This window comes from Nicotiana sylvestris, chromosome 4 (assembly GCF_000393655.2).
Source record: "Nicotiana sylvestris chromosome 4, ASM39365v2, whole genome shotgun sequence".
NCBI lineage: Eukaryota > Viridiplantae > Streptophyta > Magnoliopsida > Solanales > Solanaceae > Nicotiana > Nicotiana sylvestris.
In genome coordinates, this window is record NC_091060.1 from 66,865,072 (window position 1) to 66,937,160 (window position 72,089).

The 72,089-nt window shown below is 36.7% G+C and overlaps 4 protein-coding genes across 13 annotated transcripts; 1 reads left to right on the forward strand and 3 right to left on the reverse strand.

Moving 5' to 3' along the window:
- Window positions 1-6,063: 6,063 nt before the first annotated feature.
- On the forward strand, window positions 6,064-40,530 carry LOC104238188 (ubiquitin-like-specific protease 1D). 10 transcript variants are annotated; one of them, XM_070171960.1, is made up of 16 exons: window positions 6,390-6,505; window positions 8,250-8,319; window positions 14,777-14,816; window positions 20,161-20,252; window positions 20,334-20,578; window positions 22,715-22,763; window positions 23,452-23,531; window positions 23,631-23,663; window positions 23,770-23,865; window positions 28,197-28,293; window positions 30,220-30,288; window positions 33,199-33,293; window positions 34,278-34,400; window positions 38,575-38,686; window positions 39,416-39,523; window positions 39,613-40,530. In XM_070171960.1, the coding sequence occupies exons 3-16, from the start codon at window positions 14,792-14,794 to the stop codon at window positions 39,709-39,711; spliced, it is 1,323 nt and encodes a 440-aa protein (XP_070028061.1). In that variant the 5' UTR covers window positions 6,390-6,505; window positions 8,250-8,319; window positions 14,777-14,791; the 3' UTR covers window positions 39,712-40,530. The 10 variants fall into 10 exon arrangements, with proteins under 10 accessions (XP_070028055.1, XP_070028057.1, XP_070028058.1 ...); XM_070171954.1 differs by lacking the exon at window positions 8,250-8,319 and having other exon boundaries at window positions 6,064-6,505; XM_070171961.1 differs by lacking the exon at window positions 20,161-20,252 and having other exon boundaries at window positions 14,777-14,821.
- Window positions 29,356-30,189, reverse strand: LOC104238178 (uncharacterized). Its single transcript, XM_070171651.1, has 3 exons — window positions 29,664-30,189; window positions 29,465-29,583; window positions 29,356-29,373 (listed from the first exon to the last, which is right to left on the reverse strand). The coding sequence occupies exons 1-2, from the start codon at window positions 30,187-30,189 to the stop codon at window positions 29,492-29,494; spliced, it is 618 nt and encodes a 205-aa protein (XP_070027752.1). The 3' UTR covers window positions 29,356-29,373; window positions 29,465-29,491.
- On the reverse strand, window positions 30,292-31,214 carry LOC138889146 (uncharacterized). The gene is made up of 2 exons (XM_070171964.1): window positions 30,418-31,214; window positions 30,292-30,334 (listed from the first exon to the last, which is right to left on the reverse strand). The coding sequence occupies exons 1-2, from the start codon at window positions 31,208-31,210 to the stop codon at window positions 30,312-30,314; spliced, it is 816 nt and encodes a 271-aa protein (XP_070028065.1). The 5' UTR covers window positions 31,211-31,214; the 3' UTR covers window positions 30,292-30,311.
- A 9,902-nt stretch (window positions 40,531-50,432) lies between the features above and the next one.
- LOC138889648 (uncharacterized) lies at window positions 50,433-51,618 on the reverse strand. The gene is made up of 2 exons (XM_070172981.1): window positions 51,067-51,618; window positions 50,433-51,017 (listed from the first exon to the last, which is right to left on the reverse strand). The coding sequence occupies exons 1-2, from the start codon at window positions 51,616-51,618 to the stop codon at window positions 50,433-50,435; spliced, it is 1,137 nt and encodes a 378-aa protein (XP_070029082.1).
- Between the last annotated feature and the right edge of the window lie 20,471 nt (window positions 51,619-72,089).

A 72,089-nucleotide genomic window follows, 5' to 3' on the forward strand; every position in this document is an offset into this window, starting at 1 on the left:
ATTAATTGAAAGATTTATGGGATGAGTTATAAGAAGTCTTGAAATCAGAATAAAAAGGGAGAGAGACGAGAGAAAAAAAAACACAGATAAGAGAAACGAATCTGAGAAGAAAAATAGAAGAGAAAAAAAAGGCTAAACATTTAAGAGAAATAAAATTCCGAAAAATATTTAAGCTTTCAAAATAAAAATAAAAACTAAAAAATCTTCTGCTTTCTTTCTTTGTTTGAAATTAGTATTAATGGTTGTTGTTTCATTCAAAGCTTGAAGCTTTTGTTTTTGGGATTACTGTTCTACTGGTTTGCAAACTCTGTTCCTGGGTTGTTACTGCTGCTGGACTGTTGTTGCTGTATTGTTATTACTACCGCTGATTCTCATCATCATTTTCTTTTGCTTCCAATATCAGGTACATATCTGTAAATTCATATCATGAAAAGCTTCAACATGACAAGTAAATGAAGTTTGGAATTATAAGGATGTCTTCTACTCATTTAAATTTTAGTAGTTTAAGTTTCAGTTTTGTTTTAGTTGGTTAATATAGTATTATACTTGACATGATAAACTATTAACTAATTAACCTTCTGGAGTAATAAATTCCACGATAATCATATATGTTTTGAGGACTAGTGATGATATTTACTATTTGAATTGTTGAGATAGGGAACATGGCAGAAAGTTGACCATTAATTAAATCTTGTGATATTGTTAGTTAAGTAAAGAATAGTACGGAAATACCCAGAAATTACATTACTAGCTTATTTTGTCAAATATTCAATTTTGTTTAAGACTAGATGATGTCAGTCGTACTTTGTTCGTATATGGCGTAATAATGGTTATGTGTATAACCCATAGTTGAAAGGTGAATTAATATAATCCATTACTATTACAATGCTGGAATATTGCGAACATGTCATGATGTATGTTTACGTTATATGTGATGTCGTCTTATTAAATCAATTGGTAGATTAGTTCTCTTTCTTAATAACAAATGGCTTAGTTATTTTAGGAACGCGATCAACTCATTTCTTTTAATGTATGAAATAGTGTCAATGATTTTTTTTAAAATATAGAGTTAGTGTTTGCAAATATTCGCATAGGCAGAGAATAAGAATTGGTTTATTTATCTCAAACTCAATCTTCGTAAGCAAAATTAACCAAACAATTATAACCTCGGACTAAAAACAAGTAGTGTAAAAGAAGGATGGGATTTATAGATTGTAACATTTTAAGTCAAAATATGTGTAAATAGCGTTTGCTCCAAATATAACAATGAAAATTCTTCGAAAAATATTACTTCGTTTATTAAATCAATTGTTTTCCTAAGTTTTATACGCAATTCGCTTTTTGGGTAGATAAATATTGTATTTACAATAAAAATGGTAGTATTAATCACACGTTGTTTATTTTTTTATTATTCTTTAAACTCGAATGGTTTTTGAGGAATATAATTCACACGTAAAATATAATTTGCGGTCAACACTTAATGAATTGTGAATTCTTTTCAAGGAATTTAGAGGCATCTCAAATAGTGATTTCTCATGACTTCCACATAAAAATGTATGGATGTAACAAACAATTTGTGGAAAATTTATACTACCATCAAGAATATCTTGTGCGATTAGGGATACATTTGCGTGACCTGATTATATTTCTAAAGGCAATCCGGATTATGCGTTCGCGCAACTTCGAGCAAACATTTAATAAAAAAGGGGGTTCTTCGGAGAATATCAAATTAATTTCATATAACCCGAGATGTGCAGTTCGCTATTTAATCATACAAGAGCGACGAACGTTCTTAATTTTATTTTAAGCACAATTTCGAACTTAAGTCTATTTTTATAATAAAAAAAAATTCGAAAAAAAAATAATTATTATATTATCAATATCATTGTGTATACGTACGCGTGACACGATTTTTCACGTTAAAATATATATAATATATAAAACGGATACACGTATGCGTGATTCGATTCGAAGAAGAGTCTTTAATTATAAACAATCTAAACAGAAGCGATAACAAAATCATGCAATAAAAAATGTAAAATCGAGATAATTAAGCCAAGAATAAAAACAGTTAAGCGACCGTGCTAGAACCACGGAATTCGGAAATGCCTAACACCTTCTTCCGGATTAACAGAATTCCTTACTCAGGATTTCTGGTTCGCAGAATAATAAACAGAGTCATATTCTCCTCGATTCAGGGATTAAAATTGGTGACTTGGGACGCCTTAAAATTCCCAAGTGGCGACTCTGAACCAAACAAAGAAATCCCGTTTCGACTGTCCTTCAATTGGAGAAAACTCCCCACGCACCCTCGCCGGGGCGGAAAAAGGAGGTGTGACACCCGAGGGCTCGGGTGAATTTCGGGTAGATTCTGGGGTGTTTAGACTTAGGAAAAACACTGTTGTTGCATCATTCTAGTGTAACTGCACCTGCGAGTCAAGCACCACAGGTGCGAGCTCGCAGGTACGCATATAGGGTCGCAGGTGCTGTCCAGCCCTCTTGCAGATGCGGACAAGCTTCTGCAAAACCGGTTCCGCAGGAGCAGATCCCCTATCGCAGGTGCGGCCCCAACGAGCCTAGTCATTTCCGCAGAAGCGGCCCCAGCGGGTCTAGTCATTTCCGTAGAAGCGATCAATTTTTCGCACGTGCACTTACGCAGGTGCGACCCAAGCACCGTAGGTGCAAGAGTCGGGCAGTGAAGTTTTTTTTTAAAACAAACTTCAACATTTTCTCTTTAAAATTTCCACCAAAAATAGAAGTCCTAGGGCGATTTTCTCAAGAGATTTTCTTCCCAAATCATAAGTAAGTGTCCACTAACTGATTCTTTCAACTCTCTAATGTATTTCATCAACTTTTATCTAAAATTCTAGGGTTTTAATGGTAGAAAATTGGGAATTTAGGTAGAGATAGGGCTTTTTGAATAATTGAAATTTAGACATTGTTTTGGGGTCGGATTTCGAAACTAATTATATATTCGGGCTCGTGGGTGAATAGGTGATCGGGTTTTGGTCCGAACCTCGTATTTTGACCAAGCGAGTACGGGGTCAATTTTTGACTTTATGGGGAAAATGAAAAAAAAAATTATAATTAAGCATTGGGTATGAATTCTTTAGCATTTATTGATGTTGTTAAATCAATTTGGACTAGATACGAGTTATTTGGAGGCGAATTCTAAAGGAAAAACGGTGTTTGAGGCTTGAGTTGACCGTGAAAGTTTGAGGTAAGTGTTTGGTCTAACCTTAGCTTGAGGATTAGGAGTTGTGTCCTATTCGCTATGTGTTATTTGTTGCATACGACGTATAGGCATGGTGACGAGTATCTATATGTCGTTGTCAAGTATGCCCGTGAGTCTTAAATTGAAGTCGTTGTCAAGTATGCCTGTGAGTCTTAAATTGAAGTCGTTGTGTTCTTAATAAGTACTACAAATGCCTAAGTTGTTGATTCTCTGTGTTGGGCAAGAATTATGATTATTCTCGTAGAAATTGCTTATGGTTGAGTATTGGTTCTAGATGTTCATTTTGTGAAGTTAAATGTTAGAACAAGTTTGGTTATAGCTGATTCCCTTGTCGAGACGTATTTACTTCTTACCGTCGTTTCTCTTGCCGGGATATTGTTGTTCCCTTATTGTTCCTTTGTCGGGATATTGTTGTCTCCTTATTGTTCCCTTGTCGGGACTCTTTTGTGATTGGTGTTGAATTATATATTTGGATCGGGTTGTACACCGCAATAATATTATATTTGGGTCGGGTTGCATGCCGCAACAATATTATATTTAGATCGTGTTGCACGCCACAATTAAGGGTGTCAATGGTTTGGTTCGGACGGTTATTTCATAAAAATTGTACCATACCATTTTTCGGTTATTCTATTATGTATAATCAAAATTAGACTTTTCGAAACCGTCCCAATCATGTCGGTTTCTCTTCGGTATCGGTACGGTTCGGTTAATTTTCGGTATTTTTTTTTAAATATCATGTAAAATTCACTAGTAGAAGTAGAATGCAATAACATACGTTTTTATAGGATTTAGCAAAATTCTCTAGACATTTTTACTGTTTAAAAGGTGATGAATTAAAAAAAAAGATGTCTAAAATATAGATCCATCAACTGTTCTACAACAACGTAAAAGAAATTAAACAAAGACAAAGAAAATATAAATCACACGAGTTGAAAGATATACCAAGATGGGACTCAAGAATAAAGTCTATAGAAGATAAAATATTCAAAAAGATAAATCTAAATTATATGAAAGGAAACATATTCAATACATTGTAGTTTGCTACTCATAATCGATAAAATACTTTGTGTCTTGCTAATAAAGATACTTGAAATAATTTAGTTTAAGTAGAAGTAGCATAGTAGGTTTTAGGAATTAGTATTTTGAGTTTAATTACTTGTTGACTCGTAATAGTTTTCATAATTCCAAGGCTGAAAGAAAATTTAGTGCATTATTATTTTTAAACTTACCAAATAAATATATTTTCCATATGTAAAATTTATTCGGTACGGTTCGGTATTTTTTCGGTTTATTTTTATAAAATAAAAAACCTACCCTAATTATCGGTGCGGTTATAGATTTATATAAAAACGGAAACCTAAAAATCGGTTCGGTGCGGTACGGTTCGGTCGGTTTAGTCGGTTTTCGAATATCCATTTACACCATTAGCCGCAATAGTGATATATGATATGGATGAGGTTGCACGCCGCAACAATATTTTTATGATTTGGATCGGGTTGCGCGCCGCAACAGTAAAGGATAAAAGTGGATATTGATTTATTACTGTTTTCCTTATTCTTTCTACTGCAAATTTTAGATTGTTCTTTATGTTTTTCTTCTGAGTTACTGTTGGTAAATGATATCCCCCACAGCATGTCCCTCCCATCTTTAACTGCTAGTTTCCTTTATTATTACTTGCTACGTATATATATGCTTTAACTGTACATGTTTAGTTGGTAGTCTTGTCCTAGCCTCGTCACTACTTCGCCGGGGTTAGGATAGGCACTTACCAACACATGAGGTTCGGTTGTGCTGATACTACACTCTACAATGTGTGCAGATCCCGGAGCAGCAGCTTTTGGACATTAGCTTGGGGTGGCTGCCTTCAGTCCATACAGAGATCCAAGGTAGTCCTGCAGGCGTCCGCATGCCCTGACGTCTCCCTCTATCTTTTCTTCCCATTTCACTTATGTAATTCAGAAATAGTGTTGCATTTATTTTTCAGACCTTGTTTGTAGAATTCTTAGACCGTCTGTGGAGTTGTGACACCAGTCTTGGGTAGTTTTTGATTAAGAAATCATGTTGGAATTATTTAAATGGTTTAATTGTTTCTTCCCCTCGTTTTAAATTTCCGCTGTTTATAAACTGTTGATTTACATTTGTTAAAGAATTAAAATGGGAAAAAGGTAATTAGTTCAAATGGTCGGCTTGCCTAGCTTTCACTAGTAGGCGCCATCACGACTCCCAAAGATGGAAAATACGGGTCGTGACATTGAGTTTCTTTGAAATATGAAGTAGTATTGTATTTTCATAAGTATGCCTTTTTTTCCAAAGAAGTATTGTATATATTCTTCATTGTTCATGTATAGAAATTTGTTACATTGAGAACTATGCATTTTTGCAAAGCATTTAATTTAGATCACATGATTTTTTTCTTATCAATTGAATTAAATATTTGCACTTCATCCAACAGTTTAATCATAGTAAGAAGTGATAATCAACCACCACAAATAAGTAAGTACGACAATTAATAATATTTACGTAAAAATTTAAGAGGGGAAGCATTAGGATAGGATAGGGATGTAAATTCTAAAAGTGATTAGGATAGAGATGTATTACTCTAAGAAAAGAACATTTCCTGCTGAAAAGTGAGGCTAAGCTTCGTGATGCTGATCTTCATGATATGTCTTTTTATCTTTGCCAATAAGTAGTTGTGAATTAGACGATAATCCTCTTTTATTTTAAAGAATTAATAAAAAGATATTTGATTTTTTATTTTTCCTGTTAGTCTATTGATGAAGTACATACACGAAAATTTCTATCTGTTATATATCTCGGTTAACTTTACAACAAAATAGTATCGCAAATTTACTTTTCTTCGTAGCCGCTAGAAGCGCGGACTACTCAACTAGTTAAAGAAATATTGCGCGGATCAATTAACTAGTACAAAAAAGTTGTAGAGTAGAGAATCTCAAAATTAACCCCCCCCCCCCTCCCCCTCCCCCGGTCTTCCCTATGAGATTTTCTATAGACTGGGAAAAAATAATCAACGACGACGAAGACCCTCCGGCGGAGCTGATGGTTACCTCCGCCATGGACGGAGAGGAGCATAAAGAAGGACTTTCCAACTTATCAAATACCGAATTGACCGAAAAAATTAGGAGGCTTAAAAGGTCTCTGTCCGGCACCATTGGTGCTAGGTTAAGCGATGGAGGCAAAAAGCTTAGGGCAAATATCAAACTGCACGAGGGTGAATTAGAACGACGGCAGCGGGTCGGTTCCCAAAAGGTTTGACTTTGACTTTTATTCTGTTCCTCTTTGGTTAATTTCACAGTTCCATTTCTAGCATTGTGTGCTTGTAGGTATTTTCGTGCTTGTGAATTCACTGCATTTCGTAAAATTTTAATCATGATAGTAATTTATTAGAATGCTATTATTGTTTTACAGTCAGCTGGACAAGAGAAAATAGTGATTGAATTGCTGTACTTAAACGTCTTGGTACAGTTTGGAAAAGTATGAACTAGGACTACTGTGATTATGAGCTATGTAGAGTACCATTTCGTGCAAAATGTGGGATTTGTTTTTGATTGAAACAGTCTCTACGAGCTAGTGTTGGAAAGTTCAGTATTTTTATTCAACATTTTGGTAAGGAACGCAGTGATGCAGATCACTCAGTGTTTTACTCATATTTCACCTGGTTAATGTGCTTATGTGGTGGTGTATGTAGACAACATAGTTATCAGACTCATTGCGAAAGATGACTGAGAAATTCATCCAGTTAAAGAAACATCTTGACGGACATTTCAAGCCAAGGATTTAGGTCATTGAACTACCTGCTTGGCATTGACGTCACCTAGTCAAGAGATGATATTATTAGTTCGCAGACGAAGTGTGTGTTAGTATTTCATTATGATGGACTGCAGGGCTGTTGATAGTCCCATGCATAATGTATGCAAATTGTAAGCTGTTAACAGATTAGGAGGATCCATGTTCAGATCATAAAGCTATTGAAGGCTGGTTGGAAAATTAAACTATCTCACCTTTACCAGTCTAATCATTTCTTTTGGTATAGGTGTAGTAAGCATATTCATATACTAGTCATTGGGATGCTTTTTATGGATCCTAAGATATATCAAGAAAGCACCAGGTCAAGGATTGTTATATGAAGAAAAAGAACACTCGTAGTATAGCATAATCTGATGCAGGTTCAGCTTATTCTCCAATTGATCGATAATGTACATCTGGATATTGTGTTTTTTGTTGGTGGGAATGTTGTATCACGGAAAAGTAAGAAGTGGAACAGTGTTACTCGATATATTGCAGAAAATTGAATATTGATTCATGGCAAAAGCTTGTGAGCTTACATCGATTAATAATTACTTCAAGAATATAAGTTTGTAGACATTAATGAAACAAAGTTATGTAGTGATAATTAAGCAAGCATGGGACATAGTTCTAAATCTAGGTTTTTCATCAAAACACAAAGCATATAAACTTAAATTGCTACTCTGTTCGGAGAAAGTTCTTCCTAAGAAAATTGCCAGAGAGTCATTTAGCTCAAATGAACGACTAGCAGACATCTTTACGTTGGCTATTGTAGGACTGTGAAGTCGGTATATTTATAACAAGCTTGGTGCATATGGTTTTATCTGCTCCATCTTGAGGGAGAGTATTGAATATTAATGCTAATGAAAACAATGAAATCTACAAATCAAGCTCAAGTCACCTAATAAATACACCTCATAACAGTCAAGGAGGAGTCATATATTACTTCCGTAAATATATTATTCTTGATCTATATCTTCCATTTTTGGCATGTGGAATGCAATCATTTATTACCTTCACACATATTTCTAGTTTCTATATAGTACATCTTACACCGATAAAGATAAGGTGTTTTGGAACAAACTATCATCAATTTGTAGGAATTCACAAATCCTTTTTTGTCCGGTCTCAACTTCATTTTTAGTTTATTATCAACCGTTCTTATATCTTTCATAATCTAATGTCACTGTTCTTTCTTTTCTCATAGGAAGTTGCTTCTAGCTCTGCCAAAAGCATTCTCTACTTTTGTTGGCATAGCGGATAGAACCGTCATATAGGTTGGTAAAAAGTATCCATAATACTGCTAATCATATTGAGTCTCCCACCCAAGGACAAGTGTTGTCTTTTCCTGCTTGATAATTTTTTTGTTCCTTCTCGATCACTTGATTCCAAATGTCCAGAGACTTTCCCCCAGAGGCATGCCAAAGTAGGTAGAGAGTCAATGTTGCATCTGAAGATTGCGTCCATCCAAATCTCCAGTTCTTTGGGCTTCATCGACTGGAAAAGCGAAATGTTTGGCAGATTTTTATGAATGATAGCTTCAAAAACAGTTATGATGACTCCTAGATACACCTTATAAAAAATAAAAATAAAGACTCTTAGGCCTCATTTGTTTTCACTTAATGGAGGTCTGAATCTTAATCATTCAGATCACAGACATTAAGTGCGTTTGTATTTTTAGCTTTGAACCTTAATCATTTAGATCTTAATCATTAAGTGCATTTATTTTGTTTATTTCACATCCACTTAATCGGTCTGAATGATTAAGATCTATAACAGAGACTTAATTTCATTAAGATGCTATCATTTACATTCCCTACTAATCGTCGCCACCACTCACCATTATCAACTACCACCTTGCATAATCCACCACCACCATACTCAACCACAACTACCATTTTTACCGACCGCCACCACCCATCGCTACCATCTTAACTATAACTGCTATCGCCTACCATTATCGACTAATACATCACCCGCCACTACCATCTTAACCATAACCTCTACCGCCCACCATTATCAATTAATACACCACCCACAACCCCTACCGTTATCGACTACCATCCACCATGATCACCACCATTATCAACTACCACCTCCACCCGCCCATCCACCTTAACTACCACCACCAACCACTCGCACCACCATCATGAACCATAGTCGTCAACACCTACAATTATAAACTACCAAGAACCACTACCACCAACCAAAATCACCACCTCTAATTGGCCTGCATAAGCACCATCATTAGCCATCACCACCATCAACTATCATATTATTATTAATAAATAATTTTTTGATAGAATATTATGTTAATTAGTATTTTATTTGTATTTATATTTATTAATTATTAAGTAAAGATAAATTTTATACATTCAGATATTGAAAAAACAGACAGTTAATCATTTAGTATTCAGATCTTAATACACATCTTGATATTCAGATGTGTATTCAGATTCAAACGTTCTAATCTTAATACACATCTTAAAATTCAGATGTGAATTCAGATTCAAACATCTTAATCTTAAAAAAAACAAATGAGACCTCAGATACTCCAACCGTTTGCTATTCACACGAATTAGCATGAAGAGTATGTATAGCAGATAATCTACTAGAGTTACAAAATAGATAACTTCTCTCCCATTGTCAAAACCCTGCATGGTATGACTTTTTTGAGCATCAAGTTGAGACCTTTCATCATCATTATAAACAATAAACGTACAGAGGGTCACCTTGTCTTAATCTTCTTTATTGAGAAGAAATCTTATATGGAGCCCGTAATAATGACTGAAAGTTTAATGAACCACTTCAAGCATTTTGCTATGCATTGACCTTACCTCAGCTCAATTTGTCAAACTAAGCTCCAAACACGTACTTGCAATACTAGGTTCTTAACATGGATGAACAAGATAACGACATAAGGAAAGAGAAGATCACGATCTCTTTGTAAAGTAAAGTTATTTTTTGGTCTCATTCTCTGGCTGGACAGCTGCGTGAGCTATTTTTAACCCAAGATAACATTCAATTAAGAGGTTATCATTTTTTTGATTGATTAAAAAATAGGTTATTATTGTCTACTACTCTTTCATGTTGAGAAACATTCAAACACGAGGAGTCAGTAAATCCTCTATTTTGCAATGATGTCTGATGATAATGATGTTTTATATTGGGAGACTGTAACTACACCAAGGAGTTGGCATTAATGATTTGAAGGTTTTCAACAAGGCGCTACTGAAAAGTGGTTGTGGAGATCTAGGATAGAGGAGAATGCTCTTTGGAGGGGGTGATTGCGGAGATATATGTGGTTTTGGAAGGGGAATGGAGGATTAATGATGTCATACTTCTTTATCGGTGCGGTCTGTGGAAGAAATTTTGAAGGGGTGGGAAGAGTTTATGAGAATGTTTCTTTCAGGGTGGGCGATGTGAGTAGGGTAACTTTTTGGAGAGAGAAATGGTGCTGGAACAATACTTTGAGTATCACTTTTCTATGTACAGGATTTAACGCCAAACAAAGATGCCAGTCCAACATATACGAAGGCTTCATGGTGGAGCAGTTCACTGCGAGTTGAGCTTAGAAGAACTTGGAAGATTGAGAGGTAACAAGATTCCAAAGATTGAACAAGCTACTTTACAAAAGAAGTATGTCATAGGCTTGCCATTATATTTGTTGATGGAGGAAGGGAAATAAATGATGTCTTTTCCAGACAGAATATTTACTTGTTCATGACAGTTAAGGTGAAGCAGGGTTAGTAACAGCGAATCTCTTTATGATAAACAAATTCATTTTGCAAGTTCATTATTACAGGTAGCTTCTATAAAGGATCAGAATAATGACGTATAAAATACTTGAATTCTCAATGTAGATGCTACATGGTTGGTTCTCATCCTTCAGAGACTATGAGTGTAATAAGAGTAGTAAGTCCTATTATGTGAATCTCTTTGGGCAGGGAGGAATCTTCTTCTCTATACCTCTTAGAGTGGATCCGAAGGGTTTCAACAAAGGTATGTTTTTTAACTTGGCTAGCCGCAAGGGGGTAATCTTGACGATTGAGAATCTGAGGAAGAGGAGGATTACATTTGTCAGTTGGTGCTTCATGTATAAGGTTCGAGTGAAAACGTGAATCACCTTCTTTTAAAGTGTCAGATATCGTCTTGCTTGTGGGAAGTACTGTATTGTTCAGTCATCAACGGGTGATGCCAGGCACAGTTAGAGAATTTTTGTTTAGCTGGAATTTTGAGGATAGGAAAGAAGGCACAGGGCGTGGGATGTTGCTCCACTAATACATATATGGACCATATGGAGAGAGAAATAGGAGAGCTTATGATGGAATAGAGAAGAATTTTGTTCACTTGAGGTGCCTTTTATCCCTTATTCTTTTGATGCTACCCCGAGGTTCCGGTAAGTGTAGAAGATTAGGTGTTTGTAGAAAACCATATCTTTTTGCAAAGTTTTCTACTTTTTTGGGTATATTTCTTGTATACGGTGTTATTTTCCATTTTTTAATAAAATTTTAATGCTTTGATAAAAAAAATGATGTTTCTTATGCTACTTGGCATGGGATGGCTAATGCGAAAAGCAATTGTTAGTGAAAATATTGATATGCAAGGCTTTCCGATTTCAAAGACAGCAAAAACGGTCCTCTGTGCATAACATGGAAATTCAGTGCTAGAGGAATAAGAGATATTCTGAAAGGGAAATAGTTGCTAGAAATAAATTGATAATTGTTGCTTTCGTAGCTTATTTTTTTCCGTGCAATCAAAATGATATAAATGGCTTAGCCAAATTTATATTGATTGTGAGCTTACTTACTGCTATAAAATTTTCTTAAACAATTTTAGTGCCATTGAAATGTGAACAAAATACTACTCCCTCCGTCCCAATTTATGTGACGGTGTTCGACTAAGTACTGCGTTTAAGAAAGAGAGAAAGACTTTTGAAATTTGTGGTCTAAAATGAGTGATAGATATTTGTGTGGTTATAAATCACCTCATTAAGGGCAAAGTAAGCATTTTAAAGTTAAATTATTACTAAATATAGATAGGTGTCATTCTTTTTGCCACTGAGCAAAAAGAAAAGACTGTCACATAAATTGGGATGGAGGGAGTAGTACTATTGACCTTTTTTTTTTTAAAAACGGTGTCCGGGCTAGCTTACTTGATCTTTGATTATTTCACCAGGTACATGTGTCATCCCAGCAATATAGGTGTCATCTGCCCACTAATACTTGGGGAGATTGAAAGAAAGCTCTTGGTATTTTTGTTTTTATAGAGATTTGAACACTAGTCTCCCATGATCTTCATTCCATCTTCATCAACCTCTAGGCCTCGATCAAATTAAGGATGACGAGTTTCAGAAGGACTTCTATTTCCTTGTTTAGACTTACAGCATAGGAGTTCAATTTCTTGCTTCTTCTATTACAGAGATTTGAGAAAATTCTCTCAAGGTTTGTTGTGATGGTTTATTTTGGGGGTGTGAGGCCATGCTCCTTTTTGAAACACACTAAGAAGGTCTTTCCTTAGAATCCTCATAAGCCTTCAATGGCACGCCCAGCCAAAAAAGGTTTTGGAAGAGTAGTAGATTTCCTTCTATGACCCAAACTCACCCTTTATCTTACTTCAGAAAGATGGAATGGACTGTTTTTGCAGCTTAACCATCTAATTTTGAGTCGACTGTTTCTGCAGCTTAACCATTAAAGTTTGTGAAGCTAGATGAGGGCTAATAGATCCTTTATTCCTATTATTTCCTTTCTTCCATAACCATTAAAGTTTGAAGCTAGATGAGGGGTAATAGATCCTTTATTCCTATTATTTCCTTTCTTCCTTCTTTGTCATAAAGGAGATTGTTCCTGGATGTGAAGCCATCTTCTTTTGCCTTGAACCTGTGCTTTTCGATCTGTTAATATAAAATCAGTACCAATTGGCAAAAGATCAGCTGCGCTGAATCTATTTCAATCCTTCTTGCTTGCATGAGTCAAACTTTGGCTTTCCACTTTTAGTTTTTGAAACCTCTTCATTTTGTAATTCCAAGAAGTGGGCTACACATTTTCTTGTATTGTTACTTTATGTGCATAACTTGAGTTATTAGATTAGATTTTACTCTTGTATCCATTATTCCTCCCCTTGAATGATTAGGTGATTGCATGGAAAAAAAAGCAATGTTATTAGCGACACTGCGTCTCAATTAAGGGTGTGAACTATTGGTCAACTATGTTGCTCGGACTCTTCAAAAATGACACGAGGTGCGTGTTGGATCCTTGAAAATTAGTGAATTTTTGCAGGATCAGATAGATGTGCGCCAACATTTGGTGAGTCTGAGCAACATAGATGGTCAATGAAGTGAGTGGAGAACAATGAGGTCTCAGACTCTCGGGTTCAAATCGCAACAACGATAAAAAAATACTAGGTGATTTCTTCCCATCTTCCTAAGCCTTGGTGGTCAGAGTTACCTGGTACTTGTCTAGTGGGAGGTAGCAAGTACTCGGTGGAATAGTCGAGGTGTGCTCAAGCTGGCACAAACACCACCATCATAATTTTTTTAAAAAGAATTTCAGTTATTTGTCCTTTGGATACTTGAGAATATTATTTCTGCTCTTCCCTTGGTGTGCAGTGAAAACTTTAGGATATTTCCTTCAACACTAGAACTACATTCTTATCTCAATATTTTTGAGATTAGCTTGCTTGATTTCAAAGATCAACACGCATACTTAGCAATAAGAAGCTCGAACGTCTTCAGTCATTTGGCTGACACATGCTATGCAAGAATGAAGATTTTCAAAATATATATCAAGTTAACCTACATTCTGACAAGAATAATCAACCACATCAGTTTTATCAATTTGGAAAAATATTGTCGACTTTTCAGTAAAAGAAGAGGCTGAAAATAACTAACAAAGATTCCTTGCAGATTATTCTGCCTCATATTTTGATGTTATCATCCATAAGAAGTTGCTTCTTTCTTCTTCTTTTAAATACTGTTTACTCACAGGTCGGTAGCTCCAGATAAGATAAAAGTTGTAAAAGTAGCAAATCAACCCGGTGGAATATTATCCTCTCTAATTCAAGAATATACAGACATACACAAAAAAGAAAGGTCTCTTCAGCTTCTTAGCACACTCCTTCTTACATAGAAAATATAGTGTTGAATAAAAAGATGATGTTCTACGCAAAGGCACCTGTATCCCTTGGAGCAACACTTAATACATTCTTTTATTCTTTACATAAGGACCAGTTCAAATTCTGAGGTACCGCATTTCAATTTTGTTCTCTTGGAATTTGGATTGCAAACCTTAGCACCATCATAGGGCAGTCCGGAGAAGGGTCGGACCACAAGGGTATATTCTACACAGTCTTACCCTGCATTTCTGTAAGAGACTGTTTCCATGGCTCGAACCCATGACCTCCTGGTCACATGGTAGAAACTTTACCAGTTACTCCAAGGCTTTCCTTCAAAGAACCTTAGCACCATCATAAGATGAAAAAAAGCTCTTTACTGGAAACCGTAAAAATTATAATTCATAATGGGATTTTCATGAGTCTTGATACTAAATTATGCGTTTTCCAATCATGCCATGTTATTTCAATAGTGTTACTGGTTTTTGAGTTTTGATGCATAATCATAATGATATTGTCAATTATTCCGCAATTCCGCAGTCCACCTTCAAAAGTTAATATGTTTTGTCCTTTTCAATGAGTAAGTCGTATAATTGAGCATCCTTGCTACATCTATTTCGACAGGAATTTGATGGATGCATGAGGCATGACTCTTGTTCCATCGGTAAGGTCAATACTTCCTGTCTCTATGTGTGTGTGTTGGAACTATGTTAGGTTTTTCTGTTGTCTTCACTTTATAAGTTCTTATACATTTAAATTAAAGGCGGTTCCTTCATCGAAGCAAAGTGCACTTTTTAAGACAATGCCAAATAAGCCTTGCACAAATACAACACATGTAAGCAAATGTTCAATTTAAAAATTGAAGAGTAGATAACACAAAATCTTTCATAGGACAAGCAAAATCAAAACTAAATTCTAAAGGATCAACATTCTATTCCTCTACAAGATTGTCAAAATCTATTCCAGTATCATTATTATATTGATCAGCTTCTTCATCATCATCCGGGATAAATTTGTAGCTTCTTCTTTTCCCCTCCGATGACTTGAAGTACTCTTCCTTAAACCATAGATGTTCTCCCCAGCTCCACGTGCCTCCGCAACATCACCGCAAGTGAAATTAGACTCTCCCTCAAATACTTCTTCATCTTCATGATCTTCAGGGACTCCAAGTAGCCATTCATTAGCCTCATCAATATTGTCCAAACTAATTGGATCAATTATATTACGACCATTGTAACGATGCCTCAATGTTCTATTTTATTTAATGAACATTAGAAGGATCTTTGAAAAATGTAGGAGAGGACCCTAACTGCCTAACTAAAGACTGTACTGAAGGATCTTTCCTTGAAAATGTTACCGAATATCAAATTTATACAATGAGCTGCACATGGAGTCTAATGAATGTGCCTTCATCATATCACCCGCTTTAATATTTTGACTAGCATGTCCGTTACTACTTGAACAACATTCTGTGCTGCAACTTTCTCTATAGTATTCTCAAACAAGAAAAACATTTTGTTGGGATCAATAGAAGAGTCACTAGTATCATTTGATTTAAGAAACAAACTTCCTTTTGGAGAATTCACCAACACATTGATGATCATTTTTTTATTTTTTGCCGTCTCTTATCCATCATAGTGGAACATCCAAACTTGTTCCATTCTACTTTATGATCCTCCCTAATTTTGTTTGTCTCTTCTACCTCTTTATTTAGATAAGGACCTCTAACTTTATAATAAGTGGAGAGCTTCATTCTTGGACCAAATTGGCCTACGACCTCAATAAAAGCTGAAAAGTGTCAGTATAATTGACACAATTAAAAGGGAGACCTGCATCGAACATCCATCGTGTAAGCAATGTAACCATTGTAATTGCATGATCCCTCAAAATCTCCTTGGCAACAACTTGAGTATCACCACTTTTCCTTGCCTTATCTCCTAGCTTTTGCGGGAAATAACAATCCAGAGGATCTTTAGTCTTACCGATAGATCCACAATTCAAAGACAATGTTTGTCCCCTTCCCTATTTTGTGATTTTTGGGGAAGCAACAAATCATGGGCTTTACCTTCTCCCATTTCATAGTCATCATCACTTGTTGATAGTGCATTTTAGTCTTTAACTCAGTTTTCCTCTCCATAAACTTTTTTAATTTTTCCTTCACATGTGGTGGGCAAACTGGTCAAGGTGCGACGTTGGGATTACCACCGATGAGATGACGTTTGTTATGAAAAACCCACATTATAAACCTTGTTAGAAAATATACATCAAATTGCCATCTTATTGCTCTCGCTAGCTCTTTGTGCATAAGCCCAAGCCAGCCCTTTCTTTTCATCTTTTGATGCTTTTTACAATATGCTAAGAGCAAAGAATTAAAAACTACCTACTTCAATTCAAAAGAATAATCTGAAAATGGATTGGAACTTTTAATTAACAAATTGGAAATAATCAGCTACAACAATTTTTTTTTGAAAATCAACTGAAAAGGGCAAACTATAATAGATGAACAAAGTGAAAAAATAAATATTAAGAAGAAGAAAAGGAAAAAAAGAAGAGAATAAAAAACGAAGCAGCAGTTTCGAGATTTTTAGCAGATGAAAATAAGAAGAAGAAGAACAAGGGAAGAAAAAGTAGAAAAATAAATGGCAGCATTCACTTGCTTCAAACAGCACAGAAACGAAAAAGAAGAAGAAGGGAAGGAGAAAAAAAGAAGAAGGAGAAGGAGGAAGAAAAAGAATTATACCTGAGCCTTGAAGAACCTTGAAGAAGTAAGCTTCTAAAAACCCTAGCTTCTGAAGTCGGCGCTTCTGAATTTGTCGAGTCCCAGGTTTTGAGTCGCAACTTTTGTTTTTTCTTTAAAATCAACCCGTTAACACTTAAAAAATGCTACACTTTTATCGCATTTCGCATCAGACAAGCTTCGCGCTTCAACAACAGAAGTGCACGCTTTAGTGAACTTGCGTCGCTTCAAGAGACTGAAGCGACTTAACCATCACTTCGTTTCGCATCGCGCTTTAAGATGAATCAACATCATACAATCATTAGCTTAATTAAAAGCACATATGACAACCGAGTTTCCCTGTGCCATCATATACATGCAAAGCGGCTCTTGGCGGCACCTTACCATTAGGCAACAACTATTTGCACATAAGGTCCTCGTATTGTCATTAAAGTAAAAGTTCCATATGAAGATGTCAATATCATATATACCCCAAAAGAATGTATTACCAATTAAGGACTAGTCATGAGCCACTAGATTAACAAAAGAATGTTTAGTGTACACGGGATGCAACCTGGCTTTGCAAAGAACAGAACTATAAAATTGGCCTCCACCGGATCATGAGTGAGGCTCCCCACCGAATGCGTAGCGGAACAAGGAGAGAGTATCCACAATTAGAGCCTCCATATCTGTAGAAAACAACAATTAGGAAGTGAGTGTGCTAGGTACTTAGTAAATAGATACTAAATGGCGGGACAAGATTTGGTAAAACATTATATGCTTCATCAACGTAAAAAATCTAGCAAGCTGAGCATCCACCTTAAACATCATTCATCATTCATGTTTGGGCATTGAAGCACAACATTCATTAAGCACGTGGGAGGTCTATATCACGACCATAATCTATCATGCATAGTGTCTAAGGAATCTTACTTGACAATCATGGTTTGGAGGCCTCAATCTTGAGAATTAGCTCCTTAGAACATTGACGCCTCAACCTCGACAATTAGTTTTTTTAGGCATTGGATGCCTCACCCTCGAAAAGTAATTAGTCCTTTCTAGCTTAGAGGCATCTACCTCGATAGGCACGATTAGCTTGTATAGCTTTGGAGATCTCTACCTCATTTATGCATGAACATTTATATATACAAGAACATTGACTCACAATCATGATAAATTCTTTCATTACAATGCCTTCAAGACAACTAATCATTCATATGACAACCCATGTATCCACCAAAACGTCATAATTCGATTCGAATTAGGTATATGTATCAAAGATTTTCTAAACATCTCGTTTTTCATCCCAAAATATCATATTGATGCCAAATGACTCCTATTCCATGCATTTGTATTTATTTTTTAGTATTTCGCAATTTGGCAACATTAGCACAGGCTCTTCCCCGCATGTACATATGTCACAAAATATTCAAAATGTCTTTCATGCATTAAGTCAAACACTTTAAAGGCATGCAACAACAACAACAACATACCTAGTGTAATATTATAAGTGGGTTATGGGGGGGGGGTAGTGTATATGCAAACCTTATCCCTATCTTGTGAAGGTAGAGATGTTTCTAATAGACCCTCGGCTCAAGAAAAGCATAATCACAAAAATTTTAAGAAAGAAATATGATAGTGGAGAAGCCATGGAAAAAGAAGCAGTAACAATAGCAAGATAATAAGATAGCCGAAGCAAATGAAACAACAGGTAGTAATAGAAATCGAAGAATAAGAAAATATGAGAATAATACTATTACTACTGATACTAAAAGGAAGTACGCTCGATTACCTTCTAACCTTCTACCCTAATCCTCGACTTCCACATTCTCTTATTGAGGGTCATGTCCTCGGTAACCTGAAAATGTGTTGTGTTCTGCCTAATCACCTCTCCCTAATACTTCTTTGACATGCATTTAGGGAAAATCACTCTTAGAAGGTCAAGTCTCCGCCTTACGCTGGCTTCACTTGTCAACAAGCCTCAGTTTACATATACAATGGCCTAACTGCGTCAATAATCTGTTCTCCATTTTCAGAACCAAGTCTAGGCAATAATCCATATAATTAAATAGCTAGGGTGAGGCCTTGACTTATCCATCCCGTTCTGATCATTACCATAGACCAAAAATAGCCTCCATTAATGTCATCCCACCCAACTCCCCATGAGAAATCAATACACTTCATAAATAGCTTACACATACCTCATAGAGGCTATATATCAAGGCAAGGCAAGAGAATTACCTCTAAGACCAAATCCCAACTCTTATCTTCTTTGAAGAACTTGGTAAATTTTAGAAAATGTAAGAAGGATCATGAGTTTTAGGTGTCATTAATTATGTTATTTAACATTAAATAACATGGATAGAGCATAAATACCTCACTTCAGTTTTTGGGTTGAATCTTGGTTGGAATCCGTCCCATGCCTTAGCTCCCGACTGCCGTCCAACTCTCTCTGCCCGACATGCTTTCTATAAAAATAGCATAGGCACCCTCGCGATACGCTCGCAGCGTGAGGCTGTCGCGCGCCTTAGTGGCCAAGACAAGTTGGCTTTCTCGCTTCACGTGGCTGTTGCATGAGACTCTTGATTTCCAAGTTACGCTCTCGTGATGATCTCACAGTGGGCCGTAAGTGGGCCGTAGCTGCACTTGTTTTCACTTCTTGAAATACCATAATATCACCTCTTCTCGTAGAAGTTAACATGGTGCGAGGCTACTGCGAGGGATCCCTGCAGCTTATTTTTGTTTCCAACATCCATGTTGACATCCATTTGCTACAACACAACTTCAACCCAGATCCAAATCATCCCCAATAATGATGCATGCATCATGATTTAACATAAAAGTTTCACACTTTTAGTATCATTTTGATTTTTAAGCACATAACTGAGCTTCAAAAAGCATCAAAATTTTCTGCTGTACTATATGCCCTTCATCTTTTTGTTTCATTTTTATCATTTTTTCTACTTAATTCTAATGGGCTCTATGGGAGCTTTTCTCTATCTAAATTTCCATGCTTCCATATAGTGCTGAAGCTCCCGCATGAATAAAGAGCACACATCCCGCCTATGTCTAGTGTGCCCACTACCCATCTTGAAGATATTTTATTTTTCTCTAGGTATTCTGCAAGTTTCTTCATACAAGCAGGATTTGTTGTGGATTTGTGTGCGTGTGTGTGTGCGTGTACATGGGCAACTATGTGGAAATCAGAATTGTCTTATTTGTCATTTTAAGTTGCTTTACTCAAGTTATTACTTCAAAAAGGACAGCCTGAGAGTTGGAAGCGACGTGATAGGTCCTGATGACTTCGAGCCACAGGCTTCACCATCTGTATCCTCTCCGCAGTCCACGTTTGCGGCTTGTTTCTTGAACAAGTTGGAAGTAAAAGTACAATTTCAATCTTATACTCATTTTTCTTCTGCTTGGAGTTGCCACTAATTTATATTACTTTTGTTTATTGATTGGCAGGCAGATTCAAAGACAGCCAATGCTTTCCAAAAAGAATTATATGCTCTGAATCCCTGTGACCACAAAAGGACATTAAACAGGCAGTTTTCACAAAGAAAACACAAGCGAGAGTTGTTGTCACAGGAAGCACCTTATAAGTTTCCTGTAGACAAAGGTGAAAGTTTTTTAAATGTTGATCTAAAGGGAAGGGACTCTTCTACTACTCGTTATTCTGAAGAAAAATTTTCCAGCTGTTTCTTGAAGAAGTATGTGTCTTTTCTTTTGGGTTCTTCTATTTCACTTAAATTTCATAGATGGTTTTTCTGTTATATCACTTTATTGTTGCTGTTATTATCTTGTTTATTACCGGAAGCTGTCACTCACTAAGAATTAGGGTAACTGAATTAGGTTTCATTGTGAAAGATGGGTCCACTAATTTTTAGTGTAGAGCAATGGAAGTTTCAAAGCTGCTCCTGTTTTTACTTTGTAAGTTATGTCCTGCTGTGAAATATGTAGAGGAGTCATGACAAAGTATTCTATTTTAAGAAGGTGGACAATGTTTTCAGATGGCCCAAAGTAGATCTGAACTTTCAGTTTGCGATATGGAGTATTAAATATGACTTTATTTATTTTCAGCAGTTGTACTTGCTGAGTCGCTGTAGAGTGACATGCACAAGAGCATATGGGTGTAGAAATGGTTTGATATATCTCGTAGAACAATGTTCATTTCTATGATTATGTGATTGCATAGTAGCTACCAGATCTGATCTCTGTAGTTCTTATTCTGCAACTATCCTTGTCCATTTTAGTTACACTCTTCCTGCTGCAAGTTTAAAATGAATTGTAATTTCTAATTTGAGAGTTATAGGTCCTTTATAACGGAAACTGTTAGGTCCTTTAAAATTTTTGGCTAAACAACTGGTGAGAAGCAGCAAGTATCCATTGAAATAGCTGAGATGTGCAAGCTGGCACAGACTCCAGCGTCATGGAAAAAGAAGTTATTCCCAAGCAATTAGAAGAAGGAGGAAAAATTCCCGCAGCCTAATCTTTGATCTCGCTATCACTTTTGTATACTGGTATTTCTTAGTCTTTATTCAGCAATCTTTGTGGATAATACTCCTTATCTTTGATCTCCCTACGGTTTTCTACACTGATATTTCTTATTCAGTTTCATTCAACAATATTTGTGGACAATACTCCTTTCTTCTTAACTGCATAAAATTCTCTCGAGTTTGATCTGTATAACATTTTCATTTAAATGTTTTTATCAGAGAATTAGAGCTACACGATTAAATGCTCGAATTTAGGAATGATATTTTGGTGCACGAATATTATAAGGTGGATTAAAAGTACCAGACTCTCGAGAGGAGATTCTTACAAGTGGATTGGTGAAGGAGTTACTGTGAGGTGATTGGGGGTTATTGTTTTCAGATGATAGTGAAAGAGATTTAACAAATTCTTTTTATCTTACTATTCTAATTCTTTTTTGATATGGTAACATGGTGACTTGAACCAACAACCGTAATGTTGGAGGTGGAGAGTGTGTTCCACTTAGTAAAACGTAAATTTATGCTTTATTAGGGGACGATAGGATTTCCATTCCCCAATCACATAGGAATGCTGATCCTGCATCCTCATGTGATAGCTAATCCATTTATTAGACCAGATGGGTTATTTACCTAAACAACAGACACCAATTGGAGTTCATGATCTGAATCCCCCAAAAGATGAACCAAAATGTGGTTAAGAGGTAGGGGGGATTGTACTCCCCCATCCCTTATCGAGGCAAACATGTGCTTGAGAATGTGCACTTTTTCCTGTGCGTTTGAATCACTCACTTCTTTGTAATTCTTCCCTTTGTTCCCTTTTTTCCTACTTGAATTCCAACTTTTACGTCCAAAGTTACTAGGGAGATCATTTTGTTCATAAATTACTCCTCTATCCCATTTTATGTGATAGTGTTTGACTGGGCACGGAGTTTAAGAAAGAAAAAAAGACATTCGAAATTTGTGGTCTAAAACAAGTTATAGACCTCTGTGTAGCTATAAATCATCTCATTAAGGGTAAAATACGAAGTTTATAGTTGAATTGTTTCTAAAGATAGAAATGTGCCATTCTCTTTGGTGCAGTTTGAAATGGTAAGTGTGTTCGTAAAAGGAGACAGAGGGAGTAATTTGATATTCTAAAGAAGCACATGTGATTTTCAAGTTATCATTGAGACATTATTTGTAGTACTTGTTTGCTTAAAATACCATGCATGAGCCATGTATTTTTTACTTTTTATGATTGTTCGTTTGCTTTCCTGCCTCCCCTTGGCTGCTATTTGTATCTATTAGTGTGTTATAAATAATGAAACACAAGGAAAACATGTTTGCGAGTGATTTAACCTTTTTCTTTTTCAGGACTAAAGCCTCTCAAGCCCAATCTTCACATACTAAAAGGCATGCAAATGTAAGGTTTCCCCCATATCTTTGTTATCCCATTCCGGCTTACTTCCGTGTAGGCATGGTACTACTTTTTCGTCACTATATTGGGAGCTGCTATTGGGTTTCTGACGATATCTTTAAGTCCTTTGGTGGATTAGCAATATCTACTTACTCTTCTCAAATGGTTGTTTCAGTGCATATATTCTGATTTTCTGTTCTAGAGCAATTCTTGCCGCATATGCTGAGCTGTAAGAGTTCCTGTGGCATTGGGGGATTAAATTCATTGGCGCATGGGTTGACTGATTGTTGGTGTAAGTTTGTCTAGCACAATAGCGTTTTATCCATGATCAAACGAACAACCACCAAAACTACCTCTTTCTTTCTCTCGTTTTCTTTCCTCCTTCACGGGGTGGGGGTGGCTAGTTGCAGTAGGTACACATTTGTTGATGAGCTTATTATTACTTCAACCGCTAGTCCCTCCGTATTCTTCTTGTTTCAGTAGTCGTTAGAAGTTTATAATGATCCGAAAGTAGGAAAAATAAGAAAAAAGAAAGTTTGCTAAGACATTGCGGAGGGACATGATGAATTGCTGTAGCCTCTCATGCTTTATTTGTTCTTTTTCCCCTAAATACAGTTCATTCTCTTGGAAGTCGTGAGCTTGTATTTTATTCCTAATGTGGTCTTTCTCGTCATATGGTTCTTTATTTCCCTAGGGGGAGGCTGTTGTTCTTGTGGATGAGGAGGAACCTGATGCAAATAAAGCGGCAGAGCGAATGGACGAAGTTGTTGAATGGTAATATATTAGTATGTTTATTCTCACAATTGACATATCAGCTCCTGATTTGAGTTTTCGTGAGCAATTGTTGATATTTCTTTTGTTCTTCTTTTCCAGCAGAAATGCAACCAAGGTCTACTATCCTTCACGGTATGGCGTGAACCTTACTAATCCAGTATGCATTACTTATTACCTTGGGCATACGATTTTTCTTTTATTGCTTAGCGTTTCTTTACTGTTTTTACCATTGAAATAGGGTTGATCCTGAATCAGTTGAAATTTGTTGTTCGGACATGGAATCTCTTGCACCTGAAGCATATTTGTCATCGACTATAATGAATTTCTACATCCGGTAAGTTACAAAAAGATTTTGTCTAGTAGTTACTTCGTCAATCAATGAATAGATAGATTAGACATCTACTTGGAATAGGTTGCTTCAGGTGTGCCCTAAGAAAAAGGAAAAAAGGAATGAAATTAAGGAATATCGATGTAAGTTCCAAAGAAAATAACCACCTTTTGAACATAGCCTTTTTCTAACTTGCTGTTTCTCATTACAGCAATTTCTAGTGTAATATCTATTCTAGAACTTAGCTACTATACAGACACAGTCATGTAATATTAATTTTTCTGAAATCTTGTGTTTGAATTTAATGGGTATCACAGTAATATCGTTTTGCCTTTTCCAACATGAGCAATCATTTAATACTATTGCTAGTTAGCCGCCTGAAAATATTTATGGTATACTAATAATTACCTCCTAACTAATAACTAATATAAACTGCTTATGAACTTAATTTTAAGGAGCTGTTTTATATAGCTTTTCACTTTCTGTACAACAACATACCCAGTATAATCCCAGAAGGGGTGGGTGTACGCAGACCTTTCTGTCTTCATAGAAAAAAAAATTGACTTCTCGGATGCCTGAAGTTGGTGAACACTTGCATTATTGTTAGTTGTGTTTCCAATCTGTCATATCATTTTAATATCATAGAAGTAGCTGCTTATTAAAAAGATATATTTGGTGTATTAATAGCTTGGCACCGGCAAGAGTTGCCCACATGTGACAAGCTGAAAAAACAATCTCTTGCAAAATACAAGGTAATGCTGCATATACAGACCCAATGTGGTCCAATCCTTCCTAGGACCTCGAGCATAGAGAGAGCTTACTGCACTGGAATGCCCTTTTAGCTCCCAGGCTTGAATCTTGTTTCCTTAATCCAGAGATAATAAAAAAGACTGAATGCTACCATTGTTGGTGTACTATTCTTAATTCCTGGCGCAGAGAAAAAAATTCCTATTAGGTGAGTAAATACAAATTACAGTTGTATGTAAAAGAACTTTCTTTTAATATATCTTCTAAGTACTTTCTATTATTGACATCTTCTATTCTAAATTGTTTCCTTCATATGAATCTATCTTTAATTGGTTGGAGTCACAAATGATCACACAAAAGATAAAAATCATATTAACTGTTAGAATAGTTATGTGAATGTATATAATTAGTCCTAGTCCCTTATGTAATAGGAGTAGGTTATGTGTTATATATACATATAAATAATGCTCATTGTAACATAGAATATTAATCAATAATAGATTTTTCTCCCGTGCATTCTCACATGGTATCAGAGCATTAGTGAGAAAAGATCGTTGTGCGTCATTTCAGCGACATCCGGGAAGAAATAACTTGGTCACCGTGCAATTTTCCAGTGACTTAAGTGACTGATTTGCGTCATCTCACGTTTGGTGAGTGTTGTGTACAAACCATCACCACCATTAGATTTAGAAACCTCCGGCGACCAAACCCCAAAAAGATTCTCCGGCAACAAACTCCTCATGCGCCACCTAGATCTGCAATTCCGTCAGCACGTCTGTCCCACGCGCCGGCGCGTGCGTGCTTCTCCGGCCATTTTTTGGCCAAGCTTCTTTAGGACAGCCCAGTCGCACATACATTCCGAGTCCATTGGTACTATTTCCGACATATTCCGACAATTTTGGAATTTTCCAGCGAGCTACAGTGTTATCCGGCGTGAACAATGCTTTCCGGCGAAAAATAGTGCTCTTTCTCTTTGCTGTGAACAATGTTTTCCCTGATATATCTTAATTTTCAAAAAGGTTACTGATTTTCACTATTTCAAGTTAATATTATAACTTTTTAGTCAAGAATTTGAGAAATTAATTGTAGCAACATGGGATCTAATACTATGAATAGTTGGATGGTTTCTCTATCGGATTATATTGAGTTCCTTCAGTATAAAGCTTATAAACAGACATCTTCAGAGATAGATTCCGTTGTTCAAACATGTAATAGCGTGACTTGTGTCTCCCAATCTTCATCTTCCGAGTCTTGGGTTATTGATTCAGGTGCATTTGATCATATTTCTGGTAACAAATCTCTTTTCACTAGTATTTCATATTCTCAATCTCTTCCAACAGTCACAATAGCCAATAGGTCTCGAACCATGGCAACTGCAATAGGTCAAGCAAGTCCACTTCCTTCCTCACCTTTAGACTCAGTTCTTTATATTCCCGGCAGTCCTTTTAATCTCATAGCCGTTAGTCGCTTAGCCAAATCACTTAAATCTGCTGTTTTATTTCTTGATGACCTTGTTTTTATACAGGAACGCAGTACGGGGCGGATCATTGGTACCAGACGTGAATCAGATGAACTTTATTACCTTATCCTTGCAAAATCACATGGACTTACATCTTGTCTTCCTTCAACAACTTGTCCCGTTACTGATTCACCTGATTTATTACATAAATGGTTGGGACATCCCAGTTTGTCAAAACTTCAGAAAATGATACCTGGCTTATCTCACTTGTCCACTCTAGAGTGTGAGTCACGTCAGCTCGGTAAGCATACTTGCTCCCATTTCTCGCGGCGTCTTGATAATCGAGCAGAGTCACCTTTTACTTTAGTCCATTCAGATGTTTGGGTTCCTAGTTGGGTCAGTTCTACCTTGGGATTCCGCTACTTTGTAAGTTTCATTGATGATTATTCCAGGTGCACTTGGATATTTTTGATGAAAAATCGATGAGTTTTCTATTTTCCAGACCTTCTACGCTGAAATTCAAAATCAATTTGGGGTTTCTATCTATACATTTTGTAGTGATAATGCCCTAGAGTATTTGTCTTCCCCATTTTAGCAGTTTATGAACTCCCATGAGATTATTCATCAAACATCTTGTCGTAGTGGCCTTGTATGTCGGTTGCGCCGGTTCCTCTATGGTCTAAAGCAATCTCCTCGAGCCTGGTTTGGTAAGTTCAGCACAATTATTCAGCATGACTCGTAATGAAGCTGATCACTTTGTGTTTTATCGGCATTCTGCTTCAAGTCTGTATTTATCTAGTCATTTATGTTGACGATATTATTATTACCGACAATGATTAGGATGGTATTAGTAAGTTGAAGAAACATCTCTTTCAACACTTTCAGACAATGGATCTGGGCATATTAAAGTATTTTCTTGGTATTGAGGTCGCTAGTCTAGCTTAGGTATTGTGATCTCACAACGGAAGTATGCCTTAGATATTCTCGAGGATACAGGAATGACAGGTTGTAGACCGTTGACACTCCGATGGATCCGAATTCTAAACTTCTGCCAGGACAGGGGGAGCCTCTTAGCGATCCTGCTAGATATAGGTGGTTGGTTGGTAAATTAAATTACCTCACAGTGACTAGACCTGACATTTCCTTTCCTGTGAGTGTTGTGAGTCAGTTTATGGATTCTCCCTGTGATAGTCATTGGGATGCAGTTGTCCGCATTCTTCGGTATATAAAATTCAGGCAAAGGTTTATTGTTTGAGGATCGAAGCCATGAGCAGATTGTTGGATACTCAGATGCTGATTGGGCAGGATCACGTTTTGATAGACGTTCTACGTCTGGATATTATGTCTTAGTAAGAGGAAATTTGGCGTCTTGGAAGAGCAGTAAACAGAATATGGTTGCTCGATTTAGTGTAGAAGCAGAATATCGAGTAATGGCTATGGCGACATGTGAGCTAATTTGGATCAAACAGTTGTTCAAAGAGTTGAAATTTGGTGAGATTAGTCAGATGAGACTTGTGTGTTCAAGCTGCTCTTCATATTGTGTGAAATCCAGTGTTTCATGAGAGAATTAAACACATTGAGATTGACTGTCACTTTGTTAGAGAAAAGATACTCTCGGGAGATATTGCTACAAAGTTTGTGAAGTTGAATGATCAACTTGCAGATATTTTCACCAAGTCCCTCACTGGTCCTCGTATTAACTACATATGTAACAAGCTCGGTACATATAATTTATATGCACCAGCTTGAGGGGGAGTGTTAGAATAGTTATGTGAATATATGTAATTAGTCCTAGTCCCTTATGTAATAGGAGTAGGTTATGTGTTATGTATACATATAAATAGGTCTCATTGTAACATAAAATATTAATCAATAATAGATTTTTCTCCCATGCATTCTCACATTAACTAGCGTATTAATCATCATGATAGCTTGATATTGTGATAGTGTGATACTGTGTGAACTTCTCTATCAATCAAACGTAACCTTGACTTCATGAATTGTGTAACTTTGTCTTAGTAACTAGTAAGTTTTGGTGGTCAATTTTTTGGTGTTTCTAGTGAAGGAGTAAGATGAAGCTTGATGCTCACTTTCTCAATCTGTTATACTAATTGCATTTTCATGTTTCTAGGTACCTCCAGAAGACAAAAGCTCATGCAGATGTAGTTGAGTATCACTTTTTCAATACATATTTCTACAAGAAGCTCAAAGAGGCTGTACTGAGCAAGGTATTATTTTCCCTCTCAGTTAACATTTTTTTCTTGCATGTTTATGCCACGACCTGGAATCCCACCCTAGGGACCGTGATGGCGCCTAACATTTCACTTGCTAGGCAAGCCAACGTTAGCTAAATTACTTAACCAGTTTTAACAATTCAAATCAAAACGTTAATAATAATAAACTGTAATAGTTTGAAATAGAGTGATAAAATACTAAATGACGTGATCTAAACATATCCTAGAATTTGGAGTCACGAATACAAAAGCATCTAGAATACTTCAAATACGCTCTGAAATAAAGTACAATTGTTTGATACTAAATAAACAGTGAAACTAGATAAAGAAAGGGACTCCAGGGCTGCGGACGCCGTGTAGCCAGTGTTTTGGAGAGCGAAAAGCGGAAAAAAGCGAGGAGGCCTCGCTTCACCGAAGCGAGAAGCGCGCGCTTTTTTCATGTGAAGCGCAATTTAAGACATAAATAAAAAAAATTAAATAGGCATAGATAAATGGCCAAGAACTCATTAAAAATAACATATTAAGCAAATGTTTCAATTCTTAAATCAAGAAGTAAATAATAGATACTAAAACTAGATAGTGAATAATCCTCCAGAGTCATAACATATTAAGCAAATGCAAAACAAATCACAAAAGGAGCAACATCCTATTCTTCAACAATATCTCCAAACTCTTGAAGTGTCATCATGTTCGAGTTATTATATTGGTCATCATTTTCTTCTTCTTCATCGGAGGCTTCATCAATTAGGGTTCTACTTGTACATGTACTTGTACTTGTAGATACTCTTTCTTTGCTCCTTAAAGTACTTCCCCTAAAACCATAAACATTCTTCTCAACTCCACTTGCCATAGCAACATGACCAAAAGTGAGGCCTTCTCCTTCAAATACTTTTCTTCTTCATGATTTTCGGGGGCTCCGGTTAACCATTCATTTGCTTCATCAATGTTATCCAATAAAATTGGATAAATGATATTGCGAGCTTTGTAACGACGAGCCAATGTTCTATTATTTTTTACGAACACGAGATCATTGAGTTTCTTTAGCTCAAGCCTATTCCTCTTCTTAGTATGAATCTGCATATAAGTTGTAGAAAGTAATTAAGAGGAGTACTTAGGACAATTGAGATACACTTTAATTTAGTAATAATGTAATATAGCTTCTCACATGTTCATAAACACTCCAATTTCTCTCTCATCCGGATGAGCTACAAGTTAAGCTTTGAACTCTAATAGCAAATTGTTGCAAGTTTGGAACTTCATAACCAAATTGCATCCACCATTCAACTATAGAAGTATTATTTGAGATGTTAATAACTTAAAAGTTAAAGCTCTAAAGAGTAAAACAATTGAAAAAACTTGCTCACCTGGTGCCAATTTGGTTCTGCCTCTAATGGCCGATGCTAATCCAAGTATTCCATCAGCTTGCATGTACACACCAAGCTCTTCCCCTATTTTGTCTTGCATCGCTTCATCTGGCACCAACTTCGCAACACATGCATGATACCCCTTCCACACGTCTACATCTAAAGTCTTCTTCTCGTTATTTGTATAAAAGAATCCGGGGTTCAAAATATGCCCTGTTGCATGTAAAGGTTGATTAAGCTGATCCTTCCACCTTTTATCAATGATTTCAAAAACTCTCTCATATTTCCTCCTATCATGATCAAATGCCTTCTCAATAACTTCTTTAGCCCTATCCATGGCTTCATAAATGTATCCCATTGGTGGTTTTCTCTCCCCATCCACCAAATGAAGTACAATAACCAAAGGATTACCAACTTTAAGTGCTTGAACAGTGTCATTCCAAAAATATGGACCAACAATAAATCTCGTAACTTCTTTCCCAAGAGCTTCCTTTGCATAGATACTCTTACTCCATTCGCTTGACATGAACAAGGTTCGCAAATTTTTCTTTTGCAGGTAAAAACTATGCAAAGTCATGATAGCTGTTGCGAATGTTGTCTTAGCCGGTTTCACCAAATTTCTTTGGTATGTGTATCTCCTCATCATGTTCAACAACATGACTTTGCAAAAACTATAGGAAATCAAATTTCATAGTTAATAAGTATAAGCAATTAACATGAAGGTTAAAATACAAAATAAGAACGACTTGTTCACCTGTACAATATGGGGCTAACTTGAAAATGTCACCAAACATCAAGTTGATATCAGCACAAGGAGTCCATAAAATATTTGAGAAAGCTCCTTTCAACATGTCACTCACTTTTTTATTCTCACTTGCGTTATCAATAACAACTTGAACCACATTTTCCGGTCCAACTTTCAATATTGTCTTCTCAAACAAGTTGAACATTTTATTGGAATCGGTTGAAGAGTCACTAGCATCATAAGATTCAAGAAACACACTACCTCTCGGAGAATTCACCAAAACATTAATGACCATTTTTTCATTTTTTACTTTCCATTCATCCATCATAATGGAACAACCATAAGTTTTCCATTGCACCTTATGCTCCTCGATAATCTTGTTTGTCTTCTCCACCTCCTTTTTTAGACAAGGAACTCTTACTTTGTGATAGGTAGGGGGCTTCATTCTTGGGTCATATTGGCCTACGACCTTAATGAATTCACCAAAACTATCGGTGTAATTTACACATTTAAAAGGGAGCCCCACATCATACATCCACCTGGCAAAAGCATCTACAACGCGCTCTCTTGAACTCTTTCTACAAGAATCTGAGTCAATAGCTTCACCCTTTCTCTTTTCATTTGGTTTTTGCGAGAAAAAAAGATTAATAGGACCTTTCACATTGCTATCGGCGGTGGATGATCCACTTCCATTTGTTGAATTCTTTCTTTGAGATTTTGAGGGAGATGGCCTCATTGATATATCATTGACTTCAAGGTCATCCTCATCCATTTGACTATCTTCATCAAGAAGATTAATCATAGATGCTCCATGGCTCATTGGATTTTTAACTCATTTTTTTTCTCAACATACTCTCCAATTTCTTGCTTAACAGAATTCAGAACACTTGGACATTCTTTGACATCTCTAAAACCACTAATTAGATGTCTCTAGTGATGATGTATTCCAGCGTTATAAATTTTTTGACAAAAGATACATTGCACTTTTGTGTTACTACTGCCAACTGCAACTCCATACGCCCAAGCTGGATCTCTTTTTTGGCTTGATGCCATTGAATAATAAGATTGAATTTACTACAATCAACAACCAAAAAAAAAAGAACAGTTAAAGAGTCGAACCATAACAGTGAAAGAACAGAAAATAACAAAAAAACAGAGCACACCGAAAAAAATAGAGCATAAATTAGGGCAGAAGAACAGAGCAATAAAAACTGAAAAAAATAGAAAGAAAAGAGAAAAAGGAGTCGAACAGTGAACTAAAGAAAATCAGAAGAGGAAGAGAAGAAGAAACTTACCCGTCGAAGTCGTCGCTTGCAGCAGAATATTTGCGAAGTTTTTATTAAAAACCCTAGTAGATGTCTGGACCTTGCTTAAGCGAGCTTTTCTGCGCTTTTTTCATCGCCTCGCTTCTTGCTTTTTAGGGTAAAGCGTGCGCTTATTCATGTGAGTCACGCTTTAGGGCAGAAAAACGCATGGTAGTCGTGTCGCTTCAGCGCTTTAAGCGAGAAGCGCACGCGTTTAATCACACTGCGTGTAGCTATACCTCAAGTCTCCAAAAGCAGCTAAATCTAAGCAGCCTCGCTACGCGCCACTGGGACCAACACTGGTATCTACACAAGAAGTGCAGAAGTGTAGCATGAGTAAAAATACCGATCCGGGGTTGTTTACACAAAATGTTGACCGTAGTCAACTCTAGCCTCATCTTTAGTAAAAAAATTCATTTTCTTCAAATTTCACATAAAGCTTTTCGAAAACTTAGAAACATCAAATGAAGCTACGGGAGGTCTCGGATCATGGAAATTAAGGCTAAAACTCAAAGTGACCTATCGGGTCATCACAGTTTAGCTAATAAATTGTGCTGCAAGACTTGTAATTTTGTTCTAATTTCCATATTAATAACTATGTTACATCAACTTGGCCTCCAAGTTTAGATTGAATCCTGGTGTGTGCAAGTATCTAGTATGGACAAGTTTAGTTTCTTTTCTCATTTTTAGTGTATTTTTGAAAAATCTGCACGAAGTAGCCATGGTTTACATGTTTGACATGGGTACGTCAAGACAAATGAAAGTCTTTTCTGCTATAGTTTAATATTGAACTTGGTGGAGTTATCCTAAATGAAGTACTGACGCTTGTTTGCAGCTTCTTTAATCTGGGACAAATATGGAGTTGATATTTGGATTATTTTTAATACACCTGATTGAAGCGAGCATTGGCCTTGTCTTTATTTATTTTTTATGAAAAGATTAGATATTTAAGGTAAATGACCCAGTAAAAGGTGCTTAGACATTGATTGATTGTTGGGTAAATGTTATGTTTCTCTTAATATTTCTTGTCTTGATATTATCAGTATTGAAATGTGCGACCGTCTCATCTAAAAACTGAAGCTATTAGAGAGCACACCTTTATTTTTCATGGCCAAGCACGTGGAAATTTATGTTGATAATGGGTGGCGGTGAGACTTGATCCTAGGATCTTTGCCTGCTGTGATATCATGTTGATGTGTGCGACAATCTCATTAAAAGCTTAAGTTGTTAGAGAGAGCAAACTTTTATTTAATTAATTATGTCTTCAACACATCCGTCCGAACACTCTGAAGACAAAATGTACAGTTGCAGCGAAATGTATGATGCTGGACAACTATGGCATTTATTCTTGACTTTCTAGTTGTATATATACTGAATGCTAAGGAACTAATAGATACTACTTTCATTTCCTATCCTAGTTCTTTCAATGTGTCACATCATTTGAATATCAGTAAATCTGAACCTAGTTCCTAATTCTCTACTGCAGAATGAAAAGGAAGCTTCATTTTTCAAACTAAGAAGGTGGTGGAAAGGGGTGAATATATTTGAGAAAGCCTATATATTTCTTCCCATACATGAAGAGTAAGTTCTGTGGTTTCCTTTACCATGAGATTGGTTTACAAAACTTCAACTTAACTACGCGACTGTTGGAGCTTTTTTTACTTGGTTTATTTGTGTTAGGATCTTGTAATTATTGTGCTTATCATTTAGAATTAATTAGAGTGATTCATTCTCCCTGTAATCATGTAATTAAATTGATTGCCTTTGCCAACATGTACTATACTATTTGACCCCATTTAGCTGAGGGAATAACATACAGTGAGTTCTCTCTCAATTTCTCCTCTCTCATATGGTATCTGAGCACTTAGTGAGAAAATAGTCATTGTAGAAGAAAAAATCCCATTGCCGAGCAATTTTTCGGCAACTACACCACTGTTTCGAGGTCTCTTTACTTTCCAAGGGGACTGGGCATATACAGCACCACCAGTAGGATTGGAACACTCGTGCTACCCTATCCAAGAAGTTCTGCTGCCGTAGGGTTGTTCACACGCTCTCTAGTTCTGCTGCCGTAGGGTTGTTTACTTTCTGAGTTTTCGATGATGTCATTCATTTTGCCGTTGCATTTTGGTTATGTTCAGACAAGAGACCATTGTGGCAAGTTTAGAGCATATAACCTGAGCACTCTAGTTTAAAGAGTGTTAGAATTTCTCTTGGTTCAACAAGCAACTACTGTATTATTGTAAGGTAGCTAGGAACTACTTTTTTGATAAGGTAATATAATTTATTGATGATGGATAGATATCTCCATAAAAGTGGTAAATTCCTGAGATTTATTTACCTTTTCTATCTTTTGTCAACTAACTTAGAGTTCTTAGTTATTTCTCAAAGATAAATAAATAAAGAAATTAAAGATCTTTGTATTCATAGTAGGCAGAGGGATTCATTGACTTTGCTCCAATTTATATTTTTGTCTGTTTTGGTGCATTTTAGATAGCTTTCTGTTCTCTTAGACTATTTTCATTGAGCTGCTATTGATGTCCTTTTGTTGGTTCTTCTCTTTTGTAGTCTTCATTGGAGCTTGGTTATAATTTGCATACCAGATAAAGAAGACAAACTGGGGCCAAGTTTACTTCACTTGGATTCATTAGGACTCCACTGCAGCAAGTCCCTTTTTGGTACCATAAGAAAGTAAGCTGAACTGTGTTCGTGGCTCTAAAATAATGTGACATCCATGCTACATGATTTACTTCTTGTAAATTGTAGTCTATTATAGTAATGACTGCAACTATATCTTGTTTTTGATTTTCCTTAACTATTTCTTAGTCATGATTATATTGCATATGCCCTATGTTGCTCGGACTCGGGTGCGGTATCCTATACAGCTGCCGATCTAGAGGTCGGATTCTTCATCACATAAATTTAGGATTTGGGGATATGGATCCAAGTGTGGATACAGGTGCGGGATACGACCAATAAATGTATATTACGACATATAAAATATATATATTTCAATTAGTTAAGTTGTTAAACTAAAACTAATAAAAAAAATTCTTGATAAACACTTATATTTTATTCATAAGATATCTTGCGTAATAGAAAAGCATTATCATACTTTATATATATATATATACACACACACACACACACTACTAGTATCTATCAACGTGTGTTGCACGTTAATAATGACACATGATGATTTAAATATATGAAGGAACAATGAAATTTAATTAATAAGAGAAATTTTATGTATAATAATACAACAATCATCTAAATGCCGAAAAATATTGTTACATTAGCATAATACATTAATTTAAAATAAAGGACATCATCAAAACTTACACAAATGATCAATTTTGTCATGTTAGTTAGATAATTATGTATTGTAGTTTAAAAGTATTTAATGTGATAATATCTTAAAGAACACTTCTTTGTGGACAATATTTTTTTGTGTATGTTTTCTCCTAATCCTTTGGTTGCTCTGCCTTAACCAGAACTTTTGTTGTTGATCTTGATATCCCTCTTGAAAGTGCAACATATAGTTGTTCGTGCAAGAAAACATATTGCGGTAAATATAGTCCAATATTTAGGATTTTTGTCCTTGTGCTTTATTTATTATATTTGCAAAACATAAACATATTAAAAATTATTTTCACACAAATTTAAAAGGATATTCCTTAGTATCAGAAGACGAAAGCTGAATTCAGGATAAGAATGTACTTAGAAGCACATTGACCTGTATCATACTTTTTTCGTGTGTGGCGGTATTGTCAAAACTTTTATATACCATATGTGTGCCATTACATAAGCTATTTAGCGTATTTAAGTTTTTCAGTAGCATGACGAGCATATTTTTCTTCAAAATCAATCTATATACAATGCAAGATCAACTTAGTTTATTATATATACGGTGACACTAACTTATCTATTAAAATTTTGCAATCAACCTTTTATTTAGTTGATCAACATATTTATTTCTGCCAGTTAAAATATCTTTTAAATTCTATCATGCGATTTGCACAAATTGCATTTTAATCTAGTGATAGAAATATTTCTCTTATTAAAAGCACTACTATTACCATTGAGCTTGATAACCAAGTGTTCAGGAAGAACGAAATCATCTTTTATTGGATGCTCTTATTCGTTTCCGACACGAAGCAAGAAGACATTGAATATTGGATCTATTCTTACTTTATATTTCTTGTCAGTTGAATCTTTTTCATTTGAGGCTAGAAGTATAACTTTGGCAAGCTAGCTTTTACAATCTTTGCTTTTATCAATTTTGGAACTACTGGTAATACTTGACATAAATTACCTCCCAAACCATTAATTTTTCACCAAATAGTTCATTACTATCTGATATATCTCGAGACGTCGTTTGACACTTAGCCATAAGTGCTTTATCCCATATTATCAATTTTGCTTTCCTTATAACTTTAGCACCACTGCTCTGCTTTGATATATTTGTGATGGTTATTTAAGTTATTTGAAGAGGTATATCAAATCTAAAGTGGATGGCCTCACAATAAAATCGTTGTTGGTTCACCACTTGCTATTATTGCTAACAATGTCATGCCTCTTGATATGATATTTGCAAATAATGTGTGACATAAAAATATTATTTCGATTCCGCCAGAGGCATCTACAAAGAATAATCCCATTATAGCAGAGTCCACTCTTTATAATATAGTCTTGAAAGCTTGTTCTTGTTTAGCATTTAACTTTGATTGTGCTTTCTCAGACACTTGTATAACATCTTAATAATATATTAACCTTTTTACTTTGTGTTCTAACGCTCTTTTTATGGAATAAATTTATGTACCCTAAGATTTTTTTAACTTGAATAAGAATTTTACTCATATAATGAATTTTAAAAAAATAATTAAATTGGATTCTCTTGCTAAATAATTAATTAAATGATTTAATTATTTGATTTTAACATAAAAAATAATTTATTCTATATTGATCAGATCTTAATATTAGTCCATCTCTTGTTTTGAATATTTAATCTTAATTATAATCTATACACCATAAATTTTATTTCAAAAAGTAAAAGATATGACATTTCACTTTTAGATCTTTATATCCGTAGAACCATTAGTGATATTGACTCTTATCTACTATTTTTCTCTCTCTTTTTCACACATTTATATTCTTAAATATTTTCTTAGTTGTTGTTTAATAATTGAGTATTTTTAATATTACACGAAAAATTGATAACAAATATTATATTGAGTAGGAAAATAATTCAAATATAATATAAAATATATTATCGTGGAGGTTTTTTTTTCTTAATTTAACTCTTTATGCAATCCATGGAGTGATAATGTATTGCCAATACGGAGGATTCTGATGAAATTGATTTGATCAAACCTTCCTACATATTTTTAATAAGAATTTAATAGACAAATTTTATTAATTTTAAAATCTTAAATATTAAAAACGAGCAAAGAAAGTATTGTAGGTGCAAAATATAAGTTATTGCAGTTATGCCCTTTCCCTATAAGTTCTTTCGTTTAATATTTTAGGGCTATTTTGGTATAATAATATTATATTTATGCCTTTATAATAATATAGGCTCTCATTTTTTCTAAATGAATTTGGACAATATAATAGATTCTCAAATTAAATTGGTAATAGGACATTATAATACGTTTTAAATTAGTAATAGAAATTTTTAAGAAGTATATCCTAAAAGTAATAGGATTACATGACTAAATATATTTACTTGTTCAATTTTATATGAATTAGACAGCCGGAAAGTAATTGTACTAATAGGATTCCTAAAGGTAGTATTATGTCCTAAAACTGATAGGATTATACGGCTAATATCTAGAATTCCGGTTATGCCCTTTTTATTATGAGTTATTATGCTTAATATTATAAGGTTATTTAAACCGGCATTGTATTCATGCTTTTATAATAATAATAATAATAATAATAATAATAATATATGTATATATATACATAAACCCAAAAATCAAACCAAATATCCGATAATCTATACTTCTCGGTCATATAATATAGTCAAGGTACCCAAGATAAGTTGACCAAATCCGGTATGAATCCCACACCACACCCACACCCACACCCATGTCGTGTCGACATGGGTGCGGTAGTAATTTTGAAGATTTCTCGCAACATAGCATATGCCAGTACCATTTTGACAAATAATTTCTGAACGTTGGCATTATTTAAGCTATAACTTGGCCTATTCGAAGCGTCTTGTTTTATATTCGTCTTGTTTATGATATGCTTCGATATAGTAATAGATAATTAATTACAGCGGGAACTGTAACTGCCTGAGAACTAAAGGGGCATAATTTCATTAGCAATCTATTCCCTCTTTGTCGGCTTGTAGCTTAAATCTTTGTTTCCTTTTCTTTCACCTATATTCTTCAGCCTTGACAGGCTGTTATCTGGACCTTTTAGTTTACTTTGTTTACTGTATCGTACTTGTGCTGGTCAGAAATGGGTACTTTATCAGCATGATCAACTTGCACGGGAAGTTAGTGATAGTTGGGGCTTATGTGGAAAAGATATCTATACCACACGGTAATACTCGAATGGCTATGTTCGTGCTATTCACTTCTTGTTGGTGTGAGAAATTGGCAGCGATAAAACTCTGGTTCTTTCAGGGTTTCATACCTTGGATATCTATATATTGTTTGGATGTTTCGATTGAGGCTCTTTGGTCATTTTATTGTGTTATAGCTTCATAATCTGAATATTACAGTATTAGAGATTTACTCTATTATTACCATTTTGCTGCTCAAACTTGCAGTAAGATAGCATTTTGAACTGAAAGCTTCTTACACCTGGAGTTTCATTTTAACTCAAAGGAGATGTGGATTTTGTCCCGCAGATTTTTGGAACAAGAATGGAAATTCTTAAGACAAGGAGAAGTGTCAACTCTTCCTTTTTCAGATAAAATATGGGAAAATCTTCCACGAAGAATAGATGAAAACGTCATTCCGGTATTCTTTCATTTGAATCTTATGCTCTTACATCTCTTTCTTGAAGCAGTCTTTGGAATTCTTTTCATACTAGAAGCTATCTTGTCCATTCAATATCTTGTGATATAGGGAGTTGGGGTTGGCATCATACAGGATATGAGCTTTTGTTATTGGAATTCGTTTCTCATGACCTGGGACACGGTTGGATGGTTGGACATTCTTTTTAAGGAATCTATATGGCTAATAAAACTGACACATGTTCTGTGTTACATCAGAGTTTCAGCAATGATATATACAGATATCTTAGCTTTTCATGCCCTACAGTATGGTAGAATTACCATGTTTTAGTTTCTCTAGTTGGTGGATAATTCTTTTCAGCTGTTGGTGTATATAACATTTTGCAGATTTTGTGTGAAAAGAAATGGTTTCTCTGGTGCAGTGGAAAAGACTAGCGGCTGTGTTTTTTGATGATCTTCTTTTTTATGGGTTTGGGTTATCTTAAAATTCCAAATTTTTTACTATCTGGCTTAGTTTCTTCCTCCTTTTCTTTTTTGTGTTTTTCCTTGGCACCTAAAAAGGATATCCTAAAAAATCTTAGTTAACCAGGGGGAGGGGATCTAAAACATTTGCTCAATTCTGGATTTAACTTGAGAATTTTGTGAAATCTGTAGAAGCAAATTTGTGTACATATTTCGTGACTATGCCTGCAAGTTCACGACAACTTCTTTCCTTGCACTTTCCTGGTAACAGGTCCCACAACAAAGAAATGAGTATGATTGCGGTCTCTTTGTTCTTTTCTTTATGGAGCGTTTCATGGAAGAAGTTCATGGAAGGCTTAAAAAGAAGGATTTCGTGATGGTAATAAGTTTTGTTTACTGATAGCTTTCTCCAACTTTAGTTCTTGAATACTTGCTGCAGTCCTTAAATTGAAATATTCCTATCGTCAGTTTGGACGAAGGTGGTTCAAACCTGAAGAAGCATCTCGTTTGAGGATGAAAATCCACAACATACTCAAGGAAGAATTCAAGAATGCAAGTGAGGCTTGATATTATAGGGATCCCTACTCTGCACAAGTAATTGCTCCTGTTTAAAGCATTTCATTAGCAGATTTTTGGCATGGACAAGGAACTGTTAATTACCAAAGGTCATGAAATGCCTGCCTTGTATAGCTGCAAAGGTTGATACTGTCGTCAGTCACATAATTAGAGATTCTGGAATTGCTGTCTGTATTCTCTGTACATCAAGGTTTCTCATCAAAATCTGGGAAAGGATAACTATAGCTTTCCTGTGGGGGGAAGGTACATTGTGTAGAAATCATATTGAGCATCCCCACCATAAACAAGCAGAGAATTTACAACTGATATTGACCTTCAGCTGGGAAGGAGAAATACATTAGACTTCCCTTGGTATAGATACATTGTACATAAATCATAATCAAACAGTTATGGCAGATATTTCTCAACTTTGCCGGAATCAAATGGTTCTGGTGTTGGTATAGGCAACGATTGGACAAAGCAAGGAATAGCTGGTGGTTTACAATTCCAGCTTGTATCTGGTAGGTGATATGAAGAGAAAGGAACTCAAGATGTTTTAAAGAGAAGTAAATCCACTCGAGGATTAAGTTAGATTATCATGTTATTTCACTTTTGGGATAGAATGTAACATGCAAATGAGGCAGGAACTGTAATAGATCTCATAGTCCCTTTAAGATAAGAAGAGGGCTATACTTATGGTTTTTTGCTCATTTGTAAAGAAATCCAGCGCTTTGTGCTGTTTATTATACATTTATTACCCTTTAAAAAAAAAAGAAAAAGAAATCATAATTGAACATCCACCATGGGAAAAAAACAAAAGATTTTGGAGAATTGATATTTGACCATCAGCTGAAGCGAGTGACTCCTAAAACCAGAAGCTGCAACAAAGTAGATTTAAAAAATGTAAGGTCTCTTGATCGCCAATTTTTTTCCTTCTTTTTGTGGCATTTTTATTTCTACTAACTCAAAACAGTCTCGCATGGTTCATGTAAAAATTGTATTGAATGAAGTAAAAGACAAAGAACGTCAAAGCTTTAGCTGAATGAATCAACAGATTCTTCACATTCAGTTGGATCATGCAGCAATTTTTATTGTTTTTTTTTCCTCACTTGATATTTAGCGAAGCCAATTCATTTGGGATATCCAGTCTTTTACCTATTAAATAATCAGTTGTGGTTCTGTGTTTTCGCATCAGAAATTATTTGCAGATGAAAAGGTGGAAAGGGACTCCATACTTTCCATACAAATTCTCCCAGATTCATATATAAAAGTTGATTTATCTGGATTATGCAAGAAAATCTCTTTTTCTTTTATTTACTGCCAGGGATAGCTATAAACCAATAGTTTATTATCTCATAGATCTTTCATTTCTAGTACTCTATCCGAGAGGTATCAATATTTATCAATCTTGAGAGTTAGCAGTATATCTTCCTGGAGGATCCACCAAACACCCCTGAGACATTCATGGAGACCCTAACTTTGAACAACTACCTGAGCTTGTCCATGCAAGGAAATATCGAAAGAAAGTTCCTCATCCATCTCCCTCAGAACTTACTCCAAGCCTTCTTGAATATCCGCCTCGACCCCTTCTGTGTGGCCCAGAAATATGTCACAGTCATGATACTTACGTTCAGGGCCGACCATTTACTGGAGAATCCACCTCAACAGCAACAGGAGGATCCGCACTCTCCCAACATGAATCTTGCAATGTCCCTAGCTCCGGCAGGGAGCTCGTTACCACCAACCAATAATCAAATGACGATCATGCTATGGATTTGCCGAGGAGCCAATTGTCTGGAATTCGAAGAAACCTCTGCTTCCTACTTAACTGGAATAATCCGTCCATGTTGTGCCTTACTGAGACTAAGATGGAAGACCACGCCTCTTTATTAGATGCTTTCAACTTCACAGATATGATATGCTTTCAACTTCACAGATATGATTCAACTTGCTGCTGAAGGATATTCAGGTGGAATGGTCCTCCTTTGGCGTGCCAATGAATTGCTGGTAGACCCTATCACTGCGACTGCCCAGGAAATTCACGCCTCCGTGCAGGTTAGTCAATCCTCTCCCCCTTGGCTCATTTCTTTTATATATGCCAGCACATCCTACCACTCTCGAAAAATATTATGGGACAACTTACAAATTTTCTCAACAAATCATAACTCTCCTTGGCTTCTTTGCGGCGATTTTAATGAAGTTACGACTTCAAACGAAAAATTTGGAGGCAGCCCTATTAATACTAATAGATCTGCCACATTTAATAAATGCCTTCATAATATTAATATGATAGACCTAGGTTTTGCAGGTAGTCATTTTACTTAGTCAAATAATCGAAAACCGCACAATACTTTAATCTTAGAACGATTTGATCGCTTCTTTGCAAACCCAGCATGGTTGCAGCTGTTTGAAGATTCCAGTGTGCTACATCTCACTCGCACTTACTCCGACCACTATCATTTACTCCTAAATCTAGTTAAAACTATTCCTAAATCAGCTTCATTTTTTCGATTTGAAACCATGTGGTTACAACACCCCACCTTCCCTTCGGTGGTAGATACCAACTGGCATAAACAATATCCCCTTATATGAATGCCCTGGAATCATTTACCACACAAGTACAATACTGGAACCACAACACATTTGGTAACATCTTTTCCTAAAAAAAAAAAGGGTGAATCTGGCACACCTCCAGGGTCTCCAACATATGGAACGCACTAGAAAAAATAGTTTCCACTATAACTTGGAAAACAAACTAATTACGGATGTTAATCAATTCCTCAAATATGAGGAGGATTTATGGAAGCTTAAATCTCGTGTCCAATGGTTAAATGAGGGTAACACCAACACTCGCGTCTTCCATTTGTCTACAATTCATAAGAGTCACGTAATCATATGCTTGGACTCAATGATTATGTTGGAAATTGGATGTTTGACCCCGACGGATTCGCACCACTATACATAACCATTTCTCAACATTATACACCACTGACCTCCCTCTTTCCCGAAATACTTGCGCCACTCCTACAACCAATTTTTTGTCAGATCACGATCAAACACTTCTTACTAGACCTTTAACAACGTCTGAAGTCTTTCAGGCAATCCACTCTTTTAAGCCACTAAAGACCCCGGGTCCCGATAGCCTAGATCCTATATTTTTTCAAAAGTTTTGGCATGCTACCAGGTCGGCTGTTACAACACTCTGCAAGGAGGCCTTCACCACAGGCCGCATTGATCCCCAGCTAAATAAAACCTTCCTTACTCTCATACCCAAAGTAAAACATCCAGAATCTATCTCTCAATATCGACCCATCCTTTGCAACACCGTCTATAAAACAATTACTAAAATCATTGTTAATCGACTACGTCAAGATCTTCCACATCTCATTAACCCAACTCAATGTAGCTTTATACCAGGTCGTCGCGCTATCGATAATGCCATCATTTTCCAAGAAGCATTACACTCCTTCCGCAGAACTTCTGGGCGCGTAGGGAATATGATGCTGAAAATAGATCTTGAAAAGGTTTTTGACAGGCTCGAATGGTCTTTCATTCGGTTCTCCCTTCAACGTCTTAACATTACCACTAAACTCATTACTCTTATTTTGTCATGTATTACTACCTTTTCCATCTCCGTCCTTATCAATGGGCACCCCAGCCCTTTCTTTCAACCATCCCGTGGGATCCGACAGGGATATCCGCTTTCACCCTACTTATTTATTATTTTTATGGAAACCCTTTCTCAACTTATCAAAGCTGAAATATTAAACCACAATCAGGATCCCATTAAAATAAGTCATGCTAGACCAAAATTGTCGCACTTATTTTATGCAGATGACCTTGTCCTTTTTGCTAAAGCAGACACTACTATAATCGGCCTTTTCCAACACTTAAGTGCCCAATCGGGTCAACATATAAATTTTAAAAAATCCAAAATCATCTTTTCCAAAAATGTACCACACATACATCAACAATTAGCTACTATCCTCAACATGCGTGTAGGATTACCAATCCATCCTTGACCGTATGACTTACCGACTATAGGGATGGAAGACAAGATTTCTTACTTTAGCAGAGCGTACTACTTTAATCAAATCAGTTCTGAATTTTATTCCTACCCATGTAACCCTTCTCTATCATTCTACAGTTGGACATACAGCCCCAGCTATAGAAACTCCTATTAACTAGTCAACACCAAATCTACGTAAACAATATTATCTAAGGATAGAAGTTCAAACTTTGTAGACTTTTCACTAAACTGGATTTCAGACTCCCCCGACAATGGACCTCTTGAATTATCAATCTAACCATGTCCTCACATCGTCTTCTGGTTTCGAAAAATTCTCCAATTCCTCTCCTGCCATATGCGATAAATATCACACGTTAGCATCAATCTATATATGGCTGCCGATGATCTTCTCCCTGATGCAAAACTTTTAGCCCATCTGATCTCCTCAGTCCATCTTTTAACAGTTATTCTTATTTCAGCCCATTACAATAATTTCCACCATATAGCTGCTGAGTATTTACATTCAAAAAATAAATGCTCATGATCCTCGTCAGCTTCTTCACATAGAGCACAAACTGGGTTTGTTCTGATACCCCATTTGATAAGTCTATCTCTAGTGTATAACCTGCCTTGTATGACTATATATACAATGAAGATCCATTAGGACAACTATCATTGTTACATAGCAATTTCCTCCATGGAACCTTTGGAAAATCTCCCCATAGCTTGTTGTATATATCTCTGATGGAGTAACAATTTGCATTCATCACCTCTTCCACTCTAATATTTGCTTCAATTAGATACTTGCCAGCTCCTAGGATCTTTTGAGTCAGCCATGCTGCTTGTTTAACTCTGATAGTCCATGCTTCACCTTGCTTGATATATGTCATGGGCGGCTTTCCAGCCATGCCCCATGACCCCTTGGACGCACCCCATGGCGTCTTGGCAAGCCTCCCAACGCCTAGCGCCATGGTCGGCCCCGTGGTCTTGGCAGCGCCAAGTGACAAGCGCGCATGTGCCTCTGTCGCCCCACCGATAGCCAACCCCAGCGCCCAGCGGCTGGCAAATGCCAACAGCGCCGCGCGCACAGACAATGTCGCGCGCGCAGATCTTGATGCCTTGCCAGCGGCCAGCCGCCTGCTGCAGGCGGACTCTAAATATTGTCGTGCGCGCCAACAGCACCGCACGCGTAGACCCTGATACGAAAGTCAAAGTTGCTGCCCACAGACCTGTTTTCTGTCTTGTAGAAAACTAAATCCTTTTCATTATAAATATAGAGTAATTTTATTTCATGTACTTCCATTATGTTTCTCTAGCTTAGTTAAGTCTAGTCTTGAAACTTTGGTTTTTTTTAAGCATTATTAGGGGGGACCAAGCAAGCAAACATTTCTCTATATTGGTGTCTCTCCCCCTCGACACCGCGTAGCCTTTTGTAATAGCTTTCATTAATGCAATCAAGCTTTCATTCTCAATTCTCATTTCCGTTTCCGCAATTGCTCTTGACATTGGTTTTCCCGTACGACACTGACAATCTCGTCTAGCGTACGGAGGGGACCTCAGTTGACGGACAACAATCGCACTGACATCGGTTGCTTAGCCTTACGTCACCCTTCCAAGGAACCTCAGGATGGCGCCGCGTAGCAGTTGGTATCAGAGCCTAGGATCGACATCAGACGAGGGAACATATTGCCATTAGCACCATTTCTGACCATGGTGAATCATGGGGACCGCATTACGGCTCTCGAAGAGATGGATGTCGTATTACAACCCATCGTGGATACGATGCCTGAACTAAGAACCAGCCTAGTGCAAAGGTTGGACGACCTGGACCACAGAATGCTCTAATCCGAAGTTGACATAGCAAACATCAGTCGTGAATCTGAAGGAGACCGATAAACGGCAGCCACAGAGGCAACCGAGATTTATGGCAAATTCGAGGGCCTCCAACAGGAGCGCACCGAGGATTTAGCCCATAGAGAACAAGAGACAGACAGGGTGACTGCCATGCAGCAAACCATAGACCAACTAACAGGACAACTCAATATTGTCAATGCTGCTCTACAAAGCCTACTTCGAGGAGGCGAAACTAGATCAGGGGTGTTGTGAACCTCACCCCTGTGCCACAAAAGCTGAAAATTCCGGAGCCAAAGATATACGATGGAGCTCGGGATGCTAAAGAAGTGGAAAACTTCATCTTTGACATCGAACAATACTTCGATGTCGTGGGCGAGTTGGAAGAAGCCAAAAAGGTAGCAACTGCTGCCATGTATCTTCAGGGCGATGCTAAACTTTGGTGGCGAGTGAAATACGAAGCCAACAAGGCCGGGAAAGATACTCTCAAGACATGGACAGAACTGAAGGCAGCCATACGCCTGCAGTTCTTCCCCGAAAACGTGGAGTACAATGCACAGAGAAAGCTATGGGAACTCCGCCAGACCAGGTCAGTGCGGGATTACGTACGGGAATTCTCCGCGCTCATGCTAAACATACGTCATATGGGTGACAAAGACAAGCTCTTCACATTCCTAGAAGGTTTGAAACCTCATGCCCGTATGAAGCTGCAATGACAAATGGTAGATACCCTCCCCAAGGCGATCCAAGCTGCTGAATGCCTAGGGGATTATCACATGGAAATTCAAAAGGATAGGCCTTAATCGCCTGTCCAAGGGGGTTACAACAGGAGCCAGCCTAGCAATGGTGGTCCTAACAGAAGTGGGGGAGATCGAAGTGCAACCAGATCCAAGACTCCTTCCTCAAGCAGCAACAACACTGCATCCGTCAATAACAATCAGGGGAGGAAACCCCCTTCAGAATGCCGCCATTGCGGCGGTCCACATTGGAACAATGAATGCCCACAGATACAGATCAATGCTCATCAGACTGTTGAGGATGAGTCAGATGATGACTCAGATGAAGCAGAACAAGTAGACACCTTCAATGCATTATTGGTTCCATTCGTGATACCTTAGCGGGAACCAGTACTGGTATCCCTAAGAAGGACTCATGCCCAATCACCAAGAAAGGGAAAAAGAAGTCGGATGAGAGGCCTCTTCCTACCTAAGAGAGGACCTTAATGTTCGTCGAAATAAAAGTTAACGGCAAACCCATCCGGGCAATGATCGACACAGGTGCTACCCACAACTACTTAGCCTCAACTCAGGTGAAGCGCCTCGATATAGTGGTACAAAAGAGTAAGGGTCATGTCAAGGCTATCAACTCACCACCCCAACCAGTAGGTGGAATAGCCAAAGAAGTGCCCATGAAGCTTGGACCTTATGAGGGAAGATTCAACCTACGAGTCACAATCATTGATGACTTCGAACTCATAGTAGGGTTGGAATTCCTGAGGCAAACTAATACCATACCCGTATCATATGCCAACATGCTCCTGATGGTGGGAGAAAAGGGGGCCAAGCCCCGCATCATACCATGCATGCCCATAAAGATGGCCACTGAAAACATCTCGGCCATGCAGTTGAAGAAGGGATTCAAAAGACATGAACCTATGGTTCCAACTACCCTTTGCAACAAGAATTAGAATTCATATCATCGGCCTCATATGACTGATGACGCTCTTCAGTGTGGGAAGACTCGTCAAACAGACCAAAAGGACAAGTCAGATCGCTCATCACAAACGGGACTTCTGGAGCCACTACATGCCCTAGAAAGACCTTGGGAAAGTGTTTCCCTTAACTTCATCACAGGATTGCCCAAAGTCGGAAACATTGCATCCATCTTGGTTGTAATAGATCGGTTTTCCAATTATGCAACTTTCATAGCAGCCCCACAAAACATATCAGCAGAAGATATAGCTCAACTCTTCTTCTCGCACATTGTCAAATATTGGGGCCTGCCCAAAGACATCGTTAGTGACCGCGGCTCACGCTTCACTAGCAACTTTTGGACCCATCTCTTTAAGTGCTTTGGGTCAAAATTGAATCACAACTCAAACTTCCATCCACCACCAGATGACCAGACGGGACAGTTCTATGACATGCTGGAGGAATACCTTCATCACTTTGCAACCGGATCGCAACAGCATTGGGTGATGCTTTTGGATGCTGCTCAACTGTGTTTCAATTCTCAAAAGAGCCCCAATACAAACAAAAGCGCTTTTGAAATTGTTACCAGACAACAACCGCTTCTCCCTCAAATGGTGAATGCATCAACCATACCGAAATCTCCTCGAGCTGCCAACTTCTCGAGGGAATGGGAGCACAATTTAGAGATAGTGCAGAGCTATCTCGTCAAAGCCCAAGAGCGGGAGAAAAGGTTCGCTGATCAGAATCTTTGCTTTGTCAAACATCAAGCACAAGACAAAGTGATGCTAAACATACCAAGGTGGTACTTGTTCGCAGAGAGGACCCATGACCTTCGCCTACTGCAAAAACATATTGGGCCCTTGTCCATTGAAAGACGCATTGGGAAAGCCACATACCAGGTTCCCATCCCAGCCTGGTGGAAGATCCATCGAGTCTTCCATGTCAGTCGCTTGAGATCTCTTTAGAAAGATATGGAACATCATTCACAAAGCCAACTCACAAGACAGAGGGGAACAAACCTCACATCCAACAAGAGCCTGAGCAATCATCATCTTGTAGGTAAGGCTCCAAGGACGTCACCAACTCAGGTAGGGGAGAATGTCATTGGCGGCTTTCCAGCCATGCCCCATGACCCCTTGGACGCACCCCATGGCATCCTGGCAAACCTCCCAACGCCTAACACCATGGTCGACCCCATGGTCTCGACAGCTCCAAGTGACAAGCGCGCATGTGCCTCTGTCGCCCCACCGATAGCCCACGCCAGCGTCCAGCAGCTGGCAGATGCCAACAGCGCCGCACGCACAAATAATGTTGGGCGCACAGTTCATGATGATGCCAACCGCGTTGCGCGCACAGACAATGTCGCGTGCACAGATCCTAATGCCTTGCCAGCCGCCAGCCGCCAGCCGCAGGCGGACTCCAAATGTCGCGCGCACAGACAAACAGTGTCGCGTGTGCCAACAGCACCGCGCGCGCAAACCCTGATGTAAAAGACAAAGTTGCTGCCCACAGACCTATTTTCTGCCTTGTAGAAAACTAAGTCCTTTTCATTGTAAATATAGAGTAGTTTTATTTCATGTACTTCCATTATGTTTCTCTAGCTTAGTTAATTCTAGTTTTGTAATTTTGGTTTATTTTTTTTAAGCATTATTAGAGGGGACCAAGCAATCAAACTTTCTAGCAAACAAATCTCTGTATTGGTGTCTCTCCCCCTCGACATCGCGTAACCTTTTGTAATAGCTTTCATTAATGCAATCAAGCTTTCATTCTCAACTCTCATTTCCGTTTCCGCAATTGCTCTTGATATTGGTTTTCCATTACGACACTGACAATCTCGTCTAGCGTACGGATGAGACCTTAGTTGGCGGACAACAACCGCACTGACAGTCCATGCTTCACCTTGCTTGATATAGTACGTGTGCATCCATTGAATCCATAAACGATCCTTCTTTTTGCACAAATTCCAGAGGTGTTTAAGAATTGCTGCTCTGTTCTATGTAATAGTACCAATTATATTCAAGCCACATGCAGTCTTAGGCCAGCAGAGTTGTTTCCAAGCGACCAGTGCCTTCTTGCTACTTCCAGCCTCCCCAGTCCATAGGAATCTCTTGCATATAGTTTCAATCTTCAATGAATCTTTTTTGGCACTGGAAAAATCTATGACCAAAAGGACAAAATAGTAATCATAACACTTTTGATCAGTTGCAATCTTCCTGCATACGACAGGAATTTTGTTGTCCAATGCTGCACCTTTGTCAACATCTTATCTAGCAGAGGTTGACATTGAGCCATTGATAGTCGTTTTGCACTTAATGGAACTCCAAGGTATTTGAATGGAAGAGACCCTATAGAGAATCCCATTCTATGAAAAATTTACTATTGATCTTCCATTGGCACCCCTCCAAAATATATACAACTCTTTTCTTGGTTTGCAATCAGCCTAGATGAGTTAGAAAACTGATGAAAACAATCATATAGCATATGTGTAGACACTTTATCCCCCTACAAAATAACAACAGATCATCGGCAAAACTCAATTGTACTATGTTTAGCTTCTCATATCTAGGATGAAAATTGAAGTCTGGTTTATTCTTCAAATCCTTCAACAACCTTGTCAGGTATTCCATTGCCAAGACAAAGAGATATGGTGATAAAGCGTCTCCTTGTCTGACTCCTCGCTTAGCATCAAATGGAACTTTTGGTTTGTCATTAATCACAATTGAATAAGACACAGTGGTAAAGCAACTCATAATCCATTTTATGAACTGTCTGGGTATGTTTATTGCTATGAGAACCTGTTCTAAGAACACCCATTCCAGGGAATCATATGCCTTCTGCATGTCTATCTTGATGATAGATCTAGGTGAAATTTCTTTCCTTCCATAACCTTTCACAAGTTTATGCCCTAGTAAAATGTTGTCATTCAACAATCTACCTGGTACAAAAGCTGCCTAACTCTTGTCAACCAAATAATCCATTATTGATTGCAATCTACTTGTTGGCATCTTTGAGATGATCTTATACAGGATAGTACAGCATGAGATAAGTCGATACTACTTGATTGAGGCTGGGTTTTTCACTTTGGGAATAAGAGTGACCGAAGTGCTATTGACTGGTTTATACATTTTACTCTCACTGAAGAAGTTAAGAACTACTGCTGTTACATCCTTCCCAATTATGCTTCATGCTTTCTTGTAAAAACATGCATTGAAACCATCAGCCGATGGAGCTTTCGAGTCATCAATCCCCTGTAAGGCTTTGAACACATCATCACTGGTGAAAGGTGAGATTAGTTGTAGTTGTTGATTCCTTGTTAAAACTGGTCCTTGCTTCATCACATTAGGATCAATTGCAGGTAGTCTGCTAGCTGAATTCCCAAGCAATCTCTTATAAAAACATACTATTTCTTGCTCAATACCTGCTGCAGTTTTTATCAAGCTTCCATCATCAACTATAAGTATCTTGATTTGATTTTGTGAGGCTCTCCCTTTCATACTAGCAAAGAAAAAGGCTGTGTTAGAGTCCCCTAGTTTAAGCCACTGCACCCTTGACTTATGCTTGGATATACTTTCCTCTATCATACTCCATTTCTCAAGTTTCTGTCTAATGGATTTTTCAGCTTCAAACATATCAATAGTTGATGCAGTGCTTCTCATCTGTGCTTGAATGTTCGCCAATTGCTCTCTCATCTGTTTGACCTTAATAGTTGTACCAACAGACTCTTTCCTATTCAAGCCTTTTAGAGCAACTTTCACCTTTTTTAGATTCTGCCATATACATTCCATATTGACTCCTGTATTGCCATCCTTCCTGTACCATTTGGCCAAAATCTGGATGATCTGGCAAACAATTATAGAACTTGAACGGCTTTTTCCTGCTATCCTCTCTTACTTCCATCTCTATACACAAGGGAGAGTGATCTGAAAAATGAGGATCCATCACTTGGACTTCCATAGGAGGCATTACCATAATCCATTGAGCATTTACTATAACCCTGTCTATCCTGCTATGAACATGGCTATTAGTCCATGTATAACATCTTCCTACAGTTGGTAGTTCAGTCATTCTGCAATCTTCCATAAACTCTCTAAAATCTTTGATTTCATTTTCCTGAACTACAGTACCATTGGCTCTGTCATCCATATCCCTAATTGCATTGAAATCTCCCATAAGTAGCCAAGGCATGGTCATCTGTTCCTCCAGCTCATTTAAAGTAGCCCACAAATCATGCCTATGAGCAATTGTGTGCAGACCATATACAACAGTGAAGGCAAATTGAAAAGTAGAATTAGCATTTTGTACTAATCCATGAATGAATTGTGTGTGACTTTGTAAAGCTGTGAACATATTACTATTAGGATCCCACATAAGCCATATTCTTCCTTTTTCATTTGAAGAGACATTTGAACATCATTTCCATCCAGCTACAACCTTATTTATTACATCCTTTATTTTATCATCTTTAATTCTATGTTCAATAATTGCTATCATAGTTATTTTATTCACTTGCAGAAACACCTTCATCTTCTTTTGCTTATATACTTTATTGAACCCCCTTACATTCCATGTAGCTATCTTCATACTGATATGGATTGATGAGGAACCTATTCTGCATTTTCTTTCATACTCCCCTGTCCTTCAATGTATCAGCCCAGCTTGAATGTTCAGCCTGTGGATCCACTCTTAAAGGAGAAAAACCATTGGTAGTGACAAGTGCATATTGCTTAGGACTGGGATAGTTAGGCTGCAAAGCTTTTCCACTAGCTTTCTGCCATGGTGCTTTGTCAGTCTCCTGTGTCTCAATTTGCTGAGTTTGAATTGTCTGTCTGTCTTGCACCTCATCAAGTTGTTTGGTTTGTCCTCTTGCTACCCATTGGACTGTTGGTTTTTGGATCTTTGCTTGTTGCATATTACCTCCATTATTATAAACTTTGCCTTGTTGATTTGGTGCTACAAACTTCTGTTTCTACTGGCCATCCCACTGTCGTTCTCCCTGTGGTTTAGCAAATGCTTGTGAGCCATTACAATCATGCCCAACCATAAGACATTTTTGACAATACTGTGGCACCTAATCATACTCTACTATCTGCTCAAATTCTTTCCCCGATGGATCCTGCACTACAATGCACTTTGGTAATTCCCTGGAAATGTTCATTTCTATTAGAACCCTAGCATATGAGATTCTAGCTATACTAGATGTACATTCATCAGCATATATCGATCATCCCAAAACACTAGCAATTCTACTCAACATAATCTTACCCCAGCAATTCAAAGGTAGATTTGGGAAAGTCACCCACAGTGGAACAATCTTCAAAACCTCATCATAAAATTTAAATCAACAGACCATGATTTGAGGATAATTGGCTTGTTCCCCATAGTATGTGGTCCCGAATACAATACTTCATTTTTATTACATTATGATTGCCTTCTGCCACTTCTCAATGTCTTCTGCCATTTCCTCTTGTTGCAATTGAACCTTCTTAACTCCATTCTGAATCAGTAGAGGAATATAGACTAGATCCATCCCCCTTTCAGCCAATCTATTGCCCGCAAATAGATTCACCCAAGGTTTCTCTATCTTCCCATTAATTGAATCTGTCTTCCCCTGTTTAAGAACTTTCTCATCTTGTTGCTCAGTACCCTGTTGCTCTTCCTCTACAATTGGTTTACTCGTGCTAGCAGTAATCTTTGGAGAGGGAATTTAGCCCAAACTCTTATTCTTGCCTTTTTGCTCCTCCACTTGGTTTGCTTTGGGTGTAATGCCTGTATTCCCTTGACTTGATACTCCTTCGACTATCGTATTCTTCTCCTTCTGATTACTCACTGTTGCCGCTAATGGAACAACAGCAGTCAATGGAACATTGCTTTTTCCTGGGCTTTTCATACCAGTCACCACAGTAGTAGACTTAGGTGTGGAATTCATCAAATTAGGACTCAAATTTCCCAAATTGTGCTAACTTCATCTGCATGGTACTCAATCCTTCAGAATTAGGAATTTTTGTTGGTATTCCCTTTTTGCAAGCTAGGGTTCCTAATTGTGGAGAATTTCCACAATTTATCCCCAAATTGTCATTCCGGCTACCTGATGCTATGAACTCCGCTAGCTAGACTTTTGTCACAGTACGTTTTGGACTTCCTCTCCCCATTTCCGATCAGCGCGTGCTAGCAGACACGTTTAACGTGCACAGAGAGAGAAGCTAGAGAGAGAAGTAATTTAGTTCGCTTATGTCAATATTTTTTTTCAAGACCTCTACTCTATTATTATTAATGGTAACAGAACCAGTTTCTTTACATCTTCACAAGGTCTAAAACAAGGGTACACCATATCCCCCTCTCTCTTTATTCTTGCAGCTTATGTCCTTTCTAAGGTCTCTGAATAATCTAAATCATAATGACAATTTTTCTCCTTTCTCTGTGCCTTTAAGAGGGCCTATTATTAACCATCTTGCCTATGCTGATGATATTATTATCTTTAGTAGTGGTAATAGTACCTCTATTGAGATGATCATGAATGTGGTTAAGGCCTACGAGATGAGCTCAGGTCAGCTTGTCAATAGAGATAAAGTTTCTTTCTGACTGCCCCTAACACTTGTGCCCTCCATATTAATAGGATGAGAGATTATACAGGCTTTATGGACAAGGAGTTTCCTTTTAATTACCTTGGATGTCCTCTTTATGTAGGAATAAAGAAAATTGCTTACTTTGGCTATTTGGTTCACAAGGTCATTAAAAGACTCAATGGCTGGCATAGTAAGATGCTTTCTTATAGAGGTAGGCTCGTTCTTAAAGTGTCCTCCAATCTCTTCCTATATATACTCTCTCTACTATGAATCCTCCTAAAGCCACCTTTCATATCCTTGAGAAACACTTTGTTAATTTCTTCTGGGGCACTGATGGTGACCATAAAAAGTACCATTGGAGATGATGAAAGAATCTATGTTTTCTTATTGATGAAGGAGATATAGGAATTAGTAAAATGGAAGATATCAGTGAAGTTCTAGCTATCAAAAGATGGTGGAGATCCAGAACAACAACATCTCTGTGGTCTAACTTTCTCAAGCACAAATATTGCATTAGAGTTCACCCTGTTGCTAAGCAATGGTCTTCTGGAAACTCTCACTCATGGAAACATTTGATAAAGGTAAGAAAGATTGCAGAACAACATATGGTTTGGCATATTAATGCAGGTAACTCAATTTTTTGGGGGGACAATTGGACCTGTAAAAGTCCTCCTGCCAACTTGGCCCCTGGTACATATAAAAGCCCTAAGATTCTTGTCAAGGAACTCATCCAGAATGGTGAATAAAACATCATCAAACTTCAAGATATTTTACCAAGTCCTATAGTTTAGCACATAAAGGAAATTGAAATTGGGAACAACTCATTACCAGATAATATTTATTGAGATCGTTCACTAGATAGAAGATACCCCAATAAGACTACTATGCAACTTAACCAAAAAAGTAAACCAAAGGAGCATCTGCTACGTAAGGTATGACATTCTTCTATCTTTTTTAAAATTTCTTTTCTTACTTGGAGATTATGGTATAAAAAACTACCTTTTGATGATGTGATAGTCAACTTTGGAAGACAAATAGTTTCCAGATGTAACTACTGTGCTAATCCTAAAAATAAAATCATTCAACATGTTTTCATGGAAGGAGAAACAGCTAGTTATATCAAGATATTAATAGGATCCCCCTTAGGAATAATACATCATCAAAGGGCAGTTAGATATACCATTAACAAGTGATGGGCAGGTTAAAGAGCGAAATGCAGTTCACAAGTTGATTCTTCAAATTACCCCCACTATTATTTGTTGGGCAATTTGGAAAGAAAGATGTTCTTGCAAATATGGTAGTCAAAATAAGTTCAACTTACTTAGAATGGAGCAACAAGTTCTTTGGATCATTGGAGTTGTAGTCGCCAAAGCCTTCCCTAGTTGCAAAATCGCAATGCCTTGGAACAATTAACTACTGTGATATAGTTCTAAATCTCCAACCTATTCCTAAAGCTATTGTTGTCAATTGGAATAAACCGGAGGGTGGCTACTTTAAATTGAATACTGATGGTAGCTTCATCAAGGAGAATGGAAAAGCCGGGATTGGAGGAATTCTCAGAGATGACAAGGGATACTTAATTATGGCTTTTTCAGTTTCAACTTAGGGTAGTAGCAATAATTTCATAGAAGTGTAGGTTGCTTGGTTTAGTTGCAATTGGTGTGTTCAAAATGGCTACATAGGCTACACGTTGGAGTTGGATTCATTGATTATGGCAAATATGATCAAAGAAAATAGAACCAGCAACTATAAGTTGAACAACATCATGGAGTGTACCTCTCATATGATTCAGGAAGCCAATGTTAATCTCGTTCACTGCTATAGAGAGGCTAATCAAGTGGCGGATAACCTAGCTACGGTAGCAACTACTTCTTCTATAGAATCATATTTCTTTACATTCCAACAACTCCCTAAAGGTGCCAAAGACCCTTTCCATCTAGACAAGAATAAGATGCCTAGTATTAGAACCAAGTTCGATAAGGCAAATCTTTTTGTGAACTAATTATTCACTTTGTAATGGGTTAGGGATGTATATATTTCCCCCTACCCCGTTTTTGAAGGATATCTAGTTATCCTTACGTTGTATTTTCAAGGGCAAGGACATACCCTTTTTTGTAATCCTTTGTTCTTATGAAATACACAATCTTGCCGGGAAATTTAATTAAAAAAAAACAATTCCTCCACTTTGAACAAATAATTTAAGGATATAATTTATTCTAATTTTTAATACTTACTAAAAAGATAAAATTGAACCTTAAACCTAGCTTTAAAGTATGCCAGTATAACTAGGATCCTACATGGTTTAGCTTATTGAAAGTAGATAATAAGTATTAAGTATTAAAAACACTTTTAATTGCTGACACAACCTTTTTATAAATAAACAATTACGAGCAAATTTTCTGTTATAATGACTGAAACGCTGCTAAAGCTTCTTACACCAAGAATGGGTTGACTATTGTAAAATTTCTAATTCAAAAATTATCCAAATATATATTAATTTATGTCTCATAATGTTATTAATATTAAATATAAATTCTTTTATGACACACACATTACATACAATAATTATTAATTGGCTATAAGCTTAAAAATAATTTTTTTTTTTGCGTAGATAGCATGCAGAATATTCATATAGAAAATAAAAGCATTCAATTTTTTGATAAGTTGCTAACTAAAAAATGTATTCAACTCTAATAAACTTAAAATCTCACATAAAAATAATTGCAACACTCTATTATTTTAGTATTTCTAATTTATCGTTAAACATATTCTATCAAGATCGAGATGACTTGTGGTAGACTAAAAAATGATATGGCAAATAGGCGAGCTGGATCGAATTTGAGCAGATAAAAATGAGTCAAACCCCTAGAGAAGTCATTACCCATTTGCTCCTAAGGTTTGCTTGGGTACAAGAACGAGTCATAATTCAACTTATCCAATGGCATAACTTCTCTCTTTTTGATTTTTCCTTTACAAAAAATAAAGTGAATGCTAATGTAATTTCTTAAACGGAAAAGAGCCTAAACTCCACCAGACCTATTAAGTTTGGTGTAGAAAAGTCCTTTGGTCGTGTATTCAGCGAAAAATGCCGTCGACGTTTTCTTTCACTAAAAAATTCCCTAAAAACTAATACACCATTTAAAACCGAACATGAAAAAATCAAAACTGCCACTAAGCTATTAAATTTTGTTAAACATACCATTCATTAACCACATATCAAATTATATGACCCGTCTATATCTAAAGATCCAACATGCTCATAAGATTCTGATAGAATCTAGATTTGCATGAACAACTTGAACCATTGAATCTAGAAGATATAGAGAGCACAGAGGAAGAAGCAGAAAATGATTTTTTTCTCATAATGTACTATTACAGTGCATAACAGTATTTAACAACCTAACCACCACTCACGTGTCTCTCACGTGTGTGTATTGTCTAAAATACCCCTCTCATTATAACTAACTCTACTCCTCAATACTCCCTCTCAAGCTGGAGGGTTGAAGATGTCTAATACACCAAGCTTAGATACTAAGAAATTATGTTGTGCAACAGTCAATCCCTTTGTTAGAAGGTCTGGTGACTGCAATGAAGAAGAAATATAACATGGTTGTATAAGCCATGTCTTGATCTTTTCTCTCACAAAATGACAGTCTATCTCGCTATGCTTTGTTCTCTCGTGAAGTATTGGATTTCCAGCTATTTGTATTGCTGCCTTATTATCGTAGAACAAAGAAATAGGTTTAGACACAGTTATCCCCAAGTCTTCCAGTATTCCTATTAGCCATGTAATTTCTACCGTTACAGCAGCCATGCTTCTGTACTCAGCTTCTGCTGAGCTCCTACTCACTGTAGGTTGCTTCTTTGACTACGATATCAAAGAATTGTCTAACTTCACAACATAACCTGCCACAGATCTTGTTGTATTGAGGCATGATGCCCAATCTGGATCACAATATACACTGAGATGACCAATGGCTCCTGCCTCTATTAATAACCCCAGACCTGGTGCTCCTTTTATATATCTTACCACTCTCAATGCTGCCTCCATGTTTTACTGTTTGGGCTTTTGCATAAACTAACTCAAAGTTTGGACTGCAAAACTTATATCAAGTATGGTGATAGTTAGATATAACAATCTTCCTATCAATCTTTGATATGCTGAATTGTCCCTTAACTCTGAATCACCTGTCTTCCCAACACATGTATCGTACTCTACTGTTGTCAATTTTCGTTCAACTCTATAAGAGTTGCAACTAGTTTTGTACCACTTAAGCCTTCCTCTGAAATCAATTCTACGGCATGCTTTCTTTGATTGAGTAAGATCCTCTTTTTGGATCTTGAGACCTCAATTCCAAGAAAATACCTTAATTGGCCTAAGTCCTTGACTTTGAACTTGCTATGTAGTATTACCTTAGCATCATTGACTAAGTTGGTACAACTTTCGGTAATTAGTAAATCATCAATGTACACTAGTATGACTACCATATCTTTTTCTTGTTGCCTTGTGAATAAGGAATAATCAAATGCACTTTGTTTGTAGCCACTATGAACCAGCGCATCAGTGAGCTTTATGTTCCATTGTATGGATACTTGTTTGAGGCCATAGAGAGATTTCATAAGCCTGCACACTTTCAACTCCCCCTTCTTATAAAATCCTTGAGGCAACTGCATATAAACCTCCTCATAGAGGTCCTCTTGTAGAAAGGCATTGCTAACATCCATTTGATATAAATGTCGGTCTTTTGTAGCAGTTGTGCTTATAGTCCTGACTGTGACCATCTTTTCTACAGGAGAAAATGTACCATGGTAGTCCAACCCTTCATTTTGATTATACCCTTTGGCAACCAACCTTGCCTTATATCTCTCTACCTCTTCATTAGCCTTTGTATTTAATTTTGTATATCCATTTTGACCCAATGTCTTGCTTCCCAAATGGTAAGTCCATTATCTCCCAAGTATTATTGTCTTCAAGAGCTTTGATTTCCTGTTACATAGCTGCAACCCATCTGCTATCAGTTGAAGCCTGCCAAAAGGTACTAGGTTCAGCTTCTACTGAGAAAGCCTGCAAGTATGCTTGATAGCCTATTGTGAGATTAGCATACGTCAAGGTGTCAAATAATGGATACAATCAATGACCAGAAAATTTCTTAGCAATTTGATAGTTTTTCAACCAGACTGGAGGTTTTGAGGTTCTAGTGGTTATCCTGGAACCTTGAGCATCAGTAGATTCCAGCATGCTGGAGTCAGGAACAATTGGTATCTCTGGTTCAGTGTCTGAGATCAATTCAGCTGAGGTATCTTGCACTTCATGTTCAACCTCAACTGCTTCAATATCTTGTATTGCATGATCAATCTCTACTCCTTCTGCAGTAGGAGTACTGATATCTCATAGGACTAGAGTGGTGTCTGTAGGTTAAATGTTTACATCTATAGCTGTGTGGGATTCCTGTGAGACAGTAGTAGGTGCAGGTGATGAGGAGACCGACTGTATGGGCACAAATACTTGTGTAGATAGGTTGTCTTTTGAATTAGTTGTATTCTCTCTTAAAGGGATGATGTATTCTCTAAAAATTACATCTCTGATCAGAAAGGTAGTTTTAGTGTCTAAGTCAAAAAACCTATATCCTTTCTGAACTTCTGAGTACCCTATGAGAACTGATTTTCTTGCCCTTTTTGCAAACTTGTCTCCCTTTGATAAATTGCTAGCAAAACATAAGTATCCCAACACTTTCAAGTAATCAATGGCATGTGGTTTGTTATACAACACCTCATAGGAGACTTTCCTTACAGTAGCGATGTAGGCCACTTGTTAATTAGGTAAACAACTGTTTTGATGCAATGTCCCCAGAACCTGCTAGGTAGAGAACTCTGAAAGTTTAATTCTCTAGCTACTTCAAGTATGCACCTGTGTTTACTTTCCACCACCCCTTTTTTTGGGATGTGTAAGGACAACTACTTTGATGTACAATGCCTAAAGATCCTAACAACTTACTGTAGCCAGAGTTAAAGAACTCTTTCTCATTGTCAGATCTCAATACCTTCACATTTATACCAAATTGAGTCTTTATCATTATAAGAAATCTTTTAACACTGTTACAAGTTCATATTTGACCGCAATAAGCACACGTAGGTATACCTACTAAAATCATCTATAATTGTAAGGAAGTAATGTTTTCTTTCATATGTAGAAAACTTGTAAGGACCCCAAACATCAAGATGGATAAGCTAAAAATTACAGTCATATTTACTACTACTAAGAGAAAATTTTAATCTGCTTTGCTTAGCTAAAGGACCCACTTCACAGTTATGTTGCAGGGTGTCTACTACTTTATTATTCAAGATAGAAATGTGCTTTATTGCTATTATTAATGGATGTCCTAATCTCATGTGCCATAGGTTGAATTCATCAGTGTCCTTGATAACCATTACTGCTGCAGGTTTATCTCTCCACTTGAGCACATAAAGTCCACAGTCCACCCTACCAATCCCTATCACCTTCCCATGTAAAAACCATGCAATACACAAAAGTCAGGGAAGAATATGGCATAACATCTCAACTCCATGGTCAACTTGGAAATTGATAACAGATTAAACTTAAAATCTGGAACATATAACACATCCTTTAGTTTATAGCCTCCTAGAATAAAAGCATTTCCTTTGTGTGTTACTGAGCACTTTCTACCTGTTGGAACATGCACCTTATGATCACTTTGTTGCTTAATGTTCTCTAAGTTAGACAATCTCCTTATGACATGTAATATGATAACATGCTCTTGTATATTTTATCCATTCACAAAAGGATGCGTTGGACAATAATACAATTATACTTGCCATAAGCGTATGACCATCACTTGCCGGTGTTTCGTTCAGAAGGTCTAATAGCTGCTTGTACTTACTTTCAGTGAAAAAGTGTCCTTGTGGTTGGCTCTGAGAAGAACTTGTGGTCTCTTCTGATATCATGTTGGCATAAGTTCTGTTTCCTTGGCCCTGCTGTTTCTTCTTGCTTTTGAAGTCGGGAGGATACCCTATAATTTTGTAACAATTTTTCTTAAGATGTTCTTTGTATCCACAATGCTTGCAAATTACCCCAATCTTCTTAGCTTATATCCTTGATTATGTCCTGCCATCATAAGTAAGGGCTCCCTATTTACTTCAAGCACACGTAGCTCTCGTTGGCTTTCCTCTGGAATAACCAAAGTATAAGCCTGATTTACAGTCAACACTGGTATCTTAAGCAATATCTGACTTTTTACTTGACTTTAACTTTCATTAATACTAACAAGAAATTGAAATAAACGTAGATTTTTAAATTGCTCAATGAAAGGTCTAGTCTCTTCACAGTCACAACCAGGTGCTGGAACTGACAGGTCAATTTCATCCCCAAAGATCTTTTATTTTTGTATAGTATGATATTACAGAGTCAGTACCTTGCTTTAATGATGCAATTTGTATCCATAGAAGGTAAAAACGAGTGAGATTATATTTATCAAACCCTCTCCTTGAATTCACTCTACATTGTTTTTGCATTTGATGCATAAATGATACTCGGTTGTAATTCTTCAAAGACCGTGCATCCTATCCATGAGAGAACAACTGCGTTACATCTTTCCCTCTGATTCACCACTTCTCCTTCGTAAGAGCTTTTCAAGCAGGTTCCTTCTATGAACCCTAGCTTGTTCTTCACCAGAAGTGTCATGCGCATCGATCTACTTCACAAACCATAATTTTCAGGTCCGGTGAGCTTGATATCGTGCAATGCGACTCTAGGCGTATCTTGTAGATGCTAAAAATTGAGGATGATTTTGATAAATTTGAAGACTTGTTGTTTCCCCCATGGCCGATTGAATTCGAGCTTCTAATAATGTCCGATGTTCAGATCCTGCAGATTTTCGTCCCAATTGCAACAATCCGCTTTGATACCATGATAGAATCTAGATTTGCATGAACACCTTGAACCCTTGAATCTAGAAGTTACAGAGAGCAGAGAGGAAGAAGCAGAAAATGATTTTTTTCATAATGCACTATTACAGTGTATAACAGTATTTAACAACCTAACCACCACTCTGGTGAATTCGAAAAAGAAGAAAGAGATCGGGTGTAGAGTTTTATTATTAAATTTGGATTTGGACTTATGGGTAGGTTGGATCTGGGTGGCATTTTTAACAAATTCAATAGCATAGGGGCAGCATTGGTCTTTTTCGGTTTGGTTTTAAATGGTCCATTAGTTTTTAGGGCATTTTTGGACCAGAAGAAAATGATTTGGTGATATTTTTGGCTCGGATGAAGAGATTTATAGTACCAAATCTAATAGGTTAGACGCAACTTTTGCCCTTTTTCGGTTATTAAATAATTGCTTAAGTTCTTTCATATTTATATAACAACTTGTTAGGATAGTTGTTATGTATTATTTCATAGTTTATCATATTGTATTGCATTGTATTTGTATTGTAATGTATTGTATTGATAGATACAATATATGAATAGATTGTATTATTTAACGTCGTTTCATAATGTCATGCACTAACAATATGAAGAATAAACTTGTAATATTATAAAGATAAAGTAAGATACGAGACAGAAATATTATATAAAAGGTAGGATAAAAGATAAAATATGATTATCTAATAATAAGGAAGGGCAATATGAGAAAAAGAAACAAGGTAACAATGTGACCACACCAAATCAGTCATTACATAAAGTGACACTTTGTCGTACATAATGACTGATTTAACGATATGATACAATAAAATTTAAGTAACAATCAAAACAAACATTGTATTTAAAGCAATAATAAGTTATACAATAGGTAAGAACTATCCAAACAAGTTGTAATTCTCAATCTCCAAATTTATTTTTTAATGTTTGGGTTTAGTTTGCATTTTAATATATTGACTCAGTAGTGGTGAACCAGAAGTTTTTTCTAGGGTGTTCAAATTTGAAAGAAGTAAAAATCAATATATTGTATACATTTAAAATTAGTATTTTATTTATATATACAATATAATTTTTCATAATATTTGGACGAAGAATTGGCCACCTAAGCAAAAGATGGCTTCGCGCGTATGCTGGCTCCACTATTTTGACTAAATAGTTTGATATGTCACTTTAGATTCATTCCGTTGGACCAAGTCAACAACCCAGCCACAATCCATCGTTTGGACTTGGAAGAGTTGGGCTGAGTTACTAAAAATGAATTAATATAAAGGGCAACCCGATGCATTAAGCTCCCGCTATGTGCAAGATCCGGGGAAGGGCCAGACCACAAGGGTCTATCGTACGCAGTCTTACCCTGTATTTCTGCAAGAGGCTGTTTTCACGGCTCGAACTCGTGATCTTCTAGTCACATGACAGCTACTTTACCAGTTACGTTAATATATTACATACATATCCTTAGCCAATGTGTCAAAATTCTATTTTCTTTTTTAATATTCTTGTTTGTTAAATGAAATGAAGCGGACGGAGTGCAATTGGTTAACATAGTCTATTTATTAGTTTATAACTTTCCCTTATACATAGCATGCATCCTTTTTATGCTAAAAGGAAGGGAAAGCAAACAGCTCTAGCATTTTTTTAACCTGCCCACTAGATTTACTAATTATTGATGAATTGGAAATATTACAATTTACATCCACCAGGCAGAGCATCCGCAGAAAAGTTAAAACAAATATTGTAAAACGAGAAGAAAAGAAAATATATAAAAAGAGCCTACTAGTTGATGCATAGACAGGACTCCCTTTCTGAAGTATTAACCTATTACATAGATTCTATATGATCTTCGGCAAACCTCACCCCTCCTTTACCTTCATGTCCATTGTTAGATGGCATAGTACTCGTTGGAATGAGATCTCCATTTGACGCAGCAACTTTAGAAGTTGGAATTCTCTTATCGATACCAAATTCTATGTCACCTTCTCTTGGATGGATGTCATGGCTCTGCTTAACCTCTCTCTGTTTTGGTGAGTGATTACCATGGCTTTTTTTGTTACAAATGCGTCCAATTAAGCAAGCAAGGACAGATATAACCAAAACCACAGCGAGAATAATGAATACTGTGCCAAATGATCCATTTGAATGAGAAGAAGATTGAGTAATTGGGGTATTTTTAGGCTGAATAGGCATATCATTAGGAAAACCCTGAACTGGCTGCTGTTGCTCAGACATTTTCCTGGCATTTTGGTTGGAAAATGCTGGCTTATTAATGAACTTGGTTAGGATATTACGCTAGAATCTTGTGTGTTCCTTGAGTGAAACCAAAGGTAGATTTAGGATAAGTAATATGGAAGGAAGTAATTAGCTTAGAGAATACAAGTTGGATGGTTGCATTCTAAGGTATGAATTTTTGCTTTGGTTTCTGAGGTTTTTTTTTTTAAAATTCAAAAAAGGAGAAGCGCTTTCTTTAATAAAGAGATAACTACATATAAAGATATTCTTGATATCCTTTACTGCAGGAAGGCATTTTTGTTGCTTTGTAAAGAGAGTGTAAGATGTTTTCCTCTTTGAACCCTTTCTTAATCTGGATTCTCAAGGCCCCAAGTGTCTTCCAATAGCTTCTTTCACTTTTTACTATTATCGTAATGTATCATAGATCCACCAATTTCAGTTTATGTGACGTAATTTGATTCGATAGCGCGTTTAAGATAACTTGTGATATTAAATGTGCCATAATATTATTGCGGTGTAAAAGATTCTCGTTAAGTTAAGATGGATAAAATAAATTAAAGTTAAATTATTTTCAAATTAAAAAGTATGCATTCTTTTTAAATGGACTAATAAGGAAAATGTGATATATGAGTAATGCTGCACTGTGGGCTGGTCCCAAACCGGACCGGACCGGGCCCGAGGTCTTAACGGGCCTCACGGGCCTGGTGGGCCGGTCCCGGTGGGCCGGTCCTGGTGGTCTCTTTAAGCCCGTGGCGGGCTGGTCTTGTTTGGTAAGCCCACGAGCCCGGGACCGTTTAGCCCGGGACCGGCTGGCGGGCCTGGTCCGGGCCTAACGGCTATAATTTAATTTTTTTTATTTTTAAAAAATAGCCCAACGGCCATATTTAAAAAGTAGCCGTTTGGGGCTTTTTTTGACCGTTTGGTAGTTTAGAAAATGGTCATTTGGCCCCCAAACTTTATTTTAACCCCAAACTTTATATAATTACACTTTTCCCCATTTCTCAACTATAAATACCCCCTCATTCTTTTATTTTTATTCACCAATTCATCAATCTCTCTCAATCTCTCTACTACAATTTCTTAATCTATTGTTGAAATTTCGTGAAAAATTGTGAAGTTGTTGAATTGAAGTTTTCAAGTGTTCAACGATTTTCAATTTTCAAGAAGTTGTTCGGCAATCCGGTAAACTCGTTTCAACTCTTACGTTTTAAGAATATATTTTTGTGTGGTTTAGATTGCATAATTATAATTAATATGGCATTTTCTTTGAAAAAAATGTTTGGTAAAGGAAAAGATAAAACCGGTGAAAGTAGTGGCCAACCAACTACCCTTCCCCCGGCTCCCCGACCTAGAAAAGATAAGCAAGTTGAAAGTAGTCGTCAACCTAGACGTCCTCCTCCTTCTTTAATTCTTGATAGTGATCACCCTTGTTTTCAATTTACCGATAGTGAATTTTACCATAATGTTGCACCAGGTGAAAGATTAGATGATGAAATTATGAATGCTCTTTATCCTAATGAAACCATCTTAGAAAATATTGAGGAAAATGAGGATGATGATGAAACCCAAGCACCGGATTTAGATGATACACCTACTAGTCCTCTTAATAACCCAACTGATGCACCGGTCGACCCACCTGTAGAAACTCCTACTTTTAATAGAGAACCTGCTAAACGCCTAGAAACATCATTAGTTTGGAATTTTTTTACTCAAGTAAGAGAACAAAATAAGGCTAAGTGTAAAACTTGTGGGAAATTAATGGTGCATAAATATACTGGAGACCGTAGCGGCACGGGTAGTTTGACTAGGCACATAAAAACACACCCTAGAGATAAGGCTAGATTTTTTCAAATGAAAGCGCAGCTAGAGGGGACAAGTGTAGATTCTGCGGTTAACCCTAGTACAGGTTCAAATCTAGTTCAACCAGGAATTAACACTGTCACCGGAGGTATTTTATATTACGATCCAAATAGAGATCGTGAAGAATTAGCAAAGATGATTACTGTTATGTGCTTACCTTATACTTTTGCTTCTAATCCTAATTGGGTTCATTATATTAGAAGAGTTTTTAATCCTACTTATAAAGGTTGGCCTCGCGCAACAGTTAAGAGTGATATTTATAAATTCAAACATGAATATGAACAATATTTGCGGTATTTATTTACTCATATACCTAATCAGATTTCTATTACTACTGATATTGGTAGAAGTGGTAATGATTGTGATTATCTAACTGTTACAAGTCATTGGATAGATGAGGAATGGATAATGCAAAAACGCATAATTGCATATAGAATAATTAATTCGCGTCACACAGGTAAGTTTATAGCTAACACTGTTGCAGATATTTGTAGATATTTTTGCTTTAGCGATAAAATAATGGCAATTTCTATGGATAATGCTTCTAGTAACACTAGTGCTATAGGCATGCTTACAACAACACTAAATCCTGCATTTACTAATATTTTCCATGTTAGATGTATTTGTCATATTTATCATTTAATTGTCGGTGATGGTATGCGAATTTTAAACATAGAAATTGAAAAGGTTAGAATGGCTCTTAATTGGCTTTTTTATTCAAACCGTAGAAGTAGACTTAGAGAGTATTTTAAAAAATGTGATGAATATGGCCTTAGAGAAAGAAAGGTTCCTAAACCTTGCCCGACTAGATGGAATTGTATGTACGAAAGTTTAGTAGTTGCATATGAATATAGAAACCCAATTAATGCAACGTTTAATTCTCGGGTAGGTGGTGAGGATGATGATGAAATGCTTACTACTCAAGATTGGACGAATGTTAAAATTCTTTTAGATTTTTTAGAACATTTTCAAATTGCTACAAATGCATTTTCTGGGCAATATTATCCTACTATTTCAAACTGTTTAGTTTATATTGCAGCACTATCTGATTTGTTTGTTGAATTTGGTGAGGGTGGGGACATTTATGAACTTGCTATAAATGAAATGAAACAAAAGTTTAAAAAATATTTTTTTCCTATCCCTCCTATTTATGGTCTTGCTGCAATGCTAAATCCTACAATGAAATTGGGAGGTCCTCATTTTTGGTATTCAAATATTTATAAGGCTTTAGATCTTTCAAATGAGGAAATTGCTACACTTGCAGATGCAAAAGCTTCAATTAAAATTAATGCTCAAACAGTTTATAATGCTTATCAACTTGCCTTAGAGCATGCTAGGCCAACTATTCCAACCCCTACTTCGTCTAGCTCACAATCGTCTAAAAGAGTTGCGGGCTTAAAAGCTCTTAAATCTTGGACGGAGTTCAGGGGTTCTCAAGGTGATAATTATGATGAAACTTCACATCTAAATGAGCTTCAAGTTTATTTGTCTCAGGGACTTGAAAAGGAGAATCCAGATGGCTCTTTTGATCTTTTGGAATGGTGGAAGGCAAGGGAAAAACATTTTCCGGTTCTTGCAAGGATGGATCGGGATATTTTATCAATTCAAGCTTCAACTGTTGCATCAGAGAGCGCTTTCAGTCAAGCAAGACTGCAAATAGGTGATCATAGAGCGTCTATGAGGGATAGCTTGGAAAAATCAGTATTGTTTAGAGATTGGATCCGCTCGGAAAGAAGAAACTTTGGAATTGCAGAAGCACAACCGGCGATAGATGAAGCTTATGAAGAAATGATAGCGGAACTTGCGGAGGATTCGGCTTCGCCCGGAAGTGGTGATGAACAAGCTTCTTTTCCACCACCACCAACGCAACCTCCTCCCGAACCTTGAAGGATTTATGAGATTTGTTAGAGATAATACATAGACTAATATGTAACTTGTATTTTGGCACATCTTCCTTAGTTTTTTTCCTTCTAATGGTGGTATTAGTACCTTGTTGTGCTCATTCCATTGGGGGAAGGATGACTAAGAAAGATATGCCATTTTTGGTAATAAAATTTATTGCTTCTACCCTTGAATATCTTTTCGCAATATTTCTTTGTCTTTACTTAGAATTATTTATAAGCTACAATATATACATAAGATACAATATATATACTACAAGAAAATATATAAGAGAATATATATACATAAGATACAATATATATACTACAAGACAATATATTATGCGAATATATATACATAAGATACAATATATATACTACAAGAAAATATATAAGAGAATATATATACATAAGATACAATATATATACTACAAGACAATATATTATGCGAATATATATACATAAGATACAATATATATACTACAAGAAAATATATTATGCGAATATATATACATAAGATACAATATATATACTACAAGACAATATATTATGCGAATATATATACATAAGATACAATATATATACTACAAGAAAATATATAAGAGAATATATATACATAAGATACAATATATATACTACAAGACAATATATTATGCATGACAATTTAGTGTTTTACTATTGTTTTGTTCATTTGAAGAAGAGGAGCCGGAACCCCCCTCTCTCTCTACTCTCTCTTCTCTCTTTCTCTATCTACCAACCCCCTTTGTAAAGATTTAGTTAATAGTTTGTAAATCAGTTGAAGTTGTTTGTAAATCAGTTGAAGTTGAATAAAAGTTTTGAAGTTCAGTTCATCAAAAGGGCCTTGCTTCTCGGCCTTCAAGGTACTTATTCTCTTTTCTTTTTAGTATTTTAAATACTTAGTTTCTCTCCCCAGCCGTGACTATGTCCGGCTAAACGGATTCATATCTATGTTGAAGAACTAATTTCTCTTGCATATTAACCATGAAGAATCCAGACTCTTTCAAAATATAAAGAAATTTTAATATAGTTTCTTGATTTGGTTCCAAGATGGTGGTACAGTCGGTTCTGGTACTACTCTTATTGGCTTTGCCTTAGTGGCTACGTCTAGCCAGCTGTGACATTAAAGCCCGCTGAAGTTGTCAAAAGGGCTACCTCTTTCACAGTTAGAACTGCTAGACACATGGGCTCAGTAAGAGTATGTATCGGGCTTAGACAGGCCCCTTGCTTGGGTAAAAGGATATAGATCCTTCCATACAGTCATTAAACTATAATAGAATTTCCGTATATTTCGAATCCTTATTGGTCGTGCGGACTACCGCCAACCTTTAAAAGTGTACTAAAGCAGCTAGAAAGGTTGGCGGTAGTCCGCACGACCAATAAGGATTCGAAATATACGGAAATTCTATTATAGTTTAATGACTGTATGGAAGGATCTATATCCTTTTACCCAAGCAAGGGGCCTGTCTAAGCCCGATACATACTCTTACTGAGCCCATGTGTCTAGCAGTTCTAACTGTGAAAGAGGTAGCCCTTTTGACAACTTCAGCGGGCTTTAATGTCACAGCTGGCTAGACGTAGCCACTAAGGCAAAGCCAATAAGAGTAGTACCAGAACCGACTGTACCACCATCTTGGAACCAAATCAAGAAACTATATTAAAATTTCTTTATATTTTGAAAGAGTCTGGATTCTTCATGGTTAATATGCAAGAGAAATTAGTTCTTCAACATAGATATGAATCCGTTTAGCCGGACATAGTCACGGCTGGGGAGAGAAACTAAGTATTTAAAATACTAAAAGAAAATAGAATAAGTACCTTGAAGGCCGAGAAGCAAGGCCCTTTTGATGAACTGAACTTCAAAACTTTTATTCAACTTCAACTGATTTACAAACAACTTCAACTGATTTACAAACTATTAACTAAATCTTTACAAAGGGGGTTAGTAGAGAGAGAGAGAGAAGAGAGAGTAGAGAGAGAGGGGGGTTCCGGCTCCTCTTCTTCAAATGAAGAAGCCTCCTTATATAACAAAAAAAAGAATCTAGAATAGTAAATTGGGTCCCACATCTGGGTCCCTACACAGTGTTTCTACTGTAGTTGAACAGTGTTTCTACTGTAGTTGAACAGTGTTTCTACTGTGGATGAACAGTGTATCTACTGTTTAAGTGGGTCCTGGCGGCTGATAAGCTGTCAAGTCTTCTTTTTGTCCAAATTGTGCATTTGTTGGAGGAATTCTTCCACCTTGTCGATATCTCTGTCAGATAATATCATTTCTGGCTGTATAGGTTGTGTATCTTCTACGAGGTCATCACCACTCGTTTCACTTCTCATCGAAGTGTCTGATTTTTCGCACTGATCTAGTGATTGGAGCAGATTTCTTTTCAATCCTTCTAAGTATTGATTTATCAAATCAATTTTATCTCCGTCTTGAATTGAGATTCTTCGAGCAATATGTTTAACTGTGCTTTCTTCTATTATCCTCTTTTGAGGGGCCGTTACATATAATTGGATTTGTGTTTTGATAGAATCCAATACTTCTTGTCCATATAACGTTTTTGTTTTGGGATCAGTCTTCATCAATTTGTCCCAAAAATTGTTGTAGAATACCCTATATAAACAAGGGATTTGTTCTTCCGTATAACCTAATTCCGGAGTCCATTTATGGATCCAGGGGATAGAAAATTCAATAAAGAAGTAGATTTGATCAATTTTTTCAAGGTAGCAGATATGATCTGCGTGATATAGCTCTGTTAAGAATGGCGAAGCTTTTGTCCATTCTTTGTATAACTTTAGGAATGGTTCAGGCAAAATCTTGGTAGTAGGACCGTGGTATGACCACCAGTTTAAAAACCAGTTAGGGATAGGTCCTGTAAATACCTTTGCGCATACTTTGATAAACCAAGTATGTTTATGTCTCTCATTGTTATAATAAAGCACCCTATCAAATGCTTGAATATAATCCCAATAAGTGAAATTCATAGGTGATTTATTAAGGCTTATCTGCCCTTTCTTTCATTGTTGAAATACCCCATTCTTCAACAGATATAATCTGTTTGATAATGACTTTTGAAAAGTTATAAACATTTTCATTCGTGTTATAACCCGAAAAGTGCTGGAATTCTGCACTACCTGTACTGATCAGGATAGTCTCATAATAGGTGCGGGTTTTATATGATTCACCCGGATAGTATAATCCATTAATCAAATATCTCTAGAATATTTTCCACGGTTCTTCTTTTCTCTGAATCTCAGAGTTTTCAAGGAGAAATATCATTTCTCTCTTTGGTAACTTTTTATATGACTTGATATCATCATTGTCTTCCTCTTTAGCAATTGAAGCAAAAATATCACTTTGCTTTTTGGATGCTAAATAAGCCTGCAGATGTCCATATAACGGACTATCTTCTGGAATATCTTCCAAATGTATAGAATTTCCTGAGGATTCACCTGTATGCGGTACCTTTGAGTTTATCAAACTCTTTTTTCCTCTTTGTTTCACTGGTGAGTTTGACGAGGATCCGTATGACGATCCCTGAGAATAAGTCCTACTAGGGGACGATCTTCCCCTACCTCTGCCCCTGGTGACCCATGAAGGGTCCATTCTGCAGAAATTGCAAATCATTATTTATTAAAAAGGATAGCATAATTCTAGTACTGATATTATCTTGACCACTGGGAAACTCATTTTCAATTAACTGAAGAATATCAATAACTTCATTAAAATTAGAGTGTTCTTCTTCCCCGGTTTCAATTATGTCAGCCATTATTATATCAAGTATGACTTCCTGTAAGTCTCTATTTAAAGTAATCACTTTAAGAATAGTGATCAATACCTTATCATCAAAAAATATGGTATAATAATTCATAATCTATTCTAAATATTCCCGGGATAGAAAATTAGGAAGGGAATTATCAATTCCTTTTTTGTATTGTATTTCAAAATCGAAAGGCGCCAGCTGAGCCTGCCATCTAGCAAATATTAATTTAGAAGCATCGTGCTTAAAATCTTTGTCAAACATATATTTAACAGATTGAGCATCAGTTTTTATCAAAAACTTTTGGTTGTATAAGTCGTCTTGAAATTTCAATACACACTTAACAATTGTTAACATTTCATGCGCCACAGTAGCGTATTTCTTCTGGGCTTCGGTCCATTTACCAGAGTGAAATCTTATTAGATATTCACTCTTATTGTTGGGATTTACTTGTTTTAAAATCCCTCCATATCCAACATTAGACGCATCTGTCTCGATAATCTTTTGCCAAGTAGGATTGGCAAGGGTTAAACAAGGTAGAGATTTAACCCGCCCTTTAATACTTTTGACTAACTCAGTATGTTGGTTAGTCCAAGGGT

Excerpts from the sequence above, each read along its gene's own strand:
- LOC104238188 (XM_070171954.1), top strand. The coding sequence starts at position 6,233 with ATGAGATTTTCTATAGACTGGGAAAAAATAATCAACGACGACGAAGAC. Across the intron at positions 23,664-23,769 it reads AAGGTCTACTATCCTTCACG|GGTTGATCCTGAATCAGTTG; the intron begins GTATGGCGTGAA and ends CCATTGAAATAG. Across the intron at positions 23,866-28,196 it reads ATAATGAATTTCTACATCCG|GTACCTCCAGAAGACAAAAG; the intron begins GTAAGTTACAAA and ends TCATGTTTCTAG.
- LOC104238178 (XM_070171651.1), bottom strand. The coding sequence starts at position 30,189 with ATGTCAAGCGAATGGAGTAAGAGTATCTATGCAAAGGAAGCTCTTGGG. Across the intron at positions 29,584-29,663 it reads CAGAACCAAATTGGCACCAG|TTGAATGGTGGATGCAATTT; the intron begins GTGAGCAAGTTT and ends ATACTTCTATAG.
- LOC138889146 (XM_070171964.1), bottom strand. The coding sequence starts at position 31,210 with ATGATTAATCTTCTTGATGAAGATAGTCAAATGGATGAGGATGACCTT. Across the intron at positions 30,335-30,417 it reads GTTAGCCCCATATTGTACAG|TTTTTGCAAAGTCATGTTGT; the intron begins GTGAACAAGTCG and ends GATTTCCTATAG.
- LOC138889648 (XM_070172981.1), bottom strand. The coding sequence starts at position 51,618 with ATGTGGGATCCTAATAGTAATATGTTCACAGCTTTACAAAGTCACACA. Across the intron at positions 51,018-51,066 it reads ATCCAGATTTTGGCCAAATG|AATCTAAAAAAGGTGAAAGT; the intron begins GTACAGGAAGGA and ends TGTATATGGCAG.